The sequence below is a fragment of the Chiloscyllium punctatum genome, chromosome 50 (genome assembly GCF_047496795.1).
Source record: "Chiloscyllium punctatum isolate Juve2018m chromosome 50, sChiPun1.3, whole genome shotgun sequence".
NCBI classification, from domain to species: Eukaryota; Metazoa; Chordata; class Chondrichthyes; order Orectolobiformes; family Hemiscylliidae; genus Chiloscyllium; species Chiloscyllium punctatum.
In genome coordinates this window covers 47,657-118,254 of record NC_092788.1, presented here as the reverse complement: position 1 = coordinate 118,254, position 70,598 = coordinate 47,657, and positions in this window count along the sequence as shown.

Below are 70,598 nucleotides of genomic sequence, written 5' to 3'. Positions count from 1 at the left end.
CCCCAGTGAAATGGAAAGAATGGTGCAGGAGCTCACTGAGGGACATCTCTCAAAGTGAGAATCAGAAAGATGGTATTCCACATTGGAAGAGTTTAAGGGGAATTGATGGTTCAGAATATTGTAATACAGATGTTTGTAAAACTTAGGAACTCTAAATGTTTTGAGGCTGGAGTTTATTTTATCCTTGTATAGATTTGACACATTAATCCTCCCTCCCCACCACGACAGAAGCTGTTGGAACTGTTCAGTGTTTCCAGCGGCTTCTGTAATTATTTCAGGTTCCTGACGGGAGCAGTCTCTCACTTTTCAAACAAAACAAACCCATCCTTGTGCTGTACCCAATATTTCAATAAGAAATGGGGAGCAGCAGAGGGGAAAGCTTCCGAGATGCCGAGCAATGCTGCCCGGTTCCACACTGCAATTCACAGGAACCATCACCAGGAAAAGCAAGGAACAATCTGACAGATCCGGTTATATTCTGGGACAGTGTAAATCTCCTGGTCATATATATTTAACCAGCCAGCACAGAATCAGAGTCCTAAACTGAGGAGAGCGTAAATCTCCTGGTTATATATATTGAAGCAGCCAACACAGTGTCAGTGCCCGAAACTGAGGACAGTGTAAATCTCCTGGTTATATATATTTAACAAGCCAGCACAGAGTCAGAGCCCTAAACTGAGGAGAGTGTAAATCTCCTGGTTTTATATATTTTTACAACTAGCACAGTGTCAGTACCCGAAACTAAGGAGAGGGAAAATCTCCTGGTTATATAAATTTAGCCAGCCAGCACAGAGTCATTGCCTTAAACTGAGGAGAGTGTAATCTCCTGGTTATATATATTTAACCAGCGAACACAGAGTCAGTGCCCAAAACTGAGGAGAGCGTAAATCACCTGAATATGTATATTTAACCAGCCAGCGCAGAGTGAGTGCCCTAAACAGAGGAGAGTGACAATCTCCTGGTTATATATATTCAACCAGCCAGGACGGACTCAGTGCCTTAAACGCAGGAGAGTGTAAATCTCCTGGTTATATAACTTTAAACAGCCAGCACAGATCATGTGCCTAAACTGAGGAGAGGGTAAATCCCCTGGTTATATATATTTAACCAGCCAGCACAGAGTCATTGCCCTAAACTGAGGAGAGTGTAAATTTCCTGGTTATATATATTTAAACAGCCAGCACTGATTTAGTGCCCTAAACTGAGGAGAGGTTAAATTTCCTGGATATATATATTTAACCAGCCAAGACAGAGTCAGTGCCCTAAACTGTTGAGAGTGTAAATCTCCTGTTTTTTTATATTTAACCAGCCAGCACAGAGTCAGTGCCCTAAACTGAGGAGAGTGGAAATCTCCTGGTTACATATATTTAGCCAGCCAGCACAGACTCAGTGCCCTAAACTGAGGAGAGGTTAAATTTCCTGGATATTTATATTTAACCAACCAAGACAGAGTCAGTGCCCTAAAGTGTTGAGAGTGTAAATCTCCTGATTATATATATTTATCCAGCCAGCATAGACTCAGTGCTCTTAACTAAGGAGAGGTTAAATCTCCTGGTTATATATATTTAACCAGCCAGCGCAGATTCTGTGCCCTAAACTGAGGAGAGGGTAAATCTGCTGGTTATCTATATAATTAACCAGCCAGCACAGAGTCAGTGCCCAAAACTGAGGAGAGGTTAACTCTCCTGGTTATATATATTTATCCAGACAGCACAGAATCAGTGCCTTAAAATGGAGAGCAGGTAAATGTCCTGGTTATATATATTTAACCAGCCAGTGCAGAGTCAGTACCCTAAACTGAGGAGAGGGTAAATCTGCTGGTTATATATATATTTAACAGAGTCAGTGACCTAAACTGAGGAGAGGGTAAATCTGCTGGTTACATATATATTTAACAGAGTCAGTGCCCTAAACTGAGGAGAGGGAAAATCTCCAGGTATTATATATTCAGACAGTCAGCACAGAGTAAGTGCCCGAAACTGTGGAGAGCGCAAATCTCCTGGTTAAAAATATTTAAACAGCCAGCACAGAGTCAGTGCCCTAAAGTGGTAGAGGGGAAATCTTCTCGTTATATATATTTAAACAGCTAGCACAGAGTCAGAGCCCTAAATTGAGGAGAGTGTAAATTTCCTGGTTATGTATATCTAAACAGCCAGAGCAGAGTGAGTGCGTTAAACTGAGGAGAGTGTAAGTCTCCTTGTTATATATAATTAACCAGCCAGCATGGAGTCAGTGCCCTAAAATGATGAGAGGTTAAATTTCCTGGATATATATATATTTAACCAGCCAAGACAGAGTCAGTGCCCTAAACTGTTGAGAGTGTAAATCTCCTGGTTATACATATTTAACCATCCAACATAGACTGAGGAGAGGTTAAATCTCCTGGTAACATATATTCAGCCAGTCAGCACAGCGTTAGTGCCCAAAACTGTGGAGAGCGCAAATGTCCTGTTAAAAATATCTAAAGAGCCAGCACAGAGTCAGTGCCCTAAAGTGGTAGAGGGGAAATCTTCTAGTTATATATATTTAAACAGCCAGCACAGAGTCAGTGCCATATTCGGAGGAGAGTGTAAAACTCCTTGTTATATATATTTAACCAGCCAGAACAGAGTCATTGCCCTAAACTGAGGAGAATGTAAATCTCCTGGTTATATATATTTAACCAGCCAGAACAGATTCAGTGCCCTAAACTGAGCAGTGGGTAAATCCCCTGGTTATATATATTTAACCAGCCAGCACAAAGTCATTGCCCTAAACTGAGGAGAGTGTAAATTTCCTGGTTATATATATTTAAACAGCCAGCACGGAGTCAGTGCCCTAAACTGAGGAAAGTGTAAATTTCCTGGATATATATATTTGTCCAGCCAAGACAGAGTCAGTGCCCTAAACTGTTGAGAGTGTAAATCTCCTGGTGATAAATATTTAACCAGCCAACACAGAGTCAGTGCCCTAAACTGTTGAGAGTGGAAATCTCCTGGTTACACTTATTTATCCAGCCAGCATAGACTCAGTGCCCTGAATTGAGGAGAGGTTAAATCTCCTGGTTATATATATTTAACCAGCCAGCGCAGATTCTGTGCCCTAAACTGAGGAGAGGGTAAATCTGCTGGTTATCTATATAGTTAACCAGCCAGCACAGAGTCAGTGCCCAAAACTGAGGAGAGGTTAGCTCTCCTGGTTATATATATTTATCCAGACAGCACAGAATCAGTGCCTTAAAATGGGGAGCGGGTAAATGTCCTGGTTATATATATATTTAACCAGCCAGGACAGAGACAGTGCCCTAAACTAATGACAGTGTAAATCTCCTGGTTATGTATTTTTAACCAGCCAAGACAGAGTCAGTGCCGTACTCTGTTGAGAGTGTAAATCTCCTATTTATATATATTTAACCATCCAACATAGACTCAGTGCCCTAAACTGAGGAGAGGTTAAATCTCCTGGTAACATATATTCATCCAGTCAGCATAGAGTTAGTGCCCAAAACTGTGGAGAGCGCAAATCTCCTGTTAAAAATATTTATAGAGCCAGCACAGAGTCAGTGCCCTAAAGTGGTAGAGGGGAAATCTTCTAGTTATATATATTTAAACAGCCAGCACAGAGGCAGTGCCCTAAACTGAGGAGAGGGGTAAACTCCTGGTTATATATATTGAACCAGCCAGCACAGATTCAGTGCCCTAAACTGAGGAGAGTGTAAATTTCCTGGTTATATATAATTAACAAGCCAGTACGGAGTCAGTGCCCTAAACTGAGGAGAGTGTAAATCTCCTGGTTATATATAATTAACCAGCCAGTACGGAGTCAGTGCCCAAAACTGAGGAAAGTGTAAATCTCCTGGTTATATATATTTAACCAGCCAACACAGAGTCAGTGCCCTAAACTGAAGAGAGTGTAAATCTCCTGGTGATATATTTTTCACCAGCCAAGACAGAGTCAGTGCCCTAAACTGAGGAGATTGTAAATCTCCTGGCTCGATATATTCAACCAGCCAGAACAGATTCAGTGCCCTAAACTGAGGAGAGGGTAAATCCCCTGGTCATATATATTTAACCAGCCATCACAGCGTCATTGCCCTAAACTGAAGAGAGTGTAAATTTCCTGGTTATATATATTTAAACAGCCAGCGCAGAGTCAGTGCCCTGAACTGAGGAAAGTGTAAATCTCCTTGTTTAATATATTTAACCATCCAGCACAGAGTCAGTGCCATATACGGAGGAGAGTGTAAATCTCCTGGTTATATATATTTAATTAGCCAGGACAGAGACAGTGCCCTAAACTAATGACAGTGTAAATCTCCTGGTTATGTATTTTTAACCAGCCAAGATAGAGTCAGTGCCCTAAACTGAGAAGAGTGTAAATCTCCTGGTTCTATATATCTATACAACCAGTGCAGTGTCAGCGCCCTAAACTGAGGAGCGTCTAAATATCCTTGTTATATATAATTAACCATCCAGCACAGAGTCAGTGCCCTAAACTGAGGAGAGGTTAAATTTCCTGGATACATATATTTAACCAGCCAAGACAGAGTCAGTGCCCTAAACTGTTGAGAGTGTAAATCTCCTGGTTATATATATTTAACCAGCCAACACAGTGTCAGTGCCCTAAACTGAGGAGAGGGTACATCTGCTGGTTATATATATTTATCCAGACAGCACAGAATCACTGCCTTAAAATGGGGAGCGGGTAAATGTCCTGGTTATATATATTTAACCAGCCAGTGCAGAGTCAGTACCCTAAATTGAGGAGAGGGTAAATCTGCTGGTTATATATATATTTAACAGAGTCAGTGCCCTAATCTGAGGAGAGGGAAAATCTCCAGGTAATATATATTCAGACATTTAGCACAGAGTTAGTGCCCGAAACTGTGGAGAGTGCAAATCTCCTGGTGAAAAATATTTAAACAGCCAGCACAGAGTCAGTGCCCTAAAGTGGTAGAGGGGAAACCTTCTCGTTATATATATTTAACCAGCAAACTGAGGAGAGTGTAAATTTCCTGGTTATATATAATTAACCATCCAGCACGGAGGCAGTGCCCGAAACTGAGGAAAGTGTAAATCTCCTGGTTATATATATTTAACCAGCCAACACAGAGTCAGTGCCCTAAACTGAGGATTTTGTAAATCTCCTGGCTCGATATATTCAACCAGCAAGCACAGATTCAGTGCCCTAAACTGAGGAGAGGGGAAATCTCCTGGTTATATATATATTGAATCAGCCAGAACAGATTTAGTTCCATAAACTGAGGAGAGGGTAAATCCCCTGGTTATATATATTTAACCAGCCAGCACAGATTCAGTGCCCTAAACTGAGGAGAGGGGAAATTCCCTGGTTATACATATTTAAACAGCCAGCACGGAGTTAGTGCCCGAAATTGAGGAGAGTGTTAATCGCCTGGTTATATATATTTAACCAGCCAACACAGAGTCAGTGCCCTAAACTGAGGAGAGTGTAAATCTCCTGGTTATATATATTTAACCAGACAGGACAGAGACAGTGCCCTAAGCTAAGGACAGAGGAAATCTCCTGAATATATATATATTTAACCAGCAAAGACAGAGTCAGTGCCCTAAACTGAGGAGAGTGTAAATGTCCTTGTTATATATATTTAACCAGCCAGGACAGAGACAGTGCCCTTAACTAAGGACAGTGTAAATCTCCTGGTTATATATATTTAACAAGCAAGCACAGATTCAGTACCCAAAACTGAGGAGAGTGTAAATTTCCTGGTTATATATATTTAAACAGCCAGCACAGAGTCAGTGCCCAAAACAGAGGAGAGTGTTAAACTCCAGGCTATATATATTCAAACAGCCAGCACAGGGTCAGTCCCCTAAACTGAGGAGAGTAGAAATCTCCTTGTTATATATCTTGAACCGGCCAGTACAGCTCAAGTGCCATAAACTGAGGAGAGTGTAAATCTCCTGGTTATATATATTGAACCAGCCAGCATAGACTCAGTGCCCTAAACTGAGGAGAGTGTAAATCTGCTGGTTATATATATTTAACCAGCCAGCACGGAGTCAGTGCCTTAAACTAAGGACAGTGTAAATCTCCTTGTTGTATATTTTTAACCAGCCAGCGCAGAGTCAGTGCCCTATACTGAGGAGATTGCAAATCTCCTGGCTCGATATATTCAACCAGCCAGCACAGAGTCAGTGCCCGAAACTGAGGAGAGTGTAAATTTCCTGGTTATATATATTTAACCAGCAAGCACAGATTCAGTGCCCTAAACTGAGGAGAGTGTAAATTTCCTGGTTATATAGATTTAACCAGCAAGCACAGATTCAGTGCCCTAAAGTGAGGAGAGGGTAAATCTGCTTGTTATATATATATATTTAACCAGCCAGCACAGAGTCAGTGCCCAAAACTGAGGAGCGCGTATGTCTCCTGGTTAAAAATATTTAAACAGCAAGCGCAGAGTCAGTTCCCTAAAGTAGTAGAGGGGAAATATTCTCGTTATATATAATTAAATAGCCAGCACAGAGTCAGTACCCTAAACTGAGGAGAGGGGTAATATCCTGGTTATATATATTTAACCAGCCAGCACAGATTCAGTGCCCTAAACTGAGGAGAGTGTAACTTTCCTGGTTATATATATTTAACCAGCCAGCGCAGAGTCAGTGCCCAAAACAGAGGAGAGTGTAAATCTCCAGGTGATATATATTTAACCAGCCAGCACAGAATCAGTGCTCTAAATTGAGAAGACTGAAAATCTTTTGGTTATATATATTTAACCATCCATCCCAGAGTCAGTCCCCTAAACGGAGGAGAGTGTAAATCTCCTGGTTATGTATCTTTAAACGGCCAGTACAGATTCAGTGCTATAAACTGAGAAGAGGTGAAATCTCCTGGTTATATATATTTAACCAGACAGCACAGATTCAGTGCCCTAAACTGAGGAGAGTGGAAATCTCCAGGTTATATATATTTAACCAGTCAGCACAGTGTTAGTGCCCGAAACTGAGGAGAGCGTAAATCTCCTGGTTAAAAATATTTAAACAGCCAGCAGAGTCAGTGCCCTAATGTGGTAGAGGGGGAATCTTCTCGTTATATATTTTTAAACAGCCAGCACAGAGTCAGTGCCCTAAACTGAGGAAAGTGTAAATCTCCTGGTTATATATATTCAACCAGCAATCACAGAGTCAGTGCTCTAAACGAAGGAGAGTGTAAATCTCCAGGTTATATATAATTAACCAGCCAGCACGGAGGCAGTGCCCTAAACTATGGACAGTGTAAATCTCCTGGTTATATATATTTAACCAGCCAGCACAGATTCAGTGCCCTAAACTGAGGAGAGTGTACATCTCATGGTAATATATATTTAACCAGCCAGCATAGACTCAGTGCCCTAAACTGAAGAGAGGTTAAATCTTCTGGTTGTATATATTTATCCAGCCAGCACAGACTCAGTGACCTAAACCGAGGAGAGATGAATCCCCTGGTTAGATATATTGAAATAGCCAGCGCAGAGTCAGTGCCCAAAACAGAGGAAAGTGTAAATCTCCAGGTTTTATGTATTCAACCAGCCAGCACGGACTCAGTGCCCTAAACTGAGGAGAGGGGAAATCTCCTGGTAATATATATTTATACAACCATCACTAAGTCAGTGCCCTAATATGAGGATAGTGTAAATCTCCTGGGCATATATAATTAACCAGCCAGTGCAGAGTCATTGTCTGAAAATGAGGCGAGTGTAAATCTCCTGGTTATATATATTTAACCAGCCAGTGCAGAGTCAGTGCCCTAAACTGAGGAGTGTGTAAATCTTTTGGCAATATATATTTAATCAGCCAGCACAGATTCTGTGCCCTAAACTGAGGGGAGGGTAAATCTGCTGGTTTTCTATATATTTAACAGAGTCAGTGCCCGAAAATGTGGAGAGCATAAATCTCCTGGTTAAAAATATTTAAACAGCCAGCACAGAGTCAGTGCCCTAAACTGAGGAGAGGGGAAATCTCCTGGTTATATATATTAAACCAGCCATTACAGAGTCAGTGCCTTAAACTGAGGAGCGGGTAAATGTCCTGGTTATATATATTTAACCAGCCAGCACAGAGTCATTGCCCCAAACTGAGTAGAGTGCAAATCTCCCGGTTATATATATTTTACCAGCAGGCGCAGAGTCAGTGCCTGAAACTTGGGAGAGTGTATATCTCGTGATCAGAAACATTTAACCACATAGCACTGACTCAGTGCCCTAACCTGAAGAGAGTGGAAATCTCCTGGTTATATATATTTTACCAGCCAGCACAGAATCATTGCTCTAAACTGAGGAGAATGTAAACCTCCTGGTTTTATATATTTAAACAGCCAGCACAGAGTCAGAGCCCGAAACTGAAGACAGTGTAAATCTCCTTGTTATATATATTTAACCAGCAGAGTCAGAGTCAGTGCCCTAGACAGAGGAGAGTGTAATTCTCCTGGTCATATATATTTAGCCAGCCAGCACAGACTCAGTGCCCTAATCAGAGGAGAGGGGAAATTTCCTGGTTATATATATTTAAATAGCCAGCACAGTTTCAGTGCCCTAAACTGAGGAGAGGGTAAATCTCCTGGTTATATATATTTAACCAGCCAGCGCAGAATCAGTGCCCAAAACAGAGGAGAGCGTAAATCTCCTTGCTATCTATAATCAACCAGCCAGCACGGACTCAGTGCCCTAAACTGAGGTGATTTGTAAATCCCCTGGTTATGTATATATATAACCAGCCAGCACAGAGTCATTGCCATAAACTGAGGTGAGTGTAAATCTCCTGGTTATATATATTTAACCAGCCAGCACAGACTCAGTGCCCGAAACTGAGGAGAGTGTAAATCTCCTGGTTATATAAATTTCACCAGCCAGCACAGAGTCATGCCCTCAACTGAGGAGAGAGTAAATTCACTGGTTATATATATTTAACCAACCAGCACTGAGTCAGTGCCCGAAACTGAGGAGAGTGTAAATCTACTGGTTATATATATTTAACCAGCAGGGACAGAGTCAGTGCCCTAAACTGAGGAGAGTGTAAATCTCCTAGTTATATATCTTTAAATAGCCAGCATAGTTTCAGTGCCCGAATCTGAGGAGAGTGTAAATCTCCAGGTTATATATATTTAAACAGTCAGCACAGAGTCAGTTCCCGAAACTGAGGAGAGAGTAAATCTCCTGGTTATATATATTCAAACAGCCAGCATAGAGTCATTGCCCTAAACTGAGGAGTGTGTAAATCTTCTGGTGATATGTATTTAACCAGACAACACAGAGTCAGTGCCCTAAACTGAGGAGAGGGTAAATCTCCTGGTTATATATATTTAACCAGCCAGCGCAGAATCAGTGCCCAAAACAGAGGAGAGCGTAAATCTCCTTGCTATCTATAATCAACCAGCCAGCACGGACTCAGTGCCCTAAACTGAGGTGATTTGTAAATCCCCTGGTTATGTATATATATAACCAGCCAGCACAGAGTCATTGCCATAAACTGAGGTGAGTGTAAATCTCCTGGTTATATATATTTAACCAGCCAGCACAGACTCAGTGCCCGAAACTGAGGAGAGTGTAAATCTCCTGGTTATATAAATTTCACCAGCCAGCACAGAGTCATGCCCTCAACTGAGGAGAGAGTAAATTCACTGGTTATATATATTTAACCAACCAGCACTGAGTCAGTGCCCGAAACTGAGGAGAGTGTAAATCTACTGGTTATATATATTTAACCAGCAGGGACAGAGTCAGTGCCCTAAACTGAGGAGAGTGTAAATCTCCTAGTTATATATCTTTAAATAGCCAGCATAGTTTCAGTGCCCGAAACTGAGGAGAGTGTAAATCTCCAGGTTATATATATTTAAACAGTCAGCACAGAGTCAGTTCCCGAAACTGAGGAGAGAGTAAATCTCCTGGTTATATATATTCAAACAGCCAGCATAGAGTCATTGCCCTAAACTGAGGAGTGTGTAAATCTTCTGGTGATATGTATTTAACCAGACAACACAGAGTCAGTGCCCTAAACTGAGGAGAGAGTCAATCTTCTGTTTATATATATTTAAACAGCCAGCACAGCGTAAATTCCTGAAACTGAGGAGAGTGTAAATCTCCTGGTTATGTATATTGCACCAGCCAGCACAGAGTCAGTGCCCTAAACTGAGGAGAGTGTAAATATCCTGGTTATATATATTTAACCAGCAGGGACAGAGTCAGTGCCCTAAACTGAGGAGAGTGTAAATCTCCTGATTATATATCTTTAAATAGCCAGCACAGTTTCAGTGCCCTAAACTGAGGAGAGAGTAAATCTCCTGGTTATATGTATTTAACTAGACAACACAGAGTCAGTGCCCTAAACTGAGGAGAGTGTAAATCTCCTGGTTATATATATTACACCAACCAGCACAGAGTCAGTGCCCTAAACTGAGGAGAGTGTAAATCAGACTCAGTGCCCTAAACTGAAGAGAATGGAAATCTCCTGGTTATATATATTTAACCAGCCAGCTGAGAGTCAGTGCCCTAAACTGTTGATCCTGTAAGTCTCCTGGCTAGATCTATTCACCCAGCCAGCACAGAGTCAGTGCCCTAAACTGAGGAGAGTGTAAATCTCCTGGTTATATTTATTTATACAACCAGCGCAGTATCAGTGCCCGAAACTGAGTAGAGGGCAAATCTCCTTGCTATCTATATTCAACCAGCCAGCAAGGACTCCGTGCCCTAAACTGAGGAGATTTATAAATCTCCTGGTTATGTATATATATATATAACCAGCCTGCACAGAGTCATTGCCCTAAACTGAAGAGAGTGAAAATCTCCTGGTTATATATATTTAACCAGCCAGGACAAAGTCAGTGCCCTAAACTAAGGACAGTGTAAATCTCCTGGCGATATGCATGCAACCAGCCAGCACGGACTCAGTGCCCTAAACTGTGGAGATTTATAAATCTCCTGGTTTTATGTTTAATTTACCAGCCAGCACAGAGTCATTGCCCTAAACTGAGGAGAGCGTAAATCTCCTGGTTAGAAATATTTAAATAGCCAGCACAGTTTCAGTGCCCTTAACTGAGGAGAGCGTAAATCTCCTGGTTATATATATTTAAATAGCCAGCACAGTTTCAGTGCCCTTAACTGTGGAGAGGGTAAATCTCCTGGTTATATATATTCAACCAGCCAGCACAGACTCAGTGCCCTAAACTGAGTAGAGTGTAATTCTCCTGGTTATATATATTTAACCAGCCAGCACAGAGTCAGTGCACTAAACTGAGGGGAGCGTAAATCTACGGTTTATATATATTTAACCAGACAACACAGAGTCAGTGCCCAAAACTGAGGTGAGTGTAAACAGCCAGGTTAAATATATTTGAACAGCCAGCACAGAGCCAGTGCCCGAAACTTAGGAGAGTGTAAATCTCCTGGTTATATATATTTTCACAGCTAGCACAGAGTCAGCGCCCACAACTTAGAAGAGTGTAAATCTCATGGTAATAGATATTAAACCAGCTAGCAGAGTCAGTACCCTAAACTGAGGAGAGTGTAAATCTCCTGGCTATATGTATTCAACCAGCCAGTACAGATTCAGTGCCCTAAACTGTGGAGAGTGTAAATCTCCTGGTTATATATATTTAACCAGACAACACAGAGTCAGTGCCCTAAACTGAGGAGAGTGTAAATCTCCTGATTATATATATTTAACCAGCCAGCAGAGTCAGTGCCCTAACGTGAGGAGAGTGTAAATCTCCTGGTTATATATATTTAACCAGCAGGGACAGAGTCAGTTCCCTAAACTGAGGAGAGTGTAAATCTCCTGGTTATATATATTTAACCAGCCAGCAGAGTCAGTGCCCTAAACTGAGGAGAGGGTAAATCTCCTAGTTATATATATTTAACCAGCCAGCACAGAGTCAGTTCCCTAAACTGAGGAGAGTGTAAATCTCCTGGTTATATATATTTAACCAGCCAGGACAGAGTCAGTGCCCTAAACTGAGGAGAATGTAAATCTCCTGGTTATATATATTTAACCAGCAGGGTGAGAGTCAGTGCCCTAAACTGACGAGAGTGTAATTCTCCTGGTTATATATATTTAGCCAGCCAGCATAGACTCAGTGCCCTAAACTGAGGAGAGTGTAAATCAGACTCAGTGCCCTAAAATGAGGATGGCATAAATCTCCTGTCTGGAAATTTTTAAACAGCCAGCACAGCATCAGTGCCCTGAACTGAGGAGAGAGTAAATCTCCTGGTTATATATATTTAACAAGCCAGCACAGAGTCATTGCCCCAAACTGAGTAGAGTGCAAATCTCCTGGTTATATATACTTTACCGGCAGGTGCGGAGTCAGTCCCCGAAACTTCAGAGAGTGTAAATCTCGTGTTAAGAAACATTTAACCACATAGCACTGACTCAGGGCCCTAAACTGAAGAGAGTTTAAATCTCCTGATTATATATATTTTACCAGCCAGCACAGAATCATTGCTCTAAACTGAGGAGAATGTAAATCTCTTGGTTACATATATTTAAACAGCCAGCACAGAATCAGTGCCCGAAACTGAGGAGAGTGTAAAACTCGTGGTTATATATATTTTAACAGCCAGCACAGAGTCAGTGCCCTAAACTTAGGAGAGTGTAAATCTCCTGGGTATATATATATTTAACCAGCCAGCTTAGAGTCAGTGCCCTAAACTGTTGATAGTGTAAGTCTCCTGGCTAGATATATTCAACCAGTCAGCACAGAGTAGGTGCCCTAAACTGTGGAGGGTGTAAATCTCCTGGTTATATATATTCAACCAGCCAGCACAGAGTCAGTGCCCGAAACTGAGGAGAGCGTAAATCTCCTGATTAAAAATATTTAAACAGCCAGCACAGAGTCAGTGCCCTAAACTGAGGAGAGGGGACATCTTCTGGTTATATATATTTGACCAGCCAGCACGGAGTCAGTGCCCTAAACTGAGGAGAGCGTAAATCTCTTGGTTATATACATTTAAACAGCCAGCACAGAGTCAGTGCCCTAAACTGAGAAGAGTGTAAATCTCCTCGTTATATATATTTAAATAGCCAGCACAGTTTCACTGCCCTAAACTGAGGAGAGGGTAATTCTCCTGGTAATATATATTTAACCAGCCAGCGCAGACTCAGTGCCCAAAACAGAGGAGAGTGTAAATCTCCGTGCGATCTATATTCAACCAGCCAGCACGGACTCAGTACCCTAAACTGAGGAGATTTATAAATATCCTGATTATGCATATATATAACCAGCCAGCACAGAGTCATTGCCCTAAACTGAAGAGAGTGAAAATCCCCTGGTTATATACATTGATCCAGCCAGGACAGAGTCAGTGCCCTAAACTAAGGACAGTGTAAATATCCTGGCTATATGCATGCAACCAGCCAGCAGGGACTCAGTGCCCTAAACTGTGGAGATTTGTAAATCTCCTGGTTATATATATTTAACCAGTCAGCACAGAGACATCGCCCTAAACTGTGGAGGGTGTAAATCTTTTGGTTATATATATTTAACCAGACAACACAGAGTCAGTGCCCTAAACTGAGGAGAGTGTAATTCTCCTGGTTATATATATTACACCAGCCAGCACAGACTCAGCGCCCTAAAGTGAGGAGAGAGTTAAACCACTGGTTATATATATTTAACCAGCCAGCACAGCGTAAATGCCCTAAACTGAGGAGAGTGTAAGTCTCCTGGTTATATATATTTAACCAGCAGGGTCAGAGTCAGTGTCCTAAACTGAGGAGAGTGTAATTCTCCGGGTAATATATATTTAGCCAGCCAGCACAGACTCAGTGCCCTAAACTGAGGAGAGTGTAAATCTCCCGGTAATATCTATTTAATCAGCAAGCACAGAGTCAGTGCCCTAAACTGAGGATGGCATAAATCTCCTGGTTATATATTTTTAAACAGCCAGCACAGCGTAAGTGCCCTGAACTGAGGAGAGAGTAAATCTCCTGGTTATATATATTTAACCAGCCAGCACAGAGTCAGTGCCCTAAACTGAGGAGAGTGTAATTCCCCTGGTTATATATATTTAGCCAGCCTGCAAGGACTCAGTGCCCTAAACTGAGGAGAGTGTAAATCAGACTTAGTGCCCTAAACTGAGGATGGCGTAAATCTCCTGCTAATATATATTTAAACAGCCAGCACAGAGTCAGTGCCCTAAACTGAGGAGAGTGTAATTCCCCTGGTTATATATATTTAGCCAGCCTGCAAGGACTCAGTGCCCTAAACTGAGGAGAGTGTAAATCAGACTTAGTGCCCTTAACTGAGGAGAGTGTAAATCTCCTGGTTATATCTTTTTAACCAGCCAGCACAGCATAAGTGCCCTAAACTGAGGAGACAGTAAATCTCCTGGTTATATATATTTAACCAGCCAGCACAGAGTCATTGCCCCAAACTGAGTAGAGTGAAAATCTCCCGGTTATATCTATTTAACAAGCCAGCTTAGAGTCAGTGCCCGTAACTGAGGATAGTGTAAGTCAAGAGGCTAGATGTATTCAACCAGCCAGCACAGCGTAAATGCCCTAAACTGAGGAGAGTGTAAATCTCCTCGTTATATATATTTAAACAGCCAGCACGGAGTCAGTGTCCAAAACTGAGGAGAGTGTAAATCTCCTGGTTATATATATTAAAATAGCCAGAACAGTTTCAGTGCCCTAAACTGAGGAGAGTTTAAATCTCCTGGTTATATATATTTAACCAGCCAGCGCAGAATCAGTGCCCAAAACAGAGGAGAGTGTAAATCTCCTTGCTATCTATAATCAACCAACCAGCACGGACTCAGTGCCCTAAACTGAGGTGATTTGTAAATCCCCTGGTTATGTATATATATAAAACCAGCCAGCACAGAGTCATTGCCCTAAACTGAAGAGAGTGAAAATCTCCCGGTTTTATATATTTTACCAGCAGGCGCAGACTGAGTACCCGAAACTTAGGAGAGGGTAAATCTCGTGATTAGAAACAATTAACCACATAGCACTGACTCAGTGCCCAAAACTGAAAAGAGTGTAAATCTCCTGGTTATATTTATTTAACCAGCCAGCACAGAATCATTGCTCTAAACTGAGGAGAATGTAAATCTCCTGGTTATATATATTTGAACAGCCAGCACAGAGTCAGTGCCCTAAACTTCGGAGAGTGTAAATCTCCAGGTTATATATATTTAACCAGCCAGCTTAGAGTCAATGCCCTAAACTGAGGATAATGTAAGTCTCCTGGCTAGATATATTCAAACAGCTGGCACAGAGTCAGTGCCCTAAACTGACAAGAGGGTAAATTTCCTGTTAAGATATATTTAAACAGTCAGCGCAGAGTCAGTGAACAAAAGTTAGGAAAGTGTAAATCTCCTGGTTATATACATTTAACTAGACAGCACAGAATCAGTGCCCTAAACTGTGGAGGGTGTAAATCTCCTGGTTATATATATTCAACCAGAAAGCACAGAGTCAGTGTCCTAAACTGTGGACAGGGGAAATCTCCTGGTTATATATATTCAACCAGCCAGCACAGAGTCAGTGCCCTAAGCTGAGGAGAGCGTAAATCTCCTGGTTATATATATTCAACCAGTAAGCACAGAGTCAGTGCCCTAAACTGAGGAGAGGGGACATCTTCTGGTTATATACATTCAACCAGCCAGCACGGAGTCAGTGCCCTAAACTGAGGAGAGTGTAAATCTCCTGGTTATATATATTTAACCAGCCAGCACAGACTCAGTGCCCGAAACTGAGGAGAGTGTAAATCTCCTGGTTATATATACTTAAATAGCCAGAACAGTTTCAGTGCCCTAAACTGAGGAGAGTTTAAATCTCCTGGTTGTATATATTTAAACAGCCAGCACAGTTTCTGTGCCCTAAACTGAGGAGAGGGTAAATCTCCTGGTTATATATATTTAACCAGCCAGCGCAGAATCAGTGCCCAAAACAGAGGAGAGCGTAAATCTCCTTGCTATCTATAATCAACCAGCCAGCACGGACTCAGTGCCCTAAACTGAGGAGATTTATAAATCTCCTGGTTATGAATATATATATAACCAGCCAGCACAGAGTCATTGCCCTAAACTGAAGAGAGTGAAAATCTCCTGCTTATATACATTTAACCAGCCAGCACAGAGTCAGTGCCCTAAACTAAGGACAGTGTAAATCTCCTCGCTATATGCATGCAACCAGCCAGCACGGACTCAGTGCCCTAAACTGTGGAGATTTATAAATCTCATGGTTATATATATAATTAACCAGCCAGCACAGAGTCATTGCCCTAAACTGAAAAGAGCGTAAATCTCCTGGTTATATATATTTAAATAGCCAGCACAGTTTCAGTGCCCTCAACTGAGGAGAGGGTAAATCTCCTGGTTATATATCTTTAACCAGACAACACAGAGTCAGTGCCCTAAACTGAGGAGAGTGTAAATCTCCTGGTAAGATATATTTAAACAGTCAGCGCAGAGTCAGAGCCCAAAAGTTAGGAACGTGTAAATCTCCTGGTTATATACAATTAACTAGACAGCACAGACTCAGTGCCCTAAACTGTGGAGGGTGTAAATCTCCTGGTTATATATATTCAACCAGAAAGCACAGAGTCAGTGTCCTAAACTGTGGAGAGGGGAAATCTCCTGGTTATATATATTCAACCAGCCAGCAAAGAGTCAGTGCCCTAAACTGAGGAGAGAGTTAATCCACTGGTTAAATGTATTTAACCAGCCAGCACAGAGTCAGTGCCCAAAACTGAGGATGGCGTAAATCTCCTGGTTATATATTTTTAAACAGCCAGCACAGTGTAAGTGCCCTGAACTGAGGAGAGAGTAAATCTCCTGGTTATATATATATTTAACCAGCCAGCACAGAGTCAGTGCCCGAAATAGAGGAGAGTGTAAATCTCCTGGTGATATATATTTAACCAGCAGGGTCAGACTCAGTGCCCTAAACTGAGGAGAGTGTAAATCTCCTGGTTATATATATTTAGCCAGCCAGCACAGAGTCATTGCCCTAAACTGAGTAGAGTGCAAATCTCCCGGTTATATATATTTTACCAGCAGGCGCAGAGCGAGTACCCGAAACGAAGGAGAGTGTAAATCTCGTGATTAGAAACATTTAACCACATAGAACTGACTCAGTGCCCTAAACTGAAGAGAGTGTAAATCTCCTGGTTATATTTATTTAACCAGCCAGCACAGAATCATTGCTCTAAACTGAGGAGAATGTAAATCTCCTGGTTATATATATTTGAACAGCCAGCACAGAGTCAGTGCCCTAAACTTAGGAGAGTGTAAATCTCCTGGTTATATATATTTAGCCAGCCAGCACAGACTCAGTGCCCTAAACTGAGGTGAGTGTAAATCAGACTCAGTGCCCTAAACTGAGGAGAGTGTAAATTTCCTGGTTATATATATTTAGCCGGCCAGCACAGACTCAGTGCCCTAAACTGAGGAGAGAGTAAGTCTCCTGGTTATATATATTTAACCAGCCAGCACAGAGTCATTGCCCCAAACTGAGTAGAGTGAAAATCTCCCGGTTATATATACTTAACAAGCCAGCTTAGAGTCAGTGTCCGAAACTGAGGATAGTGTAAGTCTAGAGGCTAGATATATTCAATCAGCTGGCACAGAGTCACTGCCCTAAACTGAGGAGAGTGTTAATCTCCTGGTTAGGTATATTTAACCAGCCAGCACAGCGTAAATGCCCGAAACTGAGGAGAGTGTAAATCTCCTGGTTATATATATTTAAATAGCCAGAACAGTTTCAGTGCCCTAAACTAAGGAGAGTTTAAATCACCTGGTTGTATATATTTAAACAGCCAGCACAGTTTCAGTGCCCTAAACTGAGGAGAGGGTAATTCTCCTGGTTATATATATTTAACCAGCCAGCGCAGAATCAGTGCCCAAAACAGAGGAGAGTGTAAATCTCCTTGCTATCTATAATCAACCAGCCAGCACGGACTCAGTGCCCTAAACTGAGGTGATTTAGAAATCTCCTGGTTATGTATATATATAAAACCAGCCAGCACAGAGTCATTGCCCCAAACTGAGTAGAGTGCAAATCTCCCGGTTATATATATTTTACCAGCAGGCGCAGAGCCAGTACCCGAAACTTCGGAGAGTGTAAATCTCATGATTAGAAACATTTAACCACATAGCACGGACTCAGTGCCCTAAACTGAAAAGAGTACAAATCTCCAGGTTATATTTATTTAACCAGCCAGCACAGAATCATCACTCTAAACTGAGGAGAATGTAAATCTCCTGGTTATATATATTTGAACAGCCAGCACAGAGTCAGTGCCCTAAACTTAGGAGAGTGTAAATCTCCTGGTTATATATATTTAACCAGCCAGCTTAGAGTCAATGCCCTAAACTGAGGATAATGTAAGTCTCTTGGCTAGATATATTCAAACAGCTGGCACAGAGTCAGTGCCCTAAACTGAGGAGAGTGTAAATCTCCTGGTTAGATATATTTAACCAGCAGGCGCAGAGTCAGTGCCCTAAACTGACGAGAGGGTAAATTTCCTGGTAAGATATATTTAAACAGTCAGCGCAGAGTCAGTGCCCAAAAGTTAGGAAAGTGTAAATCTCCTGGTTATATACATTTAACTAGACAGCACAGACTCAGTGCCCTAAACTGTGGAGGGTGTAAATCTCCTGGTTATATATATTCAACCAGAAAGCACAGAGTCAGTGTCCTAAACTGTGGAGAGGGGAAATCTCCTGGTTATATATATTCAACCAGAAAGCACAGAGTCAGTGTCCTAAACTGTGGAGAGGGGAAATCTCCTGGTTATATATATTCAACCAGCCAGCACAGAGTCAGTGCCCTAAGCTGAGGAGAGCGTAAATCTCCTGGTTATATATATTCAACCAGCCAGCACAGAGTCAGTGCCCTAAACTGAGGAGAGGGGACATCTTCAGGTTATATATATTCAACCAGCCAGCACGGAGTCAGTGCCCGAAACTGAGGAGAGTGTAAATCTCCTTTTATATATATTTAACCAGCCAGCACAGACTCAGTGCCCGAAACTGAGGAGAGTGTAAATCTCCTGGTTATATATCTTTAAACAGCCAGCACGGAGTCAGTGTCCAAAACTGAGGAGAGTGTAAATCTCCTGGTTATATATATTTAAACAGCCAGAACACTTTCAGTGTTCTAAACTGAGGAGAGTTTAAATCTCCTGGTTGTATATATTTAAACAGCCAGCACAGTTTCTGTGCCCTAAACTGAGGAGTTGGTAAATCTCCTGGTTATATATATTTAACCAGCCAGCGCAGAATCAATGCCCAAAACAGAGGAGAGCGTAAATCTCCTTGCTATCTATAATCAACCAGCCAGCACGGACTCAGTGCCTTAAACTGAGGAGATTTATAAATCTCCTGGTTATGAATATATATATAACCAGCTAGCACAGAGTCATTGCCCTAAACTGAAGAGAGTGAAAATCTCCTGGTTATATATATTTAACCAGCCAGCACAGAGTCAGTGCCCTAAACTAAGGACAGTGTAAATCTCCTCGCTATATGCATGCAACCAGCCAGCACAGAGTCAGTGCCCTAAACTGTGGAGATCTATAAATCTCATGGTTATATATATAATTAACCAGCCAGCACAGAGTCATTGCCCGAAACTGAAAAGAGCGTAAATCTCCTGGTTATATATATTTAAATAACCAGCACAGTTTCAGTGCCCTCAACTGAGGAGAGGGTAAATCTCCTGCTTATATATATTTAACCAGCCAGCACAGTCATTGCCCTAAACTGTGGAGGGTGTAAATCTTCTGGTTATATATATTTATCCAGACAACACAGAGTCAGTGCCCTAAACTGAGGAGAGTGTAAATCTCCTGGTTAGATATATTTAACCAGCAGGCGCAGAGTCAGTGCCCAAAACTGACGACAGGGTAAATTTCCTGGTAAGATATATTTAAAGAGTCAGCGCAGAGTCAGTGCCCAAAAGTTAGGAAAGTGTAAATCTCCTGGTTATATACATTTAACTAGACAGCACAGACTCAGTGCCCTAAACTGTGGAGGGTGTAAATCTCCTGGTTATATATATTCAACCAGAAAGCACAGAGTCAGTGTCCTAAACTGTGGAGAGGGGAAATCTCCTGGTTATATATATTCAACCAGCCAGCAAAGAGTCAGTGCCCTAAACTGAGGAGAGAGTTAATCCACTGGTTATATATATTTAACCAGCCAGAACAGCGTAAATGCCCTAAACTGAGGAGAGTGTAAGTCTCCTGGTTATATATATTTAAATAGCCAGAACACTTTCAGTGCCCTAAACTGAGGAGAGTTTAAATCTCCTGGTTGTATATATTTAAACAGCCAGCACAGACTCAGTCCCCTAAACTGAGGAGAGTGTAAATCTCCTGGTTATATATATTTAAACAGCCAGCACAGCGTAAATGCCCTAAACTGAGGAGAGTGTAAATCTCCTGGTTATATATATTTAACCAGCCAGTACAGAGTCATTGCCCTAAACTGAGGAGAGTGTAGATCAGACTCAGTGCCCTAAACAGAGGAGAGTGTAAATCTCCTGGTTATACCCATTTAACCAGCCAGCACAGAGTCAGTGCCCAAATCTGAGGATGGCGTAAATCTCCTGGTTATATATATTTAAACAGCCAGCACAGCGTAAGTGCCCTAAACTGAAGAGAGAGTAAATCTCCTGGTGACATATATTTAACCAGCCAGCACAGAGTCAGTGCCCAAATCTGAGGATGGCGTAAATCTCCTGGTTGTATATATTTAAACAGCCAGCACAGAGTCAGTGCCCTAAACTTAGGAGAGTGTAAATCTCCAGGTTATATATATTTAACCAGCCAGCTTAGAGTCAATGCCCTAAACTTAGGATAATGTAAGTCTCCTGGCTAGATATATTCAACTTGCCAGCACAGAGTCAGTGCCCTAGACTGAGGAGAGGGGACATCTTCTGGTTATATATATTTTACCAGCCAGCACGGAGTCAGTGCCCTAAAGTGTGGAGAGGGGAAATCGCCTGGTTATATATATTCAACTAGCCAGCACAGAGTCAGTGCCCTAAACTGAGGAGAGGGGTATCTTCTGGTTATATATATTTAAACAGCCAGCACGGAGTCAGTGTCCTAAACTGAGGAGAGTTTAAATCTCCTGGTTATATATATTTAAAAAGCCAGCACCAAGTCAGTGTCCAAAACTGAGGAGAGTGTAAAACTCCTGGTTATATATATTTAAATAGCCAGAACAGTTTCAGTGCCCTAAACTGAGGAGAGTTTAAATCGCCTGGTTGTATATATTTAAACAGCCAGCACAGTTTCAGTGCCCTAAACTGAGGACAGGGTAAATCTCCTGGTTATATATATTTAACCAGCCAGCGCAGAATCAGTGCCCAAAACAGAGGAGAGTGTAAATCTCCTTGCTATCTATAGTCAACCAGCCAGCACGGACTCAGTGCCCTAAACTGAGGAAATTTATGAATCTCCTGGTTATGTATATATATAAACCAGCCAGCACAGAGTCATTGCCCTAAACTGAAGAGAGTGAAAATCTCCTGGTTATATATTTTTAACCAGCCAGCACAGAGTAAGTGCCCGAAACTAAGGACAGTGTAAATCTCCTGGCTATATGCATGCAATCAGCAAGCACGGACTCAGTGCCCTAAACTGTGGAGATTTATAAATCTCATGGTTTTATATATATAATTAACCAGCCAGCACAGAGTCATTGCCCTAAACTGAAAAGAGCGTAAATCTCCTGGTTATATATTTTTAACCAGCCAGCACAGAGTAAGTGCATTAAACAGAGGAGAGGGAACATTTCCTTGTTATATATATTTAACCAGCCAGCAATGAGTCAGTGATCTAAACTAAGGAGAGTGTAAATCATCTGGTTATATATATTTTACCAGCCAGCACAGCGTAAGTGCCCTAAACTGATGAGAGGGTATATCTCCTGGTTATATATATTTAACCAGCCAGCATAGAGTCATTGCCCTAAAGTAAGGAGAGTGTAAATCTCCTGGCTAGATATACTTAACTAGCCAGCACAGAGTCAGTGCGCTAAACTGAGGAGAGTGTAAAACTCCGGGTTTTATATATTTAACCAGCCAAAACAGAGTCATTGCCCTAAACTGAGGAGAGTGTAAATCTCCTGGTTATATATATTTAAACAGCCAGCACAGTCTCAGTGCCCTAAACTGATGGGAGTGTAAATCTCCTGGTTATATATATTCAATCAGCCAAGGCAGAGTCAGTGCTATCAAATCAGGAGAGCATAAATCTCCTGGTTATATACATTTATCCAGCCAGCACAGACTCAGTGCCCGAAACTGAAGAGAGGGTAAATCTCCTGGTTATGGTTTTATTTAACCAGCCAGCACAGATTCTTAGCTCTACTCTGAGGAGAGTGTAAATCTCCTGGTTATATATATTTAAACAGCCAGCACAGAGTTCTGCCCTAAACTGACGAGAGTGTAAATCTCCTGGTTATATATATTTAACTAGTTAGCACAGAGTCAGTGCCCTAAATTAAGGAGAGTGTAAATCTCCTGGTTGTATATAATTAACCAGCCCGCACAGAGTCAGTGCCCTAAACTGAGGAGAGTGTCAACCACCTGGTGAGATATATTTATCCTGCCAGCGCTGACTCAGTGCCCTAAACTGAGAAGACTGCAAATCTCCTGGTTATATTTATTTAATGAACCATCACAGAGTCAGTGCCCTAAACTGAGGAGAGTGTAAAACTCTTGGTTATATACAATTAACCAGCCAGCACGAGTCAGTGCCCTAAACTGAGGAGAGTGTAAAACTCCTGGTTATATACAATTAACCAGCCAGCACGAGTCAGTGCCCTAAACTGAGGAGAGTGTAAAACTCCTGGTTATATTTATTCAACCAGCCAGCACGGAGTCAGTGCCCTAAACAGAGGAGACTGTAAATCTTCTCATTATATATATTTCACCAGCCAGCATGGAATCATTGCCCTAAACTGAGGAGAGTGTAAATCTCCTGGTTTTTGTACTTAACCAGCCACAACGGAGACAGTGTCCTAAACTGAGGAGAGTGCAAATCTCCTGGTTATATATATTTAAACAGCCATCAAAGAGTCAGTGCCCTAAACTGAGGAGAGTGTAAATCTTCTGGTTAAATATATTATACATGTCCATAAGTGGACCAGCCAATATTTCTCTAAATTCTTTATAGAATTCATGTTGAAAACCATCTGGGCCCGGTGCCTTACTGCTCTGAAGTTGCCTAATTGCATCAAGTATTTCGTGGACTGTTCGAGGAGCATTTCGGACCGATACCTCTTCCGGAGTTAGGCCCAGAAAGGTCAAATTTTTAAAAAATGTCTGCATCCTCCTAGTCCTATCTTCACAATCCTGCGAGTTATATAACTCAGAATAAAATTATCTAAAGATTGCATTAATCTTTTTATGATCATGAGTCAAAATACCTGTACTTTCCTTGATAGATGTAATAGTCTGAGGCGCCTTTTTTTTTCTTTGTGAGAAATGCGAAATATCTACCTGGTTTGTCGCCATATTCATATAACCTTTGTTTTGCAAATAATATTTCCCTCTTAGCCATTTGAGTAAGCGTAGTGTTTAGTGCTGTCCTAAGAGCTGTAATCCTTTGCTATTTAATAATAGAAGGTCTATCAGTATTTGCTGTTTCAGCTGCTTTTAAGCGAGCTTCGAGCAGACGCTGTTGTTCTCCCTTCAATTTTTTTCTGGGTCACTGAGTAGGAGATGATCAAACCTCGCGTGTAAGCTTTGATGGTCTCCCACATCATTGATGGGTTGCTAGCCGTACCTGAATTAATTTCTAAAAAAGTTTTAAATTCTTGAGAGAAGTACTTTACAAATTTACTGTCTTTCATTAGGAAGGGGTCCATACGCCAATGCCGAGGGGATGTCCCATTGTTCCTCGCCTTAGTTTCCATATATACAGCAGCGTGGTCGGAAATTGCTATATTACCTATTTTACAGGATGATATGGAATTTTAAAAAATTGAGGGGGCAAAAAACATATCAATTCTGGTATGACGTTTATGTGGATTGGAGTAAAAAGAAAAATCTCTGCCCTGTGGATGAAGACATCTCCATACATCTACTAATCCTAATTCTTTGTTCATATCCATCAATTGTCTAGATCTGGGAGATATCCCTGCAGTACTCTTGGGAATCCTATCTATTTCCGGATCCATAATACAATTAAAGTCTCCCCCTATAATTGTATGATGGGCATCAAAAGCCATCAATTTTGAAAAGGCTTCCATTATAAATTTAAAGGGGTGTGCCGGAGGGGGGTGCGGGGCAGTACAAATTTAAAATCCCATATTCCTCTCCATTTATGAGGGCTTTAGTCAAAATATATCGTGCAGATTCGTCTTTTATCTGATTTAGAATTTTGAAAGGGAAGTTCTTTCGAACAAGAATAACAACTCCCCTGCTTTTTGAGCTAAAAGAAGAAAAAATGCCTGATCAGATCCACCCTGTCGTAATTTCAAGTGTTCTTTATCCGACAGGTGTGTCTTCTGTAGGAGAGCTATATCAACTCTTTCTTTCTTAAGATTTGATAATATTTTCTTCCTTTTGACTGGCGAATTACTCCCCTTGACATTCCAGGTGCACCACATAACCGACTGATCAACCATAATCATCTGGGCAAATCCGAGACCCCTCGGGAGGGGAAACCCTATCCAGAACATCCCGAGCATAGAGCATGTAAAATTTACAAAACTAAAGGCTCTCTAATACACTCGCAACAGTATAATAAAAAACTATTTCTGAATTTAAAAAAATAAAACGTATCTAAGTGGAGATTTTCCCCTTTGTTCCCAGGGGGTATCACTTCCTTCCCCCCCATCTCCTACCCACTAACTTCCCAACATCTCCTTCCCCCATCCTTCCCCCTTCCTCCCCCATATCTCCTTCCCCTTCCGTCCCCCATCTCCTTCCCCTTCCATCCCCCCATCTCCTTCCCCCTATCTCCTTCCCACTTCCTTCCCCCTTCCTCCCCCATATCTCCTTCCCCTTCCGTCCCCCATCTCCTTCCCACTTCCATCCCCCATCTCCTTCCCCCAACTCCTTCCCCCTTCCTTCACCCCATTGTCCTTCACCCTATCTCCTTCACCTTCCTTCGCCCCTTATCTCCTTTCCTCTTCCTTCCCCATCTCCTTCCCCACTCCTTCCCCCATCTCCTTCCCCGCTATCTCCATCCAACTTCCTTCCCCCATCTCCTTCCCCCTTCCTTCCCTCCATCTCTTCCCCCTATCTCCTTCCCCCTTCCTTCCCCCATCTCCTTCCCCTCATCTCCTTCCCCTTCCTTCCCCCCGTATCTCCTTCCCACCTATCTCCTTCCCCCATCTCCTTGCCCCTTCCTTCCCTCCATCTCCTTCCCCTTATCTCCCTCCACCCCATCTCCTTCCCCCTTCCTTCCCGCCTTCTCCTTCCACCTCGATCTCCTTCACACCTATCTCCTTCCCCTCTATCTCCTTCCCCTCTATCTCCTTCCCCCAACTCCTTCCCACATCTCCTTTCCTCTTCCTTCCCCCCATCTCCTTTCCCCTTCCTTCCCCAATCTCCTTCCCCACATCTCCTTCCCCCTTCCTACCCCCCTATCTCCTTCCCACCATCTCCTTCCCCATTTCTTCCCCCATCTCCTTCCTGCCCATCTCCTTCCCCCTTCCTTCCCCCATCCTTCCCCCTATCTCCATCCCCCATCTCCTTCCCCTTTCCTTCCCCCCATCTCCTTCCCCTCATCTCCTTCCCCCTTTTCCCCCCATATCTCCTTCCCACCTATCTCACTCCCCCCATCTCCTTCCCCCCTTTCTTCCCCCTTCGCCTTCCACCCCGATCTCCTTCACCCCTATCTCCTTCCCCATCTCCTTCTCCCTTACAACCCCCATCTCCTTCCCCATCTCCTTCTCCCTTCCTTCCCCCATCTCTTCCCCCTATCTCTTCCCCCCAACCTCCACCCCCATCTACTTCCCCCATCTCCTTACACCTTCCTACCGCCCCTATCTCCATCCCTATCTCCTTTCGCCTATCTCCTCCCCCATCTCCTTCCCCATTTCTTCCCCCATCTCTTTCACCCCTATCTCCTTCCCCCTTCCTTCGCCCATCTCCTTCCCCCATCTCCTTCCCCCATCTCCTTCCCCCTTCCTTCCCCCATCTCCTTCCCCCCATCTCCTTCCCCCTTCCTTCCCTCATCTCCTTCCCACCTATCTCCTTTCCCCTTCCTTCCCCCATCTCCTTCCCCCATCTCCTTCCCCTTCCTTCCCCATATCTCCTTCTCCCCTATCTCCTTGCCCCTATCACCTTCCCCATCTCCTTCCCCCTTCCTTACCCCCATCTCCTTCCCCCCATGTCCTTCCCTCTTCCTTCTTCCCCCTCTCCTTCTCCCCTATCTCCTTCCCCCATCTCCTTCCCCCATCTCCTTCCCCCTTCGTTCCCCCATCTCCTTCCCCATCTCCCTCCACCCCATCTCCTTCCCAATTCCTTCCCCATTATCTGCTTCCCCTATCACCTTCCCCCCAGCTCCTTCCCCCATCTCCTTCCCCATTTCTTCCCCCCATCTCTTTCACCCCTGTCTCCTTCCCCCTTCCTTCCCCCATCTCCTTCCCCCTTCCTTCCCCCCTAGCTCCTTCCCCCATCTCTTTCCCCTTCCTTCCTCCCCTATCCCCTTCACCCCTATCTCCTTCCCCCTTCCTTCCCCCATCTCCTTCCCCATTCATCCGCCATCTCCATCCCCCATCTCCTTCCCCCTTCCTTGCCCCCATCTCCTTCCCCCCAACTCCTTACCCCTTACTTCCCCATCTTCTTCCCCCTTCCTTCTCCCCCTATCTCCTTTACCCCTTCCATCCCCCATCTACTTCCCACCATTTCATTCCCCCTTCCTTCCCCACTATCTCCTCCCCCCTTCTTTACCCCCATCTCCTTACCCCCATCTCCTTCCCCCTTCCTTCCCCCCATCTCCTTCCCCATTCATCCGCCATCTCCTTCCCCCATCTCCTTCCCCCTTCTTTACCCCCATCTCCTTACCCCCATCTCCTTCCCCCTTCCTTCCGCCCATCTCCTTCCCCCTATCTCCTTCCCCCTTCCTTCCCCCACAATCTCTTTCCCCCTTCCTCCCCCCCATCTCCTTCCCCCTTCCTTCCCCCCATCTCCTTCGCCCATCTCCTTCCTCCTTCCTTCCCCCCATCTCCTTCGCCCATCTCCTTCCCCCTTCCTTCCCCCATCTCCTTCCCCCATCTCCTTCCCCCTTCCTTCCCCCTATCTCCTTCCCCACCATCTCCTTCCCCCTTTCTCCCCAATCTCCTACCCCTTCTTTCCCCCATCTCCTTCCCCATTCCTTCCCCCTTTCTTCCCCCATCTCCTTCCCCCTTCTGCCCCACTATCTCCTTCCCCTTTCTTTCCTCCATCTCCTTCCTCCTTCCTGCCCCCCATCTCCTTCTCCCCTATCTCCTTCCCGCCAATCTCGTTCCCCCATCTCCTTCCCGCAATCTCCTCCCCCCTCTCCTTCCCCCAATGTCCTTCCCCCATCTCCTTCCACCTTCCTTCCCCCGTCTCCTTCCCCCTTCGTTCCCCCTCACTATCTCCTTTCCCCCTATCTCCTTTCCCCATCCTTCCCCCATCTCCTTCCCCCTATCTCCTTCCCCCTTCCTTCACCCATCTCCTTCCCCCTATCTCCTTCCCCCTTCCTTCACCCATCTCCTTCCCACCTATCTCCTTCCCCCTTCCTTCCCCCATCTCCTTCCCCGTTCCTACCGCCCCTATCTCCTTCCCCCCATCTCCTTCCCCATTTCTTCCCCCATCTCCTTACCCCCATCTCCTTCCCCCTTCCTTCCCCCCATCTCCTTCCGCATTCATCCGCCATCTCCTTCCCCCATCTCCTTCCCCCTTCTTTACCCCCATCTCCTTACCCCCATCTCCTTCCCCCTTCCTTCCGCCCATCTCCTTCCCCCTATCTCCTTCCCCCTTCCTTCCCCCACATTCTCTTTCCCCCTTCCTTCCCCCCATCTCCTTCCCCCTTCCTTCCCCCCATCTCCTTCCCCCTTCCTTCCCCCCATCTCCTTCGCCCATCTCCTTCCCCCTTCCTTCCCCCCATCTCCTTCCCCCATCTCCTTCCCCCTTCCTTCCCCTATCTCCTTCCCCCATCTCCTACACCTTCCTTCCCCATCTCCTTCCCCCTATCTCCCTCCCCCTTCCTTCCCTCCATCTCATTCCCCCTATCTCCTTCCCCTTTCCTTCCCCCATCTCCTTCCCCTCATCTCCTTCCCCCTTCCTTCCCCCCCGTATCTCCTTCCCACCTATCTCACTCCCCCATCTCCTTCCCCCTTCCTTCCCCCCATCTCCTTCCCCACCATCTCCTTCCCCCTTCCTCCCCAATCTCCTTCCCCCTTCTTTCCCCCATCTCCTTCCCCATTCCTTCCCCCTTTCTTCCCCCATCTCCTTCCCCCTTCTGCCCCACTATCTCCTTCCCCTTTCTTTCCTCCATCTCCTTCCTCCTTCCTGCCCCCCATCTCCTTTTCCCCTATCTCCTTCCCGCCAATCTCGTTCCCCCATCTCCTTCCAGCAATCTCCTCCCCCCTCTCCTTCCCCCAATGTCCTTCCCCCATCTCCTTCCACCTTCGTTCCCCCGTCTCCTTCCCCCTTCGTTCCCCCTCACTATCTCCTTTCCCCCTATCTCCTTTCCCCATCCTTCCCCCATCTCCTTCCCCCTATCTCCTTCCCCCTTCCTTCACCCATCTCCTTCCCCTTATCTCCTTCCCCCTTCCTTCCCCCATCTCCGTCCCACCTATCTCCTTCCCCCTTACTTCCTCCCATCTCCTCCCCCGAATCTCCTTGCCCCTATCTCTTTCCCATATCTCCTTCCCCTTTCCTTCCCCCAATCTCCTTCCCCCTTCCTTCCCCCCATCTCCTTCCCCGTTCCTACCGCCCCTATCTCCTTCCCCCCATCTCCTTCCCCATTTCTTCCCCCATCTCCTTCCCCCTATCTCCTTCCCCCCCATCTCCTTCCCCATTTCTTCCCCCATCTCCTTCCCCCTATCTCCTTCCCCCTTCCTTCCACCCATCTCCTTTCCACCTATTTCCTTCCCCCTTCCTTCCTTCCATCTCCTCCCCCGTATCTCCTTGCCCCAATCTCTTTCCCCTATCTCCTTCCCCCTTCCTTCCCCCATCTCCTTTCCACCTATCTCCTTCCCCTTTCCTTCCTCCCATCTCCTCCCCCGTATCTCCTTCTCCCCTATCTCCTTGCCCCTATCTCTTTCCCCCATCTCCTTCCCCTTCCTTCCCCCCATCAACTTCCCTCCATCTCCTTCCCTCTTCCTTCTCTTTATCTCCTTCTCCCCTATCTACTTCCCCCTCTCCTTCTCCCGTATTTCCTTCTCCCCTATCTCCTTCCCCCCCGCTCCTACCCCCATCTCCTTCCCCATCTCCTTCCGCCCCTCTCCGTCCCCCCATCTCATTCCCCCTTCCTTCTCCCCTATCTCCTTTCCCCTATCTCCTTCCCCCTTCCTTCCCCCTTCCTTCCCCCATCTCCTTCCCCCTTCCTACCCCCCATCTCTTTCTCCCCCTCCTTCCCCCATATCCTTCCCACCATCTCCTTCCCCCTTCTTTCCCCTATCTCCTTCCCCATTCTTTCCCCCTTTCTTCCCCCCATTTCCTTCCCCCTTCTGCCCCCCATCTCCTTCCCCCTTCCTTTCCCCCATCTCCTTCCCCCTTCCTTCCCCCATCTCCTTCTCCACTATCTCCTTCCCGCCTTCTCCTTCTCCCCTATCACCTCCCCCCTATCTCCTTCCCCTATCTCCTTCCCCCTATCTCCTTCCCCCTTCCTTCCCACCATCACCTTCCCCCCTTTCTGCTTCCCTGTTCCTTCCCCCCATCTCCTTCCCCCTTCCTTCCCCCCATCTCCTTCCCGCTTCCTTCCCCCATCTCCTACCCCCCTTCCTTCCAATCCTATCTCCTTCCCCCTTCGTTCCCCCTATCTCCGTTCCCCCTTCCTTCCCCCGTATCTTCTTCCCCCATCTCCTTCCCCCCATCCTTCCCCCCATCTCCTTCACCCTTCCTTTCCCCACCATCTCCTTCTACCCTTCCTTCCCCCTATCTCCTTCCCCCCTTCCTTCCCCTATCTTCTTCCCCCTATCTCCTTCCCCCATCTCCTTCCCCCATCTCCTTCCCCACATCTCCTTGCCTCTTTCTTCCCCCATCTCCTTCCCGCTTCTTTTACCCCCATCTCCTTCACCCTTTCTTCCCCCTCTTCTTCCCCATTCCTTCCCCCATATATCCTTCCCCCTTCCTTCCACCCCTATCTCCTTCCCCCTTATCTCCTTCCCCCTTCCTTCCCCCATCTCCTTCCCTCCTATCGCCTTCCCCCATCTCCTTCACCCACATCTCCGTCCCCCTTCCTTCCCCCTTCATTCCCCCTTCCTTTCCCCCATCTCCTTCCCCCTTCCTTCTGCCCCTATCTCCTTCCCCCCTATTTCCTTCCCCCACTATCTCCTTCGCCATTCCTTCCACCCGATCTCCTTCCCCCATCTCCTTCCCCCTACCATCACCCGTATTTCCTTCTCCCCTATCTCCTTGCCCTCCTCTCCTTCTCCCCTATCTCCTTCCCCCCATCTCCTTCCCCCATCTCATTCCCTCTTCTTCTCCCCTATCATTTCTCCCCATCTCTTTCCGCCATCTCCTTCTCCCCTATCTCCTTCCTCCCCGCTCCTACCCCCCTATCGCAATCCCCCCGCTCCCTCCCCCCATCTCCTTCACCCTTCCTTCCCCCATCTCCTTCCCAACGTCTCCTTCCCCCTTCCGTCCCCCCATCTCCTTCCCCCTATCTCCTTCCCCCTTCATTCCCCCACGTCCTTCCCCCATCTCCTTCCCCCTTCTGTCCCCCCATCTCCTTCTCCCCATCTCCTTCCCGCACTCTCCTTCTCCCCTATCTCCTTCCCCCTATCTACTTCTCCCATCTCCTTACCCCCATCTCCTTACCCATCTCCTTCCCCCGATCTCCTTCCTCCTAACTCATTCCCCCTTCCTTCCCCCCTTTCTCCTTCCCCCCTTTCTCCTTCCCCCTTTCTTCCCCCATCTCCTTCTCCCTTCCTTCCCATCATCTCCTTCCCCCCTTTCTCCTTCCCCCTTCCTTCCCCCATCTCCTTCCCCCTTCCTTCTGCCATCTCCTTCCCCCTTCCTAGCCCCAATCTCCTTCACCCATCTCCATCCCCCTTCCTACCCTCCTATCTCCTTCCCCTATCTCCTTCCCCATTTCTTCCCCCTATCTCTTTCCCCCATCTCCTTCTCCCACTATCTCCTTCCCCATTCCTTCCACCCCATCTCCTTCCCCCCATCTCCGTCTCCCTTCCTTCCCCCCATCTCCTTCCCCCTATCTCCTTCTCCCTTCCTTCACCCGTATTTCCTTCTCCCCTATCTCCTTGCCCCCCTTCACCTTCACCCCTATCTCCTTCCCCCTATCTCCTTCCCCATCACCTTCCACCTACCTTCCCCCCATCTCCTTCCCCCATCTCATTCCCTCTTCCTTCTCCCCTATCATTTCTCCACATCTCTTTCCGCCATCTCCTTCTCCCCTATCTGCTTCCTCCCCGCTCCTACCCCCCTATCTCAATCCCCCCGCTCCCTCCCCCATCTCCTTCACCCTTCCTTCCCCCCATCCTTTAGGGGGGCACGGTGGCACAGTGGTTAGCACTGCTGCCTCACAGCGCCAGAGACCTGGGTTCAATTCCCACCTCAAGTGACTGTCTGCGTGGAGTTTGCACATTCTCCCCGTGTCTGCGTGGGTTTCCTCCGGGTACTCCGGTTTCCTCCCACAGTCCAAAGATGTGTCGGTCAGGTGAATTGGCCATTCTAAATTGCCTGTAGTGTTAGGTTAGGGGTATGGGTGGGTTACGCATCGGTGGGTCGGTGTGGACTTGTTGGGCTGAAGGGCCTGTTTCCACACTGTAAGTAATCTAATCTAATCTAATCTCCTTCCCCCCGATCTCCTTCCCCCTTCCTTCCCATCATCTCCTTGCCCCCTTTCTCCTTCCCCCTTCCTTTCCCCCATCTCCGTCACCCTTCCTACCCCCCATCTCCTCCCCCATTTCTTCCCCTATCTCCTTCCCCCTTCCTCCCCCATCTCCTTCCCCCCTATCTCCCTCCACCCCATCTCCTTCCCCCTTCCTTCCCCTATCTGATTCCCCCTATCTCCTTCCCCATTTCTTCCCCCATCTCTTTCACCCCTATCTCCTTCCCCCTTCCTCCCCCATCTCCTTCCCCCATCTCCTTCCCCCTACCTTCCCCCCATCTCCTTCCCCTTCCTTCCCCCGTATCTCCTTCTCCCCTATCTCCATGCCCCTATCAACTTCCCCCATCTCTTTCCTCCTTCCTTCCCCGCTACCTCCTCCCCCCATCTTCTTCCCTCTTCCTTCTTCCCCCTCTCCTTCTCCCCTATCTCCTTCCCCCCTATCTCCACCCCATCTCCTTCACCCCTATCTCCCTCCACCCCATCTCCTTCCCCCTATCTGATTCCCCCTATCTCCTTGCCTCCATCGCCTTCCCCCTTCCTTTCCCCCTTCTCTTTCCCCCGATCTCCTTCACCCCTATCTCCTTCCCCTCTATCTCCGTCCCCCATCTCCTTCCCCCTTACTTCCCCCATCTCCTTTCCCAATCTCCTTCCCCCTTCCTTCCCCCATCTCCTTCCCCCCAACTCCTTCCCCCTTCCTTACCCCATCTCCTTCCCCCCATCTCCTTCCCCCTTCCTTCCTCCCATCTCCTCGCCCGTATCTCCTTCTCCCCATCCCCTTGCCCCTATCTCTTTCCCCATCTCCTTCCCCCTTCCTTCGCCCCATCAACTGCCCACCATCCCCTTTCCTCTTCCTTCTCCCCGATCTCCTTCTCCCCTATCTAATTCCGCCCTCTCCTTCTCCCCTATTCCCTTCCCCCTATCTCCTTCCCCCCATCTCCTTCTCCCCTATCTCCTTCCCCCCCGCTCCTACCCCCCATCTCCTTCCCCCATCTCCTTCCACACCTCTCCGTGCCCCCATCTCCTTCCCCCTTCCTGCTCCCCTATCTCCTTCCCCCCATCTCCTGCTCCCTTTCTTCCCCCATCTCCTTCCCCATTCCTTCTACCCATCTCCTTCCCCCTTCTGCGCCCCATCTCCTTCCCACTTCCTTTCCCCCATCTCCTTCCCCATTCCTTCCCCCTTTCTTCCCCCATCTCCTTCCCCATTCCTTCCCCATCTCCTTCCCCATTCCTTCCCCCTTTCTTCCCCCATCACCTTCCCCATTCCTTTCTACCATCTCCTTCCCCATTCCTTCCCCCTTTCTTCCCCCATCTCCTTCCCCATTCCTTCCCCCATCTCCTTCCCCCTTCTGCGCCCCATCTCCTTCCCCCTTCCTTCCCCCATCTCCTTCTCCCCCATCTCCTTCCCCATTCCTTCCACCCATCTCCTTCCCCCTTCTGCGCCCCATCTCCTTCCCACTTCCTTTCCCCCATCTCCTTCCCCCTTCCTTCCCCAATCTCTTTCTCCCCTATCTCCTTCCCGCCCTCTCCTTCTCCCCATCACCTTCCCCCTATCTCATTCCCCTATCTCCTTCCCCATCTCCTTGCCCCCTCTCCTTCTCCCCATCTCCTTCCCCCCATCTCCTTCCCCTTTCCTTCCCACCATCTCCTTCTCCCTTTCTCCTTCCCCCTTCCTTCCCCCATCTCCTTCCCCATCTCCTTCTCCCTTTCTCCTTCCCCCTTCCTTCCCCCATCTCCTTCCCCCTTCCTTCCCCCTATCTCCTTCCCCCGTTCCTTCCCCCCATCTCCTTCCACCCTTCCTTCCAATCCTATCTCATTCCCCCTTCCTTCCCCCCCATCTCCTTCCCCAACTTCCTTCCCCCATATTCCTTCCCCCTTCCTTCCCCCTATCCCCTTCCCCCCTTCCTTCCCACTATCTTCTTCCCCACATCTCCTTCCCCCTTCCTTCCCCCTATCCCCTTCCCCCCTTCCTTCCCCCTTCCTTCCCCCTATCCCCTTCCCACGTTCCTTCCCCAACATCTCCCTTCCCCCATCTCTTTCACCCTATCTCTTTCCCCCTATTTCTTTCCCTCCATCTCCGTCCCCCTTCCTCTACCCCATCTCCTTCCCCCTATCTCCTTCCCCCCTTCCTTCAGCCGTATTTCCTTCTCCCCTATCTCCTTGCCCCCTCTTCTTCTCCCCATCTCCTTCCCCCTATCTCCTTCCCCATCTCCTTCCCCCCTTCCTTCCCCCATATCTCCTTCCCCCATCTCATTCCCTCTTCCTTCTCCCCTATCATTTCTCCCCATCTCTTTCCGCCATCTCCTTCTCCCCTATCTCCTTCCTCCCCCGCTCCTACCCCCCTATCGCAATCCCCCCGCACCCTCCCCCCATCTCCTTCACCCTTCCTTCCCCCATCTCCTTCCCATCATCTCCTTCCCCCTTCTGTCCCCCCATCTCCTTCCCCCTTCCTTCCCACAATCTCCTTCCCCCCTTTCTCCTTCCCCCTTCTTTCCCCCCATCTCTTTCCCCCTTCCTTCCCCATCTCCTTCCCCTTTCCTTCTCCCATCTCCTTCCCCCTTCCTAGCCCCCATCTCCTTCCCCATCTCCATCCCCGTTCCTACCCCCCATCTCCTTCCCCCTATCTCCTTCCCCATTTCTTCCCCCATCTCTTTCACCCTATCTCCTTACCCCCATGTCTTTCCCCCTTCCTTCCGCCCCTATCTCCTTCCCTCTATCTCTTTCCCCCTATCTCCTTTCCCCACTATACCCTTCCCCATTACTTCCACCCCATCTCCTTCCCCCCATCTCCGCCCCCCTTCCTCTTCCCCATCTCCTTCCCCGATCTCCTTCCCCCTTCCTTCACCCGTATTTCCTTCTCCCCATCTCCTTGCCCTCCTCTCCTTCTCCCCTATCTCCTTCCCCCTATCTCCTTCCCCATCTCCTTCCCCCATCTCCTTCCCCCTAACTCATTCTCCCTTCTTTCCCCCATCTCCTTCCCCCCCTTTCTCCTTCCCCCTTTCTTCCCCCCATCTCCATCCCCCTTCCTTCCCACCATCTCCTTGCCCCCCTTTCTCCTTCCCCCTTCTTTCCCCCATCTCCTTCCCCCTTCCTTCTTCTATCTCCTTCCCCTTTCCCTTCCCCCATCTCCTTCCCCCTTCTACCCCCCATCTCCTTCCCCCATCTCCTTCCCCCTTCCTACCCCCCTATCTCCTTCCCCATTTCCTTCCACTACCTTTCCCCCAATCTCCTTCCCCTTCCTTCCCCCGTATCTCCTTCTCCCCTATCTCCATGCCCCTATCAACTTCCCCCATCTCTTTCCTCCTTCCTTCTCCGCTATCTCCTTCCCCCCATCTCCTTCCCTCTTCCTTCTTCCCCCTCTCCTTCTCCCCTATCTCCTTCCCCCCTATCTCCACCCCATCTCCTTCTCCCCTATCTCATTCCCCCTATCTCCTTCCCCCTTCCTTCCCCCGTATCTCCTTCCCACCTATCTCCTTTCCCCATCTCCTTCCCCCATTCCTTCCCCCTATCTCCTTCCCCTTTCCTTCCCCATCTCCTTCCCCCATCTCCTTCCCCCTTCCTACCCCCCATCTCCTCCCCTATCTCCTTCCCCTTTCCTTCCCCATCTCCTTCCCCCATCTCCTTCCCCCTATCTTCCCCCATCTCCTTCCCCTTCCTTCCCCCATATCTCCTTCTCCCCCTATCTCCATGCCCCTATCAACTTCCCCATCTCTTTCCTCCTTCCTTCCCCGCTATCTCCTTCCCCCCATCTCCTTCCCTCTTCCTTCTTCCCCCCTCTCCTTCCCCCCATCTCCTTCACCCCTATCTCCCTCCACCCCATCTCCTTCCCACCATCTCCTCCCCCATTTCTTCCCCCCATCTCTTTGACCCCTATCTCCTTCCCACTTCCTTCCTCCCATCTCCTCCCCCGTATCTCCTTCTCCCCATCTCCTTGCCCCTATCTCTTTCCCCCATCTCCTTCCCCCTTCCTTCCCCCCATCAACTGGCCACCATCCCCTTCCCTCTTCCTTCTCCCCGATCTCCTTCTCCCCTATCTAATTCCCCCCTCTCCTTCTCCCCTATTCCCTTCCCCCCGCTCCTATCCCCCATCTCCTTCTCCCCATCTCCTTCCACCCCTCTCCGTGCCCTCATCTCCTTCCCCCTTCCTGCTCCTCTATCTCCTTCCCCCATCTCCTTCCCCCTTCCTGCTCCCCTATCTCCTTCCCCCTATCTCCTTCCCCCTTCCTGCTCCCCTATCTCCTTCCCCCTATCTCCTTCCCCCTTCCTGCTCCCCTATCTTCTTCCCCCTATCTCTTTCCCCCTTCCTTCCCCTTCCATCCCCCCATCTCCTTCCCCTTCCATCCCCCCTATCTCCTTCTCACGATCTCCTTCCCCCTTCCATTCCCCATCTCCTTCTCCCTTCCTACCCCCATCTCCTTCCCCCCCTTCCCCCATCTCCTTCCCCACCATCTCCTTCCCCCTTCCTCCTCCATCTCCTTCACACTTCCTTCCCCCATCTCCTTCCACCCTTCCTTCCAATCCTATCTCCTTCCCCTTCCTTCCCATCTCCTTCCCCCCTTCCTTCCCCCGTATCTTCTTCCCCCCTCTCCTTCCCACTTCCTTCCCCCATCTCCTTCTCCCTTCCTTCCCCCATCCCCTCCCCCTTTCCTTCCCCCTATCTTCTTCCCCTATCTCCTTCCCCCTTCCTTCCCCCATCCTTCACCCACATCTCCTTCCCCCTTCCTTCACCCATCTCCTTCTCCCTTACATCCTCCCCATCTCCTTCCCCCTATCTCCTTACCCCCATGTCTTTCCCCCTTCCTTCCGCCCCTATCTCCTTCCCCCCATCTCTTTCCCCCCATCTCCGCTCCTACCCCCATCTCCTTCCCCATCTCCTTCCGCCCCTCTCCGTCCCCCCATCTCCTTCCCCTTCCTTCTCCCCTATCTCCTTCCTCCCTATCTCCTTCCCCTTCCTTCCCCCTTCCTTCCCCCATCTCCTTCCCCCTTTCTACCCCCATCGCCTTCCCCCCTCCTTCCCCAATATCCTTCCCACCATCTCCTTCCCCCTTCCTTCCCCTATCTCCTTCCCCATTCCTTCCACCCCATCTCCTTCCCCCATCTCCTTCCCCCATCTCATTCCCCCTTCCTTCCCCCCATCTCCTTCCACCTATCTCCTTCCCCCTTCCTTCCTCCCATCTCCTCCCCCCGTATCTCCTTGCTCCTATCTCTTTCCCCCACCTCCTTCCCCTTCCTTCCCCCCATCAACATCCCTCCATCTCCTTCCACTTCCCTTCTCTTTATCTCCTTCTCCCCTATCTACTTCCCCCTTCTCCTTCTCCCCCATTTCCTTCCCCACTATCTCCTTCCCCCCATCTCCTTCTCCCCTATCTCCTTCCCCCCCGCTCTTACCCCCATCTCCTTCCCCATCTCCTTCCGCCCCCTCTCCGTCCCCCATCTCCTTCCCCCTTCCTTCTCCCCTATCTCCTTCCTCCCTATCTCCTTCCCCTTCCTTCCCCCTTCCTTCCCCCATCTCCTTCCCCCTTCCTTCCCCCATCTCCTTCCCCCTTTCTACCCCTATCGCCTTCCCCCCTCCTTCCCCCATATCCTTCCCACCATCTCCTTCCCCCTCCTTCCCCTATCTCCTTCCCCATCTTTCCCCCTTTCTGCCCCCATCTCCTTCCACCTTCCTTCCCCCATCTCCATCTCCCCTATATCCTTCCCGCCCTCTCCTTCTCCCCTATCACCTTCCCCCCTATCTCCTTCCCCTATCTCCATCCCCCCATCTCCTTCCCCCTTCCTTCCCACCATCTCCTTCCCCCCTTTCTCCTTTCCTGTTCCTTCCTCCCCCATCTCGTTCCCCCTTCCCTTCCCCCATCTCCTTCCCCCCTTCCTACCAATCCTATCTCCTTTCCCCTTCCTCCCCCCATCCCCTTCCCCACTATGTCCTTCGCCATCACTTCCCCCCCTATCTCCTTCCCCCTTCCTTTACCCCCATCTCCTTCCCCCTTCCTTCCCCCATCTCCTTCCCCCATCTCCTTCCTCCATCTCCTTCTCCCTTCCTTCCCCCATCTCCTTAACTTATCTCCTTCCCCCTTCCTTCCCCCACCATCTTCTTCCCCTCTCTCCTTCCCCCCTTATCTCCTTCCCCCTACCTTCCCCCATCTCCTTCTCCCCTATCTCTTCACCCCCTTCTTCCCCCATCTCCTTCCCCCTTCCTTCCCCTTCCTTACCCCGTTCCAACTCCTTCCCCTATCTCCTTCCCCCTTCCTTCCCCCATCTCCTTCCCCGTTCCTTGCCCCCATCTCCTTCCCCCCATCTCCTTCCCACTTCCATCCCCCCTATCTCCTCCTCACTTCCTTCCCCCACATCTCCTTCCCCCTTCCTTCCCCCATCTCCTTCCACCTTTCTTTCCCCATCTCCTTCCCCTTTCCTTCCCCCCTATCTCCTCCCCACTATCTCCTTCCCCCCTTCCTTCCCCCTATCTCCTTCCTCCATCTCCTTCCTCCATCTCCTTCCCCCTAATCCTTCCCCTATCTCCTCCCCCCTTCCTTCCCCCATCTCCTTCCCCCACTATCTCCTTCGCCCTTCCTTCCCCCCATCTCCTTCACCCCTAATCCTTCCCCTATCTCCCTCCCCCTTCCTTCCCCCATCTCCTTCCCCCACTATCTCCTTCGCCCTTCCTTCCCCTATCTCCTTCCCCCATCTCCTTCCCCCTTCCTTTCCTCCATCTCCTTCCCCCTTCGTTCCCCCATCTCCTTCCCCCATCTCCTTCCTCCATCTCCTTCTCCCTTCCTCCCCCCCATCTCCTTAACTTATCTCCTTCCCCCTTCCTTCCCCACCATCTTCTTCCCCCTCTCCTTCCCCCTTCCTTCCCCATCTCCTTCCCCCTATCTACTCCCCCTTCTTCCCCCATCTCCTTCACCCCCATCTCCTTCCCCCTTCCTTCACCCCTGTATCCTAACCAGTCCCCTTCACCCCGTCTCCTAACCCCTTCCTTCCCCCATCTCCTTCCCCTTCCTACACCCCATCTCCTTCCCCCATCTCCTTCCCCTTCCTTCCCCCTATCTCCTTGCCCCATCTCCTTCCCCCATCTCCTTCTCCCTTCCTTCCCCCATCTCCTTAACCTATCTCCTTCCCCCTTCCTTCCCCACCATCTTCTTCCCCCTCTCTCCTTCCCCCTTATCTCCTTCCCCCTTCCTCCCACCCATCTTCTCCCCACCTATCTCCTTCCCCCTTTCTTCCCCCATGATCTCCTTCCCTTATCTCCTTCCCCCTTCATTCCCCACTATCTCCTTCCCCATCTCCTTCCCCCATCTCCTTCTCCTTTATTCCCCCATCTCCTTCCCCCCTCCTTCCCCTATCTCCTTCCCCCTTCCTTCCCCCATCTCCTTTCATCACAATCTCCTTCCCCCTTCCTTCCCCCCATCTGCTTCCCCCATCTCCTTCCCCCTTCCGTACACCGAACATCTCCTTCCCCCTTCCTTCCCCCCACATCTCCTTCTACCTTCCATCCCCCCATCTCCTTCCCCATCTCCTTCCCCCTTCCTTCCCCCATCTCCTTCTCCCAAATCTCCTTCCCCCTTCCTTCCCCCCATCTCCTTTCCCCTTCCTTCCCCCCCTTTCTCCTTCCCCCTTCCTTCCACCCATCTCCTTCCCCCTTCCTGACCCCCATCTCCTTACCCCTTCCTTCCTCATCTCCTTCCCCCTTCCTTCCCCCATCTCCTTCACCCTTCCTTCCCCCAATATCTTTCCCCCTTCCTACCCCCATCTCCTTCCCCCATCTCCTTCCCACATCTCCTTCCCCATCCTTTCCCCCATCTCCTTCACCCGCTATCTCCTTCCCCCTTCCTTTCCCCCTATCTGCTTCCCCCATCTCCTTCCCCCTTCCTTACACCCCATCTCCTTCCCCCACATCTCCTTCCCCCTTCCTTAACCCCCAATCTCCTTACCCCCTGTCTCCTTTCCCCTTCCTTCCCCATCTCCTTCCCACATCTCCTGCCCCCTTCCTTACCCCCATCTCCTTCCCCCCTTCCTTCCTCCACATCTCCTTCCCCCTTCCTTCCCCCATCTCTTTCCCCGCTATCTCTTTCACCCTTCCTTCGCCCATCTACTTCCCCCCATCTCCTTCCCCCTTCATTCCCCCCAAATCCTTCCCCCTATCATCTTCCCCCTTCCTTCCCCCGTCTCTTCAACCTTCCTTCCTCCCCATCTCCTTCTCCCCCATCTCCTTCCCCGTTCCTTCCCCACATCTCCTTCCCCCGCTATCTCCTTTGCCATTCCTTCCCCTATCTCCTCCCCCCTTCCTTCCCCCGCTATCTCTTTTGCCATTCTTCCCCCATCTCCTTCCCCCCATCTCCTTCCCACTTCCATCCCCCCCATCTCCTCCCCCTTCCTTCCCCCACATCTCCTTCCCCACTTCCTTCCCCCATCTCCTTCCACCTTTCTTTCCCCATCTCCTTCCCCTTTCCTTCCCCCCTATCTCCTCCCCACTATCTCCTTCCCCCTTCCTTCCCCCTATCTCCTTCCCCATATCTCCTTCCCCCTTTCTTCCCCCATCTCCTTCCCCCACTATCTCCTTCGCCCTTCCTTCCCCCTATCTCCTTCCCCCCATCTCCTTCCCCCTTCCTTTCCCCCATCTCCTTCCCCCTTCCTTCCCCCATCTCCTTCCCCCATCTCTTTCCTCCATCTCCTTCTCCCTTCCTTCCCCCCATCTCCTTAACTTACCTCCTTCCCCTTCCTTCCCCACCATCTTCTTCCCCCTCTCCTTCTCCCTTATCTCCTTCCCCCTTCCTTCCCCCATCTCCTTCTCCCCTATCTACTCCCCCTTCTTCCCCCATCTCCTTCACCCCCCATCTCCTTCCCCTTCCTTCACCCCTGTACTCCTAACCAGTCCCTTCACCCCCGTCTCCTAACCCCCTTCCTTCCCCCATCTCTTTCCCCCTTCCTTACTCCCCATCTCCTTCCCCCTTCCTTCCCCCTTCCTTACCCCCATCTCCTTTCCACTTCCTTCCCCGACTATCTCCAACCCCCCATCTCCTTCCCCCTTCCTACACCCCATCACGTTCCCCCCATCTCCTTCCCCTTCCTTCCCCCTATCTCCTTGCCCCATCTCCTTCCCCATCTCCTTCTCCCTTCCTTCCCCCATCTCCTTAACTTATCTCCTTCCCTCTTCCTTCCCACCATCTCCTTCCCCCATCTCCTTTCCCATCTGCTTCTCCCTTCCTTCCCCCATCTCCTTAACCTATCTCCTTCCCCCCTTCCTTCCCCACCATCTTCTACCCCCTCTCTCCTTCCCCCTTATGTCCCTTCCCCCTTCCTCCCACCCATCTTCTCCCCACCTATCTCCTTCCCCCTTTCTTCCCCATGATCTCCTTCCCTTATCTCCTTCCCCCTTCATTCCCCACTGTCTCCTTCCCCATCTCCTTCCCCCATCTCCTTCTCCTTTATTCCCCCATCTCCTTCCCCCCCTCCTTCCCCTATCTCCTTCCCCCTTCCTTCCCCCATCTCCTTTCATCACAATCTCCTTCCCCCTTCCTTACTCCCCATCTCCTTCCCCCCTTCATTCCCCCTTCCTTACTCCATCTCCTTTCCACTTCCTTCCCCGACTATCTCATACCCCCCATCTCCTTCCCCTTTCCTACACCCCATCACCTTCCCCCCTTCTCCTTCCCCTTCCTTCCCCCTATCTCCTTGCCCCATCTCCTTCTCCATCTCCTTCTCCCTTCCTTCCCCCATCTCCTTAACTTATCTCCTTCCCCCTTCCTTCCCCACCATCTTCTTCCCCCTCTCTCCTTCCCCCATATCTCCTTCCCCCTTCCTCCCACCCATCTCTTCCCACCTATCTCCTTCCCCCTTTCTTCCCCCACGATCTCCTTCCCTTATCTCCTTCCCCCCTTCATTCCCCACTATCTCCTTCCCATCTCCTTCCCCCTATCTCCTTCTTCTCATTCCCCCATCTCCTTCCCCCCCTCCTTCCCCCATCTCATTCCCCCCTATCTCCTTCCCCCTTCCTTCCCCCCATCTGCTTCCCCCATCTCCTTCCCCCTTCCGTACCCCACATCTCCTTCCCCCTTCCTTCCCCCACATCTCCTTCTACCTTCCATCCCCCCATCTCCTTCCCCCATCTCCTTCCCCCATCTCCTTCTCCCCATCTTCTACCCCCTTCCTTCCCCCCATCTCCTACTGCCAATCTCCTTCCCCCTTCCTTCCCCCTATCTCCTTCCCCCTTCCTTCCACCCCTCTCCTTCCCCTTCCTGACCCCCATCTCCTTACCCCTTCCGTCCCCATCTCCTTCCCCCTTCCTTCCCCCATCTCTTTCACCCTTCCTTCCTCCCATATCCTTCCCCCTTCCTACCCCATCTCCCTTCCCCCATCTCCTTCCCCCTTCCTTGCCCCCATCTCCTTCCCCATCTCCTTCCCCAATCTCCTTCACCCTCCCTTCCCCCTATCTCCTTCACCCGCTATCTCCTTCCCCCTTCCTTTCCCCCTAACTGCTTCCCCATCTCCTTCCCCCTTCCTTACACCCCAACTCCTTCCTCCCACATCTCCTTCCCCCTTCCTTAACCCCCAATCTCCTTACCCCCTGTCTCCTTCCCCTTCCTTCCCCCATCTCCTTCCCCGCTATCTCCTTTCCCCCTTCCTTCCCCATCTCCTTCCCCCATCTGCTTCCCCCATTTCCTTCCCCCTTCCTTACCCCCATCTCCTTCCCCCTTCCTTCCTCCACATCTCCTTCCCCCTCCTTCCTCCATCTCTTTCCCCGCTATCTCTTTCACCCCATCCCTTCGCCCAATTACTTCCCCATCTCCTTCCCCCTTCCTTACCCCCCAATCCTTCCCACTATCTTCTTCCACCTTCCTTCCCCCATCTCCTTCCCCGCTATCTACTTCCCCCTTCCTTCCCCCTATCTCCTTCCCCCCATCTCCTTCCCCCTTCCTTACCCCCCATCTCCTTCCCCCCGCTATCTCCTTCCCCCATCCTTCCCCGCCTCCTTCCCCTAAAAACATTCCACCCTCCTTCCCTCATCTCCTTCCCCTTCCTTCCCCATCTCCATCAACCTTCCTTCCACCCATCTCCTTCTCCCCTATCTCCTTCTCCCGCCTTTACTGCTATCTCCTTTTCCCCTATCTCATTCCCCCTTCCTTCTCCCCCTATCTCCTTCCCCTTCTTTCCCCATCTCCTTCCCACCCTATCTCCTTCCCTCTTTGTTCCCCCTATCTCCTTCCCCCTATCTCCTTCCCCCAAATCCCTTCCCCATTCCTTCCCCATATCACCTTCCCCCTTCCTTCCCCCCATCTCCTTCCCCCTTTCTTTCCCCATCTCATTCCCCTTTCCTTCCCCCCATCTCCTTCCCCTTTCCTTCTCCCCTATCTTCTTACCCCCATCTCCTCCCCCCTATCTCCTTCCCCCTTCCTTCCACCGCTTATCATCTTCCCTTATCTCCTTCCCCCTTCCTTCCCCCCCTCCCTCCTCCCACTCCTTCCCCCTTCCTTCCCCCACTATCTCCTTCCCCCACCCTTCCCCACCATCTCCTTCCCCCTTCCTCACCCCTATCTCTATCCCCCCCGTCTCCTTCCCCCATCTCCTTCCACCCATCTCCTTCCACCCATCTCCTTCCCCCTTCCTGCCCCCTCATCTCCTTCCACCTCCCTTCCCCATCTCCTTCCCCCTTCCTTCCCCCATTTCCTTCACCCTTCCTTCTCCACCCCATATCCTTCCCCCTTCCTACCCCCTTCCTTGCACCCATCTCCTTCCCCCATCTGCATCCCCCTTCCTTCCCCCCATCTCCTTAACTTATCTCCTTCCCACTTCCTTCCCCCACCATCTTCTTCCCCCATCTCCTTCTCCCCTATCTCCTTCCCCCTCTCCTTCCCCATCTCCTTCCCCCTTCCTTCCCCTTTCCTTACCCCCATTCCTTCCCGCCTATCTCCATTCCCCTTCTTTGCCCCCCATCTCCTTCCCTTATCTCCTTCCCCCTTCCTTCCCCACTATCTCCTTCCCCATCTCCTCCCCCCATCTCCTTCCACCTCCCTTCCCCGCATCTCCTTCTCCCCTATCTCCTTCCCCCATCTCCTTCCCGCCATTTCCTTCCCCCTCCTTCCCCATCTCATTCCCCCCTATCGCCTTCCCCCTTCCTTCTCCCCATCTCCTTCCCCCGCTATCTCCTTCCCCTTCCTTCCCCCTATCTGCTTCCCCCATCTCCTTCCCCCTTCCTTCGCCCCCATCTCGTTCTCCTTTCCTCCCCCATCTCCTTCCCATTGCTTCCCCCACATCTCCTTCCCCCTTTCTTCCCCCCATCTCCTTCCCCCGCTATCTCCTTCCCCCTTACTTCCCCAATCTCCTGCTCCCTTCCTTCCCCCTATCTGCTTCCCCCCATCTCCTTCCCCCTTCCTTCCCCCATCTGCATCCCCATTTCCTTCCCCTTCCTCCCCATTTCCTTCACCATTCCTTCCCCCCAAATCTCCTTCCCCCTTTCTTCCCCCAATCTACTTCCCCCTATCTCCTTCCCCTTCCCACCCCCACCATCTCCCATCCCCATCTCCCTCCCCCCTTATCTCATTCCCCCCTCCCTTCCCCCACATCTCCTTCCCCCTTCCTTCCCCATCTCCTTCCCCGCTATCTCCTTCCCCCTTCCTTCCCCATCTCCTTCCCCATCTCCTTCCCCTTCCTTACCCCCGATCTCGTTCCCCCTTCCTTCCCTCATCTCCTTCCCTATTCCTTCCCATACATCTCCTTTCCCCTTCCTTTCCCCCCATCTCCTTCCCCCTATCTCCTTCCCCCTTCCTTCCCCATCTCCCACCCCCATCTCCTTCCTGCTATCTCATTCCCCTTCCTTCCCCCAATCTCCGTCCCTATCTCCTTCCCCCTTCCTTCCCTCCTATCTCCTTCCCCCTATCTCCTTCCTCCATTTCCTCCCCATCTCCTTCACCTGCCTTCCACCCATCTCCTTCCCCCTTCCTTGCACCGCCACCTCCTTCCCCTACCTCCTTCCCCCTTCCTTCCCTCCTATCTCCCTCCCTCCCCTATCACCTTCACCAGCCTTCCCCACCATCTCATTCCCCCTTCCTCCCCCATATCTCCTTCCCCCCATCTCCTTCCCCCTTCCTTCCCCCCATATCGTTCCTCCTTCCTACCCCTATCTCCTTTCCCCATCTCCTTCCCCCTTCCTTGCCCCCTATCTCCTTCCCTCCATCTCCTTCCCCCATCTCGTTCCCCCTTCCTTCCCCCATCTCCACAACTTATCTCCTTCCCACTTCCTTCCCCAACATCTTCTTCCCCCTATCTCCTTCTCCGTTATCTCCTTCTCCCTTCCTTCCCCCCATCTCCACAACTTATCTCCTTCCCCCTTCCTTCCCCACCATCTTCTTCCCCCTATCTCCTTCTACCTTATCTCCTTCCCCCTTCCTTCCCCCTATCTCTTCCCCATCTCTTTCCCCCTTCCTTCCCCCATCTACTGCCCACTTCCTTCCCCCCATCTCCTTCCCACTTCCTTCCCACCATCTCCTTCCCCCTTTCTTCCCCCACATCTCCTTCTCCCCTATCTCCTTCCCCCATCTCCGTCCCCCTTCCTTCCCCCATCTCCTTCCCCCTTCCTTCCCCCCTTTCTCCTTCCCCCCTTTCTCCTTCCCCCTTCCTTCCCCCCTTTCTCCTTCCCCCCTTTCTCCTTCCCCCTGCCTTCCCCCCCATCTCCTTCCCACTTCCTTCCCACCATCTCCTTCCCCCTTCCTTCCCCCTATCTCCTTCCCCCTTCCTTCCCCCCTTTCTCCTTCCCCCTTCCTTCCCCCATCTCCTTCCCCCTTCCTTCCCCCATCTACTGCCCACTTCCTTCCCCCATCTCCTTCGCACTTCCTTCCCCCACATCTCCTTCCCCCTTCCTTCCCCACATCTCCTTCTCCCCTATCTCCTTCCCCCATCTCCTTCCCCCTTCCTTCCCCCCTATCTCCTTCTCCCCATCTCCTTCCCCCTTCCTACTCCCCCATCTCCTTCTCCCCATCTCCTTCCCCCTTCCTTTACCCCATGTCCTTTTCCCCTATCTCCTTCCCCCTTCCGCCCCCCCATCGCCTTCCCCATATCCTTCCCCCTTCCTTCCCCCCTATCTAAATCCTTCCCCCTTCCTTCCCCCATCTCCTTCCCCGCTATCTCCTTCCCTCTTCCTTCCCCATCTCCTTCCCCCATCTCCTTCACCTTCCTTCCCCCCAATCCATCCACCCTATCTCTTTCCCCCTTCCTTCCCCCATCTTCTCCCCCCTTCCATCCCCCATCTCCTCCCCCCGTTATCTCCTTCCCCCTTTCTGCCCCTTATTTCCGTCCCCCATCTCCTTCTTCCTTCCTTCCCCCTACCTCCTTCCCCCTTCCTTCCCCCCTATCTGCTTTTCCCATCTCCTTCCCCCCTTCCTTACCCCCGATCTCGTTCCCCCTATCTCCTTCCCCATTCCTTCCCACACATCTCCTTTCCCATTCCTTCCCCCCATCTCCTTCCCCTATCTCATTCCCCCTTCCTTCCCCGCAATCTCCTTCCAACCATCTCCTCCCGCCATCTCATTCCCACTTCCTTCCCCAATCTCCTTCCCCTTTCTTTCCCCATCTCCTTCCCCTTTCCTTCCCCCATCTCCTTCCCCCTCCTTCCACCGCTATCTCCCTCCCCTATCTCCTTCCCCATCCTTCCCCACCATCTTCTTCCCCCTTTCTCCCCCATCTCCTTCCCCCCATCTCCTTCCCCCTTCCTTCCCCCATCTCCTTCCCCCTTCCTTCCCACCCATCTCCTCCCCCTTCCTTCCCCCATCACCTACACCCTTCCTTCCCCCATATCCTTGCCCCTTCCTATGCCCCATCTCCTTCCCCCTATCTCCTTCCCACTTCCTTCCCCCCTTTCTCCTTCCCCCTTCCTTCCCCCCATCTCCTTCCCCCTTCCTTCTCCTCTATCTCCTTCCACTATCTCCTTCCTCCCTCCTTCCACCATCTCGTTCCCCCTTCCTTCCCCCATCTCCTTTCCCCATCTCCTTCCCCCTTCCTTGCACCCTATCTCCTTCCCTCCATCTCCTTCCCCCATCTCGTTCCCCCTTCCTTCCCCCATCTCCACAACTTATCTCCTTCCCCCTTCCTTCACCACCATCTTCTTCCACCTATCTCCTTCTCCCTTATCTCCTTCCCCCTTCCTTCCCCCATCTCCTTCCCCCTTCCTACCCCCCATCTCCTTCTCCCCCATCTCCTTCCCCCTTCCTTTACCCCTTGTCCTTTTCCCCTAACTCCTTCCCCCTTCCGTCCCCCTATCGCCTTCCCCATATCCTTCCCCCTTCCTTCCCCCCTATCTAACTCCATCCCCCCTTCCTTCCCCCATCTCCTTCCCTGCTTTCTCCTTCCCTCTTCCTTCCCCATCTCCTTCCCCCATCACCTTCCCCTTCCTTCCCCCCAATCCTTCCACCCTATCTCTTTCCCCCTTCCTTTCCCCATCTTCTCCCCCCTTTCATCCCCCCATCTCCTTCCCCCCATTATCTCCTTCCCCGTTCCTCCCCCCTTATTTCCGTCCCCCATCTCCTTCTTCCTTCCTTCCCCCTACCTCCTTCCCCCTTCCTTCCCCCCTATCATGCTTTCCCCATCTCCTTCCCCCCTTCCTTCCCCCCCCATCTCCTCCCGCCATCTCCTTCCCACTTCCTTCCCCAATCTCCTTCCCCCTTTCTTTCCCCATCTCCTTCCCCTTTCTTTGCCCCTATCTCCTTCCCCCTCCTTCCACCGCTATCTCCCTCCCCTATCTCCTTCCCCCATCCTTCCCCACCATCTTCTTCCCCCTTTCTCCCCCATCTCCTTCCCCCATCTCCTTCCACCTTCCTTCCCCCCATTTCCTTCCCCCTTCCTTCCCCCATCTCCTTCCCCCCTTCCTTCCCACCCATCTCCTTCCCCCTTCCTTCCCCCATCTCCTTAACTTATCTCCTCCCCCCTTCCTTCCCCACCATCTTCTTCCCTCTATCTCCTTCTCCCTTATCTCCTTCCCCCTTCCTTCCCCCTATCTCTTCCCCATCTCTTTCCCCCTTCCTTCCCCCATCTACTGCCCACTTCCTTCCCCCATCTTCTTCCCACTTCCTTCCCCCCATATTCTTCCCACTTCCTTCCCTCCATCTCCTTCCCCCTTCCTTCCCACCATCTCATTCTCCCCTATCTCCTTCCCACTTCCTTGCCCCATCTCCTTCCCCCATCTCCTTCCCCCCATCTCGTTCCCCCCCTTTCTTCAACCCTCTCCTTCCCCCCCATCTCGTTCCTCCTTCCTTCCTCCTATCTCCTTCTCCCCAATCTCCTTCCCCCTTCGTTCCCCCATCTCCTTCACCCCCATCTCCTTCCCCCTTCCTTTCCCCCATGTCCTTCTCCCCTATCTCCTTCCCCCTTCCTCCCCCTATCTCCTTCCCCATATCCTTCGCCCTTCCTTCCCCCCTATCTATCTCCTTCCCCCTTCCTTCCCCATCTCCTTTCCCCCATCTCCTTCCCCCTTCCTTCCCCATCTCTCCTTCCCCCAACTCCTTCCCCCCCATCTCCTTCCCCCATTCTTCCCCCCGCCTCCTTCCCCTATCTCATTCCACCTTCCTTCCCCCATCTCCTTCCCCCTTCCTTCCCCCATCTCCTTCAACCTTCCTTCCACCCATCTCCTTCTCGCCTATCTCCTTCTCCCTCCTTCCCTGCTATCTCCTTTTCCCCTATCTCCTTCCCCTTTCCTTCGCTCCTATCTCCTTCCCCTATCTCCTTAACCCATCCTTCCCCACCATCTCCTTCCCGCTTCCTCCCCCGATCTCCTTCCACCATCTCCTTCCCCCAGCTCCTTCCCCCTTACTTCCCCCTATCTCTTTCCCATCTCCTTACCCCTTCCTTCCCCCCAACTCCTGCCCAATTCCTTCCCCCATCGCCTTCCCCCACATCTCCTTCTCCCCTATCTCCTTACCCCTTCCTTCCCACCATCTCCTTCTCCCCTATCTCTTTCCCACTTCCTTCCCCCCTTTCTCCTTCCCCCTTCCTTCCCCCATCTCCTTCCCCCTTCCTTCCCCTCTATCTCCTTCCCACTATCTCCTTCCTCCCTCCTTCCCCCATCTCGTTCCCCCTTCCTTCCCCCATCTCCTTAACTTATCTCCTTCCCCCTTCCTTCCCCACCATCTTCTTCCCCCTATCTCCTTCCTACTTCCTTCCCCCAACTCCTTCCCCCTTCCTTCCCCCATATCTCCTTCTCCCCTATCTCCTTCCCCCTTCCTTCCCCCATCTCTTCCCCATCTCCTTCCACCTTCCTTCGCCCCCATCTCCTGCCCACTTCCTTCCCCCATCCCCTTCCCCCTTTCTTCCCCCACATCTCCTTCTCCCCTATCTCCTTACCCCTTCCTTCCCCCATCTCATTCTCCCCTATCTCCTTCCCACTTCCTTCCCCATCTCCTTCCCCCGTCTCCTTCCCCCCCTTTCCCCCATCTCGTTCCCCCTTTCTTCACCTCTCTCCTTCCCCCCTATCGCCTTCCCCCTTCCTTCCCCCCTTTCTCCTTCCCCCTTCCTTCCCCCATCTCCTTCCCCCTTCCTTCCCCCCATCTCCTTCCCCTTCCTTCCCCCCTTTCTCCTACCCCCCTCTTCTCCTTCCCCCTTCCTTCCCCCATCTCCTTTCCCCTTCCTTCCCCCCATCTCCTTCCCCTTCCTTCCCCCCTTTCTCCTTCCCCCTTTCTCCTTCCCCCTTCCTTCCCCCATCTCCTTCCCCCTTCCTTCCCCCATCTCCTTCTCCCCCATCTCCTTCCCCCTTCCTTTACCCCATGTCCTTTTCCCCTATCTCCTTCTCCCTTCCTTCCCCCATCGCCTTCCCCATATCCTTCCCCCTTCCTTCCCCCCTATCTATCTCCTTCCCCCCTTCCTTCCCCCATCTCCTTCCCCGCTATCTCCTTCCCTCTTCCTTCCCCATCTCCTTCCTCCATCTCCTTCCCCTACCTTCCCCCCAATCCTTCCCCTCCCCATCTCTTACCCCCTTCCTTCCCCCATGTTCTCCCCCCTTCCATCCCACCATCTCCTTCCACTGTTATCTCCTTCCCCCTTCCTCCCCCCTATTTCCGTCCCCCACCTCCTTCTTCCTTCCTTCCCCCTACCTCCGTCCCCCTTCCTTCCCCCCTATCTGCTTTCCCCATCTCCTTCCCCCCTTCCTTACCCCCGATCTCGTTCCCCCATCTCCTTCCCCCCCATCTCCTCCCCCCATCTCCTTCCCACTTCCTTCCCCCATCTCCTTCCCCCTTTCTTTCCCCATCTCCTTCCCCTTTCCCTCACCCCATCTCCTTCCCCCCCTTCCACCGCTATCTCCCTCCCCTATCTCCTTCCCCCATCCTTCCCCACCATCTCCTTCCCCCTTTCTCCCCATCTCCTTCCCCCCATCTCCTTCCCCCTTCCTTCCCCCATCTCCTTCCAACCATCTCCTTCCCCCTTCCTTCCCCCATCTCCTTCCAACCATCTCCTTCCCCCTTCCTTCCCACCCATCTCTTTCCCACTCCCTTCCCCCATCTCCTTCCCCCTTCCTATGCCACATCTCCTTCCCCCACCTCCTTCCCCCTTCCTTGCCCCCTATCTCCATCCCTCCATCTCCTTCCCCCATCTCGTTCCCCCTTCCTTCCCCCATCTCCTTAACTTATCTCCTCCCCCTTCCTTCCCCACCATCTTCTTCCAACTATCTCCTTCTCCCTTATCTCTTTCCCCCTTCCTTCCCCCTATCTCTTCCCCATCTCTTTCGCCCTTCCTTCCCCCCATCTACTGCCCACTTCCTTCCCCCCATCTTCTTCCCACTTCCTTCCTCCCATCTCCTTCCCCCTTCCTTCCCCCATTCCCTTCCCCCTTCCTTCCCCCACATCTCCTTCTCCCCTATCTCCTTCCCACTTCCTTCACCCCATCTCCTTACCCCTATCTCCTTCCCCCCTCCTTCCCCCCCATCTCGTTCCCCCTTTCTTCACCCCTCTCCTTCCCCCATCTCATTCCTCCTTCCTTCCCTCCTATCTCCTTCTCCCCCATCTCCTACCCCCTTCCTTACCCCCATCTCCTATCGCCAATCTCCTTCCCCCTTCGTTCCCCCTATCTCCTTCTCCCCCATCTCCTTCCCCCTTCCTTTCCCCCATGTCCTTCTCCCCTATCTCCTTCCCCCTTCCTTCCCCCATCTCCTTCCCCCTTCCTTCCCCCCTCTCTCCTTCCCCCAACTCCTTCCCCCCTATCTCCTTCTCCATCCTCCCCCCGCCTCCTTCCCCTATCTCATTCCACCTTCCTTCCCCCATCTCTTTCCCCCTTCCTTTCCCCATCTCCTTCAACCTTCCTTCCACCCATCTCCTTCTCCCCTATCTCCTTCTCCCTCCTTCCCTTCTATCTCCGTTTCCCCTATCTCCTTCCCCCTTCCTCCCCCCCATTTCCATCCCCCCATCTCCTTCTTCCTTCCTTCCCCCTACCTCCTTCCCCCTTCCTTTCAGGCCATCTGCTTCCCCTATCTCCTTCCCCATTCCTTTCCAAACATCTCCTTTCCCCTTCCTTATCCCATCTCCTTCCCCCTATCTCCTTCCCCCTTCCTTCACCCCTCATTTCCCACCCCCATCTCCTTCCCCCTATCTCCTTCCCCCTTCCTTCACCCCTCATTTCCCACCCCCATCTCCTTCCCCCTATCTCCTTCCCCCTTCCTTCTCCCATCTCCTTCCCCCTTTCTTTCCACATCTCCTTCCCCTTTCCTTCCCCCCCTATCTCCTTCCCCCTATCTCCATCCCCCTTCCTTCCACCGCTATCTCCTTCCCCTATCTCCTTCCCCGTTCCTTCCCTCCTATCTTCCTCCCCTATCTCCTTCCCCTTTCCTTCCCCCCTATCTCCTTCCCCCTATCTCCTTCCCCCTTCCTTCCATCACTATCTCCTTCCCCTATCTCCTTCCCCCTTCCTTCCCTCCTATCTTCCTCCCCTATCTCCTTCCCCATCCTTCCCCACAATCTCCTTCCCCCTTCCTCCCCCATCTCCTTCCCCCCATCTCCTTCCCCCTTCCTGCCCCGATCTCCTTCCCCCTTCCTTCCCCCATCTCCTTCCCCCTTCCTTCCCCCATCTCCTTCACCCTTCTTTCCCCCTCATATCCTTCCCCCTTCCTACTCCCCATCTCCTTCCCCCTATCTCCTTCCCCTTTCCTTGCCCCCTATCTCCTCCCTCCATCTCCTTCCCCCATCTCGTTCCCCCTTCCTTCCCCCATCTCCTTTACTTATCTTTTTCCCCCTTCCTTCCCCACCATCTTCTTCCCCCATCTCCTTCTCCCTTATCTCCTTCCCCCTTCCTTCCCCCATCTCTTCCCCATCTCTTTCTCCCTTCCTTCCCCCCATCTACTGCCCACTTCCTTTCCCCCATCTCCTTCCCCCTTCCTTCCCCCCCATCTCCTTCCCCCTTCCTTCCCCCATCTCCTTCACCCTTCTTTCCCCCTCATATCCTTCCCCATTCCTACTCCCCATCTCCTTCGCCCATCTCCTTCCCCCTTCCTTGCCCCCTATCTCCTCCCTCCATCTCCTTCCCCCATTTCGTTCCCCCTTCCTTCCCCCATCTCCTTAACTTATCTCCTTCCCCCTTCCTTCCTCACCATTTTCTTCCCCCTATCTCCTTCTCCCTTATCTCCTTCCCCCTTCCTTCCCCCATCTCTTCCCCATCTCTTTCCCCCTTCCTTCCCCCCATCTACTGCCCACTTCCTTCCCCCATCTCCTTACCACTTCCTTCCCCCATCTCCTTCCCCCTTCCTTCCCCTACATCTCCTTCTCCCCTATCTCCTTCCCCTATCTCTTCCCCATCGCCTTACCCCTTCCTTCCCCCATCTCCTGCCCACTTCCTTCCCCATCCTCTTCCCCCTTCCTTCCCCCACATCTCCTTCTCCCCTATCTCCTTACCCCTTCTTTCCCACCATCTCCTTCAACACTATCGCCTTCCCCCTTCCTTCCCCCCTTTCTCCTTCCCCCTTCCTTCCCCCCAACTCATTCCCCCTTCCTTCCCCCCTATCTCCTTCTCCCACATCTACTACCCCCTTCCTCCCCCCCATCTCCTACCGCCAATCTCCTTCCCCCTTCCTTCCCCCCATCTCCTAACCCATTCCTTCCCCCCTTTCTCCTTCCCCCTTCCTTCCTCCCTATCTCCTTCTCCCCCATCTCCTTCACCCATCTCCTTCTCCCCATCTCCTTCCCCCTTCCTTTCCCCCATGTCCTTCTCCCCTATCTCCTTCCCCCTTCCTCCCCTATCTCCTTCCCCATATCCTTGCCCCTTCCTTCCCCCATCTATCTCCTTCCCCTTCCTTCCCCATCTCCTTTCCCCATCTCCTTCCCCCAATCTCCTTCCCTCATCTCCTTCCCCCTTCCTTCACCCATTTCTCCTTCCCCCAACTCCTTCCCCCATCTCCTTCCCCCATCCTTCCCCCGCCTCCTTCCCCTATCTCATTCCACCTTCCTTCCCCCATCTCCTTCCCCCTTCCTTCCCCCATTTCCTTCAACCTTCCTTCCACCTATCTCCTTCTCCCTTATATCCTTCTCCCTCCTTCCACCGCTATCTCCTTTTCCCCTATCTCCTTCCCCCTTCCTTCCCCCTATCTCCCTCCCCCCACTCCTTCCCCCTTCCTTCCCCCACTATCTCCTTCCCCCTATCTCCTTCCCCCTTCCTCACCCCATCTCAATCCACCCCGTCTCCTTCCCGCTTCCTTCCCCACCATCTTCTTCCCCCATCTCCCTCTCCCCATCTCCTTCCCCCTCTCGTTCCCCCATCTCCTTCCCCCATCTCCTTCTCCCCCTCTCCTTTCCCCATCTTCTTCCCCCTCCTTCTCCCATCTCCTTCCACCCATCTCCTTCCACCTTCCTACCCCCATCTCCTTCCCTTATCTCCTTCCCCCTTCCTTCCCCACTATCTCCTTCCCCATCTCCTTCTCCCCATCTCCTTCCCCATCTCCTTCCCGTCATTTCCTCCCCCCTACTTCCCCATCTCATTCCCCCCATCGCCATCCCCCTCCCTTCCACCATCTCCTTCCCCCGCTACCTCCTTCCCCTTCCTTCTCCCCTATCTGCTTCCCCCATCTCCTTCCCCCTTCCTTAACCCCATCTCGTTCCCCCTTCCTCCCCCCATCTCCTTCCCCCTATCTCCTTCCCCCTTCCTTCCCCCATCACCTTCCCCCGCTATCTCCTTCCCCCTTCCTTCCCCGATCTCCTGATCCGTTCCTTCCCCCATCTGCTTCCCCCCCACCTCCATCCCCCTTCCTCCCCCCTTCTGCTTCACCCCATCTCCGTCTCCCTTCCTCCCCATCTCCTTCCCCATTCCTTCCCCCACATCTCCTTCCCCCTTTCTTCCCCCATCTCCTTTCCCCTCTCTTCTTCCCCCTTCCCTCCCCCACCATCTCCCACCCCCATCTCCTTCCCCTTATCTCATTCCCCCTCCCTTCCCACACGTCTCCTTCCCCCCTTCCTTCCCCCATCTCCTTCCCCCCATTTCCTTCCCCCTTCCTTCCCCATCTCCTTCCCCCATCTCCTTCCCCTTCCTTCCCCCAATCTTTCCCCCTATCTCTTTCCCCCTTCCTTCCCCCATCTTCTCCCCCCTTCCTTCCCCCCATCTCCTTTCCCCGTTATCTCCTTCCCCCTTCCACCCCCCTATTTCCGTCCCCATCTCTTTCTTCCTTCCTTCCCCCTACCTCCTTCCCCCTTCCTTCCCCCATCTCCTTCCCCATTCCTTCCCACACATCTCCTTTCCCTTCCTTCCCCCCATTTCCTTCCCCTATCTCCTTCCCCCTTCCTCCCCGCCATCTCCCACCCCATCTCCTTCCCCCTATCTCATTCCCCCTTCCTCCCCCCTCCGACTCACCCTCTCCTTCCCCCATGTCCTTCCCCAGCCTCTACTACCCCCCACCTCCTCCCCCCTCTCCTTCACCCCCTCTCTTTCCCACCTCTCCTTCACCCCCTCTCCTTACCCCCCTCTCCTTCCCCCCTCTCTTGCCTCTCTCTCCTGCCCCCTAATCTCCTCCCTCCTCTCCTTCCCCCATCTCCTTCCCCCCTCTCCTTCCCCCCTCTCCATCCCCCGCATCTCCTTTCCCCTTCCATCCCCCATCTCCTTCCCCTCTATCTCCTTTCCCCTTCCTTCCCCCATCTCCTTCCCCTCTATCTCCTTCCCCCTTCCTTCCCACTCTCATTCCCCATTCTCCTTACCCCCTCTCCTTCCCCCCATCTCCTTCACCTATCTCCTTCCCCCCTCTCCTTCCCCCCTTTCCTTCCCCATCTCCTTCCCCCATCTCCTTCCCCCCTCTCCATCCCCCGCATCTCCTTTCACCTTCCTTCCTCCCTCTCCTTCCCCTCTATCTCCTTCCCCCTTCCTTCCCCCTTTCCTTCCCCATCTCCTTCCCCCCTCTCCATCCCCCGCATCTCCTTTCACCTTCCTTCCCCCCTCTCCTTCCCCTCTATCTCCTTCCCCCTTCCTTCCCACTCTCATTCCCCATTCTCCTTACCCCCCTCGCCTACCCCCCATCTCCTGCCCCCCCTTCCATCCACCCCCTCTCCTTCCCCCCATCTCCTTCCCCTATCTCCTTCCCCCTTCCATTCCCCCGTCCCCATCTCCTCCCCCACTGCTCCTTCCCCCATCTCCTTCCCCCTTCCTTCACCCTTCTCTTTCCCCTCTATCTCCTTCCCCCTTCCTTGCTCCCACTCTCCTTCCACCCGATCTCCTTCTCCCCCTCTCCTTACCCCACGTCTCTTTCCCCCCACCTCCTTCTCCCATCTCCTCCCCCCTCTCCTTTCCCCCATATCTTCTTCCGCCCCATCTCCTTCCCCCCTCTCCTTCCCCCTCTTCCTCCTCCTTCCTTCCCCCCTCTCCTTCCACCCCTCCCTCCCCCAGCTCCTTCCCCCTTCCTTCCCCCTTCCCCATCTCCTTCTCCACCCTCTCATACCCCTCACCTCCTTCCCCCCTCTCCTTCACCCCCTCTCCTTACCCCCCTCTCCTTCCCCCCTCTCCTGCCTTCCTCTCCTGCCCCCTAATCTCCTTCCCCTCTATCTCCCCCCACTCTCCTTCCCGCTCTCCTTCCTCCCTCGCCTTCCCCCTTATCTCCTTCCCCCATCTCCTTCCCCCCTCTCCTTCCCCCTTCCATCCACCCCCTCTCCTTTCCCCCATCTCATTTCCCCCCTCTCCTTCCCCCTATCTCCTTCCCCCCTCTCATTCCCCCTTCCATCCCCACTTCCCCCATCTCATCCCCCACCTCTCCTTCCCCCACTCCTTCCACCCCCTCTCCTTCCCCACCATCTCCTTCCCCCATCCCCTTCCCCTCTATCTCCTTCCCCCATCTCCTCCCCCCTCCCCTCCCCATCTCCTTGTCCCTTTCTTCCCCCTCCTTCCCCCATCTCCTTCCCCCTCTCCTTCCCCCTCTCCTTTTCCCCATCTCTTTCCTCCCCACTCCGAACCCCTCCTTCCCACCACTTCCCCACACTCTCCTTTGCCCCAACTCCTTCACCCCTTTCCTTCCCCACCTCTTCTCCCCCCCTCTCCTCCCCCCTCCTTCTCCACTCTATTTCCCTCCCATCTCCTTCCCCCCCTCCTTCCCCCATCTCCTTCTTTCCCCCTTCCTCCCCCCTCCGAACCACACTCTCCGTCCCCCCTCTCCTTCCTCCCCAACCTCGTTCCCCCTCTCCTCCCCCTCTCCATTTCCCCATATCTCCTTCCGCCCCATCTCCTTCCCCCCTTTCCTTCCCCCTCTTCTTCCTCCTTCCTACCCCCTCTCCTTCCACCCTTCCTTCCCCCATCTCCTTCCACCTTCCTTCCCCCCTTCCTCATCTCCTTCCCCCCTCTCCTTCCCCCCACTATCCTTCCCCCATCTCCTCCCCCCCTCCTTCCCCACACTCTCCTTCCCCTGATCTCCTTGCCCCCTCTCCTTCCCTCCTATCACCTTCCCCCCACTCTCCTTCGCCCCCATCTCCTTACCCTCTCTCCTTCCCCCATCTTTTTCACCCTTCCTTCACCCCCCTCTCCTTCACCCCCTCTCCTTCCCCTCTCCTTCCCCTCTCCTTCACCCCCTCTCCTTACCCCCCTCTCCTTCCCCCCTCTCCTACCCCCTAATCTCCTTCCCCCATCTGCTTCTCACCATCTCCTTCCCCCACTTCTCCCCCTTCTCTCCTTCTCCCTTCCTTCCCACCTCTCCTTCCCCCCTAGCTCCTTCCCTCCCTCTCCTTCCTCCCACTCTCCTTCCCCCATCTCCTTCCCCCTCCTTCCCCCCTCTGCTTCCCCCCTCTCCTTCCCCCTCTCATTCCCCCCCTCCTTCCCCCCTCCTTCCTTCCTTCCCGCCATCTCCTACCCCCCTTCCTGCCTATCTTCTTCCCCCCTTCCCCCTCTCCTTCCCTTATCTCCTTCCCGCTTCCTTCCCCCATCTCCTTCCCCACTTTCTCCTTCCCCCTTCCTACCCCCCTCCTCCCCCCATCTCCTTCCCTCTTTCTTCCCCCCTCCCCATCTCCTTCCCCATTCCGTCCCCCTCTATTGCCCCCATCTCCTTTCCCCCGTCTCCTTCACCCCCTCTCCTTCCTCTCTCCTTCACCCCCTCTCCTTACCTCCCTCTCCTTCTCCCTCTCCTGCCCCCCTCTCCTACCCCCTAATCTCCTTCCCCCCTCTCCTCCCCATCTCCTTCCCCCTTCTCCTTCTCCCCCCCTGCTTCCCCCATCTCCTTCCCCCTTCCTTCCCCCCACTCTCCTTCCACCCGATCTCCTTACCCCGCTCTCCTTACCCCACGTCTCTTTCCCCCGACCTCATTCCCCACATCTCCTCCCCCCTCTCCTTTCCCCCCTCTCCTTCCGCACCATCTCCTTCCCCCCTCTCCTTCTCCCCCTCTCATTCCTCCTTCCTACGCCCCTCTCCTTCTCCCCTCTACTCCCACCTATCTCCTTCCCCCCGCTACTTCCCCCCACTCTCCTTCCCCCATCTACTTCCCCCCTCTTTCCCCCCTCTGCTTCCCCCCTCTCCTTCCACCACCTTCCCTCCCATCTCCTTCCCACCCTCTCCTTCCCCCTTCCTTCCCACCTTCTCCTTCCCCCTTGTCCTTCCCTCCCCCTCTCGTTCCCCCTATCTCCTTCCCCCTCTCTCCTTCCCCCTTCCTTCCCCCCTCTCCTTCCTTTTCCCCCCTCTCCTTACCCCCATCTCCTTCCCCCTTCCTTCCATCCCCTCTCTTTCCCCCATCTCCTCCACCCATCTCCTTCCCACTCTCCTTCCCCCTTCCTTCCCCCCTCCTTTCCCCCATCTTCTACCCCATCTCCTTCTCCCCTCTCCTTCAACACCCTCTCCTTCCTCCTATCTCCTTCCCCCTTCCTTCCCCCACCTCTCCTTCACCCCTATTTCCTTCACCCTTCCTTCCCCCTCTCCTTCGCCCCTATCTCCTTCCCCCCCTCCTCCCGCCCCTCTCCTTCCATCCTATCTCCTTCCCGCTTCCTTCCCCCCTCTCCTTCCCCACTTTCTCCTCACCCCTCCCTTCCACCTCCTTCCCCCATCTCCTTCCCCCTTCCTTTCCCCCCTCCCCCCCAAGTCCTTCCCCATTCCTTCCCCCCCCATTTCCCCCATCTCCTTTCTCCCTCTCCTTCCTGCCTATCTCCTTCCCCGCTCCTTCCCCACCCTTCCCCCATCTCCTTCCTGCCTGTCTCCTTCCCTCCCTCTCTCGTTCCCCCATCTCCTTAGCCCCTATCTACTTCCCCATATCTCCTTCCTCCTTCCTACCCCCCTCTCCTTCCTTCCTTCCACCCCTCTCCTTACCCCTTATCTCTTTCCCCCTTCCTTCCCCTCTCTCCTTCAATCTCCTCCCCCCTTCCCGCCTATCTCCTTCCCGCTTCCTTCCCCCGTCTCTTTCCCCCATCTCTTTCCCCCTTCCTTCCTCCCTGTCCTTGCCCCCTTTCTCCTTCACCCTTCCATCCACCCTCACCTTCCCCCTATCCCCTTACACCCCTCTCCTTCCCGCCTATCTCCTTCCACCTTCCTTCCCCCCACGCCTTCCGCCATATCGCCTTCCCCCTTCCTTCCCCCACCTCGACTTCGCCCCTATCGCCTTCCCACTTCCTTCCCCCTCTCCTTCCCCATCTCCTTCCCCCTTCCTTTCCCCCTCTCCTTCCCCCATCTCCTTCCCCCTTCCTTCTCCCCCTCTCCTTCCCCCTATCTCCTTCCCCCTTCCTTCCCCCTCTCCTTCCCCATCTCCTTCCCCTTCCTTTCCCCCTCTCCTTCCCCCATCTCCTTCCCCCTTCCTTCTCCCCCTCTCCTTCCCCCCATCTCCTTCCCCCTTCCTTCACCCTCTCCTTCGCCCCTATCTCCTTCCCCGTTCCTTCCTCCACTCTCCTTCCCCCATCTCCTTCCGCCTTCCTTCACACCCTCTACTTCTCCTTTCCTTCCCCCCCTTCCCCCATCTCCTTACCACCCCATCTCCTTGCCCTATCTCCTTCCCCCTTCCTTACCCCCCCCTCCTTCCCCCCATCTCCTTCTTCCTTCCTTTTTCCCTTCCGCCATCTCCTTCCCCCTTACTCCCCCATCCCCTTCCTTCCCACCCCTCTCCTTCCCCACCCTCTCCTTCCCCATCTCCATCTCCTTCCCCCTATCTCCTTCCCACCTCTCCTTCAACACCCTCTCCCCCCTCTCCTTCCCCACCCTCTCCTTCCCCATCTCCATCTCCTTCCCCCTATCTCCTTCCCACCTCTCCTTCAACACCCTCTCCTTCCTCCTATCTCCTTCCCCCTTCTTCCCCCCCTCCGACCCACCGTCTCCTTCCCCCCATCTCCTTCCCCAGCCTCGACTACCCCCACTTCCTTCCCCCCTCTCCTTCACCCCCTCTCTTTCTCACCTCTCCTTCACCCCCTCTCCTTACCCCCCTCTACTTCCCCCCTCTCTTGCCTCCCACCCTGCCCCCTAATCTCCTCCCCCCTCCTCCCCCATCTCCTTCCCCCTTCTCTCCTACCCCCCTCTCCATCCCCCTCATCTCCTTTCCCCTTCCTTCCCCCCTCTCCTTCCCCTCTATCTCCTTCCCCCTTCCTTCCCCCCACTCTCCTTCACCCCTCTCCTTACCCCCCTCGCCTTCCCCCCATCTTCTTCCCCGCCTCTCCTTCCCCTATCTCCTTGCCCCCCTGTCCCCTTCCATTCCCCCATCTCCTCCCCCTACCTCTCCTTCTCCCTCTCCTGCCCCCCTCTCCTACCCCCTAATCTCCTTCCCCCCTCTCCTCCCCATCTCCTTCCCCCTTCTCCTTCTCCCCCCCTGCTTCCCCCATCTCCTTCCCCATTCCTTCACCCCTCTCCTTCCCCTCTATCTCCTTCCCCCTTCCTTGCCCCCACTCCCCTTCTACCCGATCTCCTTCTCCCCCTCTCCTTACCCAACGTCTCTTTCCCCCCACCTCTTTCACCTATCTCGTCCCCCTCTCCTTTCCCCCATATCTCCCTCCGCCCCATCTCCTTACCCCTCTCCTTCCCCCCTCTTCTTCCTCCTTCCTACCCCCCAGCTCCTTCACCCTTCCTTCCCCCCTTCCCCATCTCCTTCCCCACCCTCTCCTACCCCCCCACCTCCTTCCCCCCTCTCCTTCACCCCCTCTCCTGCCTCCCTCTCCTGCCCCTAATCTCCTTCCCCCTCTCCTTACCACCTCTCCTTCCCCCCTCTCCTGCCTCCCTCTCCTGACCCTTAATCTCCTTCCACCCCCCTTCCCCCATCTCCTTCCCCCCTCTCCTTCCCCCCTCTCCTTCCCCCTAATCTCAATTTCCCCTTCCTTCCCCCCTCTCCTTCCCCTCTATCTCCTTCCCCCTTCCTCCCCCCTCTCTCCTTCCCGCTCTCTTTCCCCCCTCTCCTTCCCCCTTCGCCTTCCCCCATCTCCTTCCCCCATCTCCTTAACCCCCTCTCCTTCCCCCTTCCATCCACCCCCTCTCCTTCCCCATCTCCTTCTCCCCCTCTCCTTCCCCCTATCTCCTTCCCCCTCTCCTTCCCCCTTCCATCCCCCCTTCCCCATCTCCTCCCCCCTCCTCTCCTTCCCCCTCTCCTTTCCCCATCTCCCCCCCTTCCTTCCCCCCATCTCCTTCCCCCTTCCTTCCCCCCTCTCCTTCCCCCTCTCTCCTTCCCACCCTCTCCTTCTCCCATCTCCTTCCCCCTTCCTTCCCCCCTCACCTTCCCCCTCTCTCTCCTTCCCCCTCTCCTTCCTCCTCTCTCCTTACCCCAATCTCCTTCCCCATCTCCTTTCCCCCATCTTCCCCCCATCTCCTTGCCCCCCTCTCCTTCCCCTATCTCCTTCCCCCATTTCTCTTTCCCACTACTCCTTCCCCCCTATTTCCTTCCCCCTTCCTTCCCCCATCTCCTTCACCCCCTCTCCTTCCCCACCCTCTCCTTCCCCAACTCCTTCCCTCTATCGCCGTCCCCCTCTCCTTCCACCATCTCCTTGCCCCTCTTTCCCCCCTCTCCTTCACCCCCTCTCCTTATGCCCCCCTCTCCTTCTCCCACTCTCTGGTCCCCCTCTCCTGCCCCATCTCCTTCCCCCTTCCTTCCCCCCTCCTTCCCCCAACTCCTTCCCCCTATCTCCTTCCCCATTCCTTCCCACCCTCTCCTTCCCCCATCTCCTTCCGCCTTCCTTCCCCCATCGCTCCCCACTCTCCTTCCCCCATCTCTTTCCCACCTCTCCTTCCCACCTCTCCTTCCCCCATCTCCTTCCCCCTTCCTTCCCCCCTCTTCCCCATCTCCTTCCCCCTTCCTTCCCCCAACTCCTTCCCCCATCTCCCCACCCCTTCCTTCCCCCATCTCTCCCCCCTCTCCTTACCCCAATCTCTTTCCCACCTCTCCTTCCCACCACTCCTTCCCCCCATCTCCTTCCTCCCTCCTTCCCCCTTCCTTCCCCTCCTTCCCCATTCCTTCCCCCCTCTCCTTCCCCCATCTCCTTCCCCCACTCTCCTTCCCCATCTCCTTCCCCCTTCCTTAAAACCCTCTCCTTCCCCCCTCTCCTTCCCCCCTCTCCTTCATCACATCTCCTTCCCCCATCTCCTTCCCCCTTCCTTCCCCCCTCCTTCCTTCCTCCCCCTTCTCCTTACCCCCTATCCTTCCCCCTTCCTTCCCCCCTCTCCTTCCCCCCTCTCCTTCCCCATCTCCTTCCCCCCTTCCCACCTATCTCCTTCCCCCCTCCTTCTCCTCCTCTGCTTCCCCCTATCTCCTTCCCACTTCCTTCATCCCCTCTCCTTCCACCTTCCTTCCCCCTTCCCCCTATTTCCTTCCCCCTTTCTTCCTCCCCCCTACTTCCCCCCATCTGCTTCCCCCTTCTTTCCCCCCTTCAACTTTCCCCTATCTCCTTTCCCCCCTCTCCTTCCCGCCTATCCCCTTCCCCTTCCTTCCCCCTTCCTTCCCCACACTCCTTCCCAACTCTCTCCTTCCCCCATCCTTACTCCCCATCCTTCCCCCATCTCATTCCTTTCCCCTCTCCTTCCTTCCCCCTTCCTTCCCCCCTCCATCCCCCCCTCTCCTTCCCCATCCCCTGCCTCCCCCCTCCTTCACCCCGATCTCCTTCCTTCGCCCTTCCTCCCACCCTCCTTCCCCCATCTCCTGCCTTCCCCCTCTCCTTCCCCCATCTCCATCCTTTCCCTTTCCTTTGTCCCCCCCCCCCCCCCCCCCCCCCCCTCCCCCCCCCCCCCCCCCCCCCCCCCCCCCCCCCCTTCCCCCTCTACTTCCCCCAACTCCTTCCTTCCACCTTTCTTCCCCCTTCCCCTCCATCTCCTCCTTCCACTTTCTTTCCCCCTTCCCCTCCATCTCCTCCTTCCACTTTCTTTCCCCCTTCCTTCCTTCCCCTTCCTTCCCCCTTCTTCCCCCCTCTCCTTCCCCCCATCTCCTTCCTTCCCCCTTCCTTCACCCCTTTCCTCCCCATCCCACTCCTCCTTCCCCTCCATCTCCTCCTTCCACTTTCTTTCCCCCTTCCTTCCTTCCCCTTCCTTCCCCCTTCTTCCCCCCTCTCCTCCCCCTCTCCTTCCCCATCTCCTTCCTCCGCCCTTTCTTCCCCCCTCTCCTTCCCGCGTCTCCTTCCTTCCTCCTTCCTTCCCCCTTCCTCCCCCCACCTGCCCCCCTCCTTCCTTCCCCCTCCCTTCCCAATCCTTTCCCCCTCCCCCCATCTCCTTCCTCCCCCCTCTCCTTCCCCCTCTCCTTTCTTCCCTCCCTCCTTCCTCCCCCTTCTTCCCCCTCTCCTTCCCCATCTCCTTTCTTCCCCCTTCCTTCCCCCTCTCCTTCCTTCCCCCTTCCTTCCCCTCTCCTTCCCCCCTCTCCTTCCCCCATCTCCTTCCTTCTCCCCTCCTTCCCCATCTCCTTCCTTCCCTCCCCTCTCCTTCACCCCCTCTCCTTCTGCCCCTCTCCTTCTCCCCTCTCCTTCCTTCTCCCACACTCCCTTCCATCCCTCTCCTTCCTACCCCCCTCTCCTTCCTTACCCTCCTCCTTCCTTCCCCCTCTCCTTCCTTCCCCCATCTCCTTCCTCCCCCCTCCTTCACCCCCTCTCCTTCCTTCCACCCCTGCTTTCCTCCCACCCTCTCCTTCTTCTCCCCTCTCCTTCCTTCCGCCCCCTCCTTCCTTCCCCCCTACTTCCCCCCTCCTTCCCCCATCTCCTTCCTTCCCCCCCTCCTTCCCCCCTCCTTCCTTTCCCCCCTCCTTCCTTCCCTCCACTCTCCTTCACCCACTCTCCTTCCACCCCTCTCCTTCTCCCCTCTCCTTCCTTCCCCCTTTATTCCCCCTTCCTTCTCCCCATCTCCATCCTTCCCCCTTCCTTCCCCCGTCTCCTTCCCCCTTCCTTCCCCCCTCTCCTTCCCACCTCTCTCCTTCCCCCTTCCTTACTCCCCCTCTCCTTCCCCATCTCCTTCCATCCCCCTCACATTCCTTCCCCCTTCCTTCCCCCCTCCATCCCCCCTCTCCTTCTGCCCATCTCCTGCCTTCCCCCCTTCACCCCGATCTCCTTCCTTCTCCCCATCTCCTTTCTTCCCCCCTCCTTCCCCCCTCCATCCTTTCCCTTTCCTTCCGCTCTCCTTCCTCCCCTCGCCTTCCCCATCTCCTGCCTTCACCCCCCTCTCCTTCACCCCATCTCCTTCCTTCCCCCCATCTCCTTGCCCCCCCTTCCCCGTCTCCTTCCCCCTTCCTTCCCCCCTCTCCTTCCCACCTCTCTCCTTCCCCCTTCCTTTCTCCCCCCTCCTTCCTTCCCCCTTCCTTCACCCCTCCTTCCCCCCTCTCCTTCCTTCCCCGTCTCCTTTCTTCCCCCCTACCTTCCCCCCTCCTTTTTTTCTCCTTCGTTCCCCCTCTCCTTCCTTCCCCCTTCCTCCCCCCCTCCTTCCCCCCTCTCTTTCCCCTCATCTCCTGCCTTCGCCCCCCTCTCCTTCCTCCCCCCTTCTTCACGCCCATCTCCTTCCTTCCCCCCTCCTTCTCCCGTCTCCTGTCTTCCCCCTTCCTTTCCCCTCAATCCTTCCCCCTTCCTTCCCCTCTCCTTCCTCCCATCTCCTGCCTTCACCCCCTCTCCTTCCCCCAAGTCCTTCCTTCCCCCCTCCTTCCCCCCTCCTTCCTTTCCCCCCTCCTTCCTTCCCTCCACTCTCCTTCACCCCCTCTCCTTCCGCCCCTCTCCTTCTCCCCTCTCCTTCCTTCCCCCCACACTCCTTCCTTCCATCCCTCTCCTTCCTACCCCCCTCTCCTTCCTTCCCTCCTCCTTCCTTCCCCCCTCCTTCCTTCCCCATCTCCTTCTTTCCCCACACTTCCTTCCTTCCCCCCCTTCCTTCCCCCTTCTCCTTCCTTCCCCCTTCCTTCCCCCCCTCCTTCCCCCCCTCCTTCCCCCTCCCCTTCCCCCCTCCTTCCCCCTCTCCTTCCTTCCCCCCACTCTCCTTCCTTCCCCCTATCGTTTCTTCCCCCCTCCTAACTTCCCCCTCCTTTCTTCCCCCTTCCTTCCCCCTCTCCTTCCTTCCCCCTTTATTCCCCCCTCCTTCACCCCCCTCCTTCACCCCCATCTCCTTCCTTCTCCCCATCTCCTTTCTTCCCCCTTCCTTCTCCCCTCCATCCTTCCCCCTTCCTTCCCCTCTCCTTCCTCCCATCTCCTGCCTTCACCCCCTCTCCTTCCCCCAAGTCCTTCCTTCCCCTCCTCCTTCCCCACTGTCCTTCCTTCCCTCCTCCTTCCTTCCCCCCTTTCCTTCCCCCATCTCCTTCCTTCCCCCTTCCTTCCCCTTCTCCTTTCTTCACCCTTCCTTCCCCCCTCTCCTTCCTTCCCCCCTCCCTTCCCCCCTCCTTCGCCCTCCCCTTCCCCCTCTCCTTCCCCCTCTCCCTTCCTTCCCCCACTCTCCTTCCTTCCCCCTCTTCTTTCTTCCCCCCTCCTAACTTCCCCCTCCTATCTTCCCCCTTCCTTCCCCCTCTTCTTCCTTCCCCCTTATTCCCCCCTCCTTCACCCCATCTCCTTCCTTCTCCCCATCTCCTTTCTTCCCCCTTCCTTCTCCCCTCCATCCTTCCCCCTTCCTTCCCCTCTCCTTCCTCCCCTCGCCTTCCCCCCATCTCCTGCCTTCGCCCCCCTTCCTTCCCCCCTCTCCTTTCTTCCCCCCTCCTAACTTCCCCGTCCTTTCTTCCCCTTCCTTCACCCCCCATCTCCTTCCTTCTCCCCATCTCCTTTCTTCCCCCTTCCTTCTCCCCTCCATCCTTCCCCCTTCCTTCCCCTCTCGTTCCTCCCCCTCTCCTTTCCCCATCTCCTTCCTCCCCCTCTCCTTCACCCCATCTCCTTCCTTCCCCCATCTCCTTGCCCCCCTCCTTCCCCCGTCTCCTTCCCCCTTCCTTCCCCCCCTCTCCTTCCCACCTCACTCCTTCCCCCTTCCTTACTCCCCCCTCTGCTTACACCATCTCCTTCCTTCCCCCTCACATTCCTTCCCCCTTCCGTCCCCCCTCTCCTTCTGCCCCATCTCCTGCCTTCCCCCCCTTCCCCCATCACCTTCCTTCCCCCCTCTCCTTCCCCCCCCTCCTTCCTTTCCCCCCCTCCTTCCTTCACTCCCCTCACCTTCACCCCCTCTCCTTCCGCCCCTCACCTTCCCCACTCTCCTTCCTTCCCCTTCCCCTTCCTTCCCCCTCTCCTTCCTTCCCCCTCTCCTTCCTTCCCCCCACTCTTCTCCTTCCCCCCCTCTCCTTCCTTCCCCCTCTCCTTCCTTCCCCCCCACTCTTCTTCCTTCCCCCCTCTCCTTCCTTCCCCTCTCCTTCCATCCCCCCACTCTCCTTCCTTCCCCCTCTCCTTTCTTACCCCCTCCTAACTTCCCCCTCCTGTCTTCCCCCTTCCTTCCCCCTCTCCTTCCTTCCCCCTTTATTCCCCCCTCCTTCACCCCCATCTCCTTCCTTCTCCCCCATCTCCTTTCTTCCCCCTTCCTTCTCCCCTCCATCCTTCCCCCCTTCCTTCCCCTCTCCTTCCTCCCCCCTCCTTCACCCCATCTCCTTCCTTCCCCCGTCACCTTCCCCCTTCTTTCCCCCCTCTCCTCCCCACCTCTCTCCTTCCCCCTTCCTTACTCCCCCATCTCCTTCCATCCCCCTCACATTCCTTCCCCCTTCCTTCCCCCCTCCATCCCCCCTCTCCTTCACCCCATCTCCTTCCTTCCCCCCTCCTTCCACCCTCTCTCCTTCCCCCCCTCTCCTTCCTTCCCACTTCCTTACCCCCTCCTTCCCCCTCCTTCCCCCCCTTCCTTCCCCCTCCCTTCCCCACCTTCCCCCCTCCCCAAAACATTCTTCCCCCTCTCCTTCCCCCCTCTCCTTTCTTCCCTCCCTCCTTCCTCCCCCCTTCTTTCCCCTCTCCTTCCCCCCCCTCCTTCCTTTCCCCCTCCTTCCTTCCCTCCCCTCTCCTTCACCCCCCTCTCCTTCCGCCCCTCTCCTCCCCCTCTTCTTCCTTCCCCCCACTATCCTTCCTTCCCCATCTCCTTCCTTCCCCCCTCCTTCCCCCCTCTCCTTCCCCCTCTCCTTCCCCCCTCTCCTTCCCCCTCTCCTTTCTTCCCCCTCTCCTTTCTTCCCCCTCCTACCTTCCCCGCTCCTTTCTTCCCCCTTCCTTCCCCCTCTCCTTCCTTCCCCCTTTATTCCCCCCTCCTTCCCGCCTCTCTTACCCCCATCTCCTGCCTTCGCCCCCCCTCTCCTTCCCCCCATCTCCTTCCTTCTCCCCTCCTTCCCCATCTCCTTCCTTCCCCCTTCCTTCCCCCTCCATCCTTCCCCTTTCCTTCCGCTCTCCTTCCTCCCCTCACCTTCCCCATCTCCTGCCTTCACCCCCCCCTCCATCCCCCCCTCTCCTTCCTTCCCCCTCTCTTTCCGCCCCTCTCCTTCCTTTCCCCCCTCCTTCCTTCCCTCCCCTCTCCTTCACCCCCTCTCCTTCCGCCCCTCTCCTTCCCCCCCTCTCCTTCCTTCCCCCCACTCTCCTTCCTTCCCCCTCACATTCCTTCCCCCTTCCTTCCCCCCTCCATCCCCCTCTCCTTCTCCCCATCTTCTTCCATCCCCATCTACTTCCTTCCCCCTTCCTTCCCCCTTCCTTCCCCCTCTCCTTCCGTCCTCCTTCCTCCCCCCCTTCCCCCCTCTCCTTCCCCATCTCCTGTCTTCGCCCCCTCTCCTTTCCCGCCATCTCCTTCCTTCCCCCCACCTCCTTCCTCCCCCCCTCCTTCACCCCCTCTCCTTCCCCCATCTCCTCCCTTCCCCCCCTTTCCCCCTCCTTCCCCCATCTCCTTCCTTCCCCCATCTCCTTCCTTCCCCCCTCTCCTCCCCCCTTCTTTCCCCCTTCCTTCCCCCCTCTCATTTCCCCTTCTCTCCTTCCCCCCTCTCTTTCCCTCCCTCTCTCCTTCCCCCTTCCTTCCCCCTCCTTCTCGCCATCTCCTTCCTTTCCCCTTCCTTTCCCCTCTCCTTCCGTCCTCCTTCCTTCCCCCCACCTTCTCCCATCTCCTTCCCCCCCTCTCCTTCCCCCATCTCCTGCCTTCACCCCCTCTCCTTCCCCCGCCATCTCCTTCCTTCCCCCATCTCCTTCCTCCCCCCTCCTTCACCCCATCTCCTTCCATCGCCCTCCCCTTCACCCCCATCTCCTTCCTTCCCCCCTCTCCTTCCTTTCCCCCCTCCTTCCTTCCCTCACCTCTCCCTCACCCCCTCCCCTTCCGCCCCCTCTCCTTCCCCCCTCTTCTTCCGCCCCTCTCCTTCCCCCCTCTCCTTCCTTCCCCCCACTCTTCTTCCTTCCCCCCTCTCCTTCCTTCCCCCTCTCCTTCCTTCCCCCCCCCTCTCCTTCCTTCCCCCATCTCCTTCCTCCCCCCTTCCTTCCCCCCTCCTTCTCCCATCTCCTTCCTTCTCCCTTCCTTCCCCCTTCCTTCCCCCCTCCTTCCCCCCCTCCTTCCCCCCATCTCCTGCCTTCCCACCCTCACTCTCCCCCTCCTTCCTCCCCCCTTCCTTCCCCCCCTCCTTCCCCATCTCCTTCCTTCCCCCTTCCTTCCCCATCTCCTGCCTTCCCCCCTCTCCTTCCCCCATCTCCTGCCTTCCCACCCTCACTCTCCCCCTCCTTCCTCCCCCCCTTCCTTCCTCCCCCCTCATTCCTTCCCCACTCCATCCCCCCTCCTTCCCCCATCTGCTTCCTTCCCCCATCCTTTCCCCCTCCCTTCCCCCCTCCTTCGCCCCTCCCCTTCCCCCCTCTCCTTCCCCCTCTCCTTCCTTCCCCCACTCTCCTTCCGCCCCTCTCCTTCCCCACTCTCCTTCCTTCCCCTTCCCCTTCCTTCCCCCTCTCCTTCCATCCCCCTCTCCTTCCTTCCCCCCCACTCTTCTTCCTTCCCCCCTCTCCTTCCTTCCCCCTCTCCTTCCTTCCCCCACTCTCCTTCCTTCCCCCTCTCCTTTCTTACCCCCTCCTAACTTCCCCCTCCTGTCTTCCCCCTTCCTTCCCCCTCTCCTTCCTTCCCCCTTTATTCCCCCCTCCTTCACCCCCATCTCCTTCCTTCTCCCCATCTCCTTTCTTCCCCCTTCCTTCTCCCCTCCATCCTTCCCCCTTCCTTCCCCTCTCCTTCCTCCCCCCTCCTTCACCCCATCTCCTTCCTTCCCCCGTCACCTTCCCCCTTCTTTCCCCCCTCTCCTCCCCACCTCTCTCCTTCCCCCTTCCTTACTCCCCATCTCCTTCCATCCCCCTCACATTCCTTCCCCCTTCCCTTCCCCCCACCATCCCCCCCTCTCCTTCACCCCATCTCCTTCCTTCCCCCCTCCTTCCACCCTCTCTCCTTCCCCCCTCTCCTTCCTTCCCACTTCCTTACCCCCTCCTTCCCCCTCCTTCCCCCCCCTTCCTTCCCCCTCCCTTCCCCACCTTCCCCCCCTCCCCAAAACCTTCTTCCCCCCTCTCCTTCCCCCCCTCTCCTTTCTTCCCTCCCTCCTTCCTCCCCCCTTCTTTCCCCTCTCCTTCCCCCCCTCCTTCCTTTCCCCATCCTTCCTTCCTCCCCTCTCCTTCACCCCCTCTCCTTCCGCCCCTCTCCTCCCCCTCTTCTTCCTTCCCCCCCACTATCCTTCCTTCCCCATCTCCTTCCTTCCCCCCTCCTTCCCCCCTCTCCTTCCCCCTCTCCTTCCCCCCTCTCCTTCCCCCTCTCCTTTCTTCCCCTCTCCTTTCTTCCCCCCCTACCTTCCCCGCTCCTTTCTTCCCCCTTCCTTCCCCCTCTCCTTCCTTCCCCCTTTATTCCCCCCTCCTTCCCGCCTCTCTTACCCCATCTCCTGCCTTCGCCCCCCTCTCCTTCCCCCCATCTCCTTCCTTCTCCCCTCCTTCCCCATCTCCTTCCTTCCCCCTTCCTTCCCCCTCCATCCTTCCCCTTTCCTTCCGCTCTCCTTCCTCCCCTCACCTTCCCCATCTCCTGCCTTCACCCCCCCCTCCATCCCCCCTCTCCTTCCTTCCCCCTCTCCTTCCCCCCCTCTCCTTCCTTTCCCTCCTCCTTCCTTCCCTCCCCTCTCCTTCACCCCCTCTCCTTCCGCCCCCTCTCCTTCCCCCCTCTCCTTCCTTCCCCCCACTCTCCTTCCTTCCCCCTCACATTCCTTCCCCCTTCCTTCCCCCTCCATCCCCCTCTCCTTCTCCCCCATCTCCTTCCATCCCCATCTACTTCCTTCCCCCTTCCTTCCCCCTTCCTTCCCCCTCTCCTTCCGTCCTCCTTCCTCCCCCCCTTCCCCCCTCTCCTTCCCCATCTCCTGTCTTCGCCCCCTCTCCTTTCCCGCCATCTCCTTCCTTCCCCCCACCTCCTTCCTCCCCCCTCCTTCACCCCCTCTCCTTCCCCCATCTCCTCCCTTCCCCCCCTTTCCCCCTCCTTCCCCATCTCCTTCCTTCCCCCCATCTCCTCCTTCCCCCCCTCTCCTCCCCCCTTCTTTCCCCCTTCCTTCCCCCCTCTCATTTCCCCTTCTCTCCTTCCCCCTCTCTTTCCTCCCTCTCTCCTTCCCCCTTCCTTCCCCCTCCTTCTCGCCATCTCCTTCCTTTCCCCTTCCTTTCCCCTCTCCTTCCGTCCTCCTTCCTTCCCCCCACCTTCCCCCATCTCCTTCCCCCCTCTCCTTCCCCCATCTCCTGCCTTCACCCCCTCTCCTTCCCCGCCATCTCCTTCCTTCCCCCATCTCCTTCCTCCCCCCTCCTTCACCCCATCTCCTTCCATCGCCCTCCCCTTCACCCCCCATCTCCTTCCTTCCCCCCCTCTCCTTCCTTTCCCCCCTCCTTCCTTCCCTCACCTCTCCCTCACCCCCCTCCCCTTCCGCCCCTCTC